General features: G+C 64.2%; 7 protein-coding genes across 18 annotated transcripts in view; 2 read left to right on the top strand and 5 right to left on the bottom strand.

The window, feature by feature from the left end:
- Positions 1–12,972, top strand: part of BCL2L1 (BCL2 like 1) — a 17,879-nt gene extending 4,907 nt beyond the window's left edge. For 5 of the 7 annotated variants that reach the window (XM_075166890.1, XM_075166888.1, XM_075166886.1 and 2 more), the window contains exon 3: positions 12,485–12,972. In XM_075166890.1, the coding sequence (XP_075022991.1) occupies positions 12,485–12,622 (138 nt within the window). In that variant the 3' untranslated portion in view covers positions 12,623–12,972. Of the gene's footprint in view, positions 1–211; positions 411–532; positions 1,554–12,484 lie in introns of all 7 variants that reach the window. The other 2 variants (XR_012676323.1, XR_012676324.1) reach the window with 2 other exon arrangements.
- Positions 12,973–15,382: 2,410 nt separating this feature from the next.
- On the bottom strand, positions 15,383–20,674 carry LOC142089532 (bactericidal permeability-increasing protein-like). The gene is made up of 16 exons (XM_075166126.1): positions 20,623–20,674; positions 19,375–19,515; positions 19,087–19,201; positions 18,850–18,978; positions 18,595–18,750; positions 18,401–18,464; positions 18,232–18,292; positions 17,981–18,072; positions 17,683–17,883; positions 17,516–17,575; positions 16,720–16,887; positions 16,490–16,557; positions 16,151–16,193; positions 15,850–15,913; positions 15,700–15,776; positions 15,383–15,622 (listed from the first exon to the last, which is right to left on the bottom strand). Exons 1-16 carry the CDS (start codon positions 20,672–20,674, stop codon positions 15,581–15,583), a joined length of 1,533 nt encoding a protein of 510 aa, XP_075022227.1. The 3' UTR covers positions 15,383–15,580.
- A 2,343-nt stretch (positions 20,675–23,017) lies between these two features.
- On the bottom strand, positions 23,018–23,807 carry ID1 (inhibitor of DNA binding 1). The gene is made up of 2 exons (XM_075166125.1): positions 23,466–23,807; positions 23,018–23,295 (listed from the first exon to the last, which is right to left on the bottom strand). Exons 1-2 carry the CDS (start codon positions 23,784–23,786, stop codon positions 23,254–23,256), a joined length of 363 nt encoding a protein of 120 aa, XP_075022226.1. The 5' UTR covers positions 23,787–23,807; the 3' UTR covers positions 23,018–23,253.
- A 5,764-nt stretch (positions 23,808–29,571) lies between these two features.
- HM13 (histocompatibility minor 13) lies at positions 29,572–44,053 on the bottom strand. 5 transcript variants are annotated; one of them, XM_075166868.1, is made up of 14 exons: positions 43,806–44,053; positions 42,096–42,194; positions 40,121–40,203; positions 39,037–39,125; positions 38,507–38,554; positions 38,209–38,294; positions 37,938–38,063; positions 35,938–35,995; positions 35,274–35,357; positions 34,926–34,962; positions 33,726–33,828; positions 33,069–33,154; positions 30,668–30,861; positions 29,572–29,955 (listed from the first exon to the last, which is right to left on the bottom strand). In XM_075166868.1, exons 1-13 carry the CDS (start codon positions 43,995–43,997, stop codon positions 30,711–30,713), a joined length of 1,242 nt encoding a protein of 413 aa, XP_075022969.1. In that variant the 5' UTR covers positions 43,998–44,053; the 3' UTR covers positions 29,572–29,955; positions 30,668–30,710. The 5 variants fall into 5 exon arrangements, with proteins under 5 accessions (XP_075022969.1, XP_075022971.1, XP_075022970.1 ...); XM_075166870.1 differs by lacking the exon at positions 30,668–30,861; XM_075166869.1 differs by lacking the exon at positions 38,507–38,554.
- A 3,961-nt stretch (positions 44,054–48,014) lies between these two features.
- Positions 48,015–51,149, bottom strand: REM1 (RRAD and GEM like GTPase 1). The gene is made up of 4 exons (XM_075166124.1): positions 50,721–51,149; positions 50,421–50,503; positions 49,122–49,326; positions 48,015–48,925 (listed from the first exon to the last, which is right to left on the bottom strand). The coding sequence occupies exons 1-4, from the start codon at positions 51,034–51,036 to the stop codon at positions 48,648–48,650; spliced, it is 882 nt and encodes a 293-aa protein (XP_075022225.1). The 5' UTR covers positions 51,037–51,149; the 3' UTR covers positions 48,015–48,647.
- Positions 51,150–52,130: 981 nt separating this feature from the next.
- On the bottom strand, positions 52,131–60,085 carry C17H20orf96 (chromosome 17 C20orf96 homolog). 2 transcript variants are annotated; one of them, XM_075166123.1, is made up of 10 exons: positions 59,590–59,647; positions 59,239–59,356; positions 58,742–58,884; positions 58,022–58,180; positions 57,431–57,530; positions 56,851–56,999; positions 56,622–56,723; positions 55,640–55,723; positions 55,227–55,345; positions 52,131–52,356 (listed from the first exon to the last, which is right to left on the bottom strand). In XM_075166123.1, the coding sequence occupies exons 1-10, from the start codon at positions 59,638–59,640 to the stop codon at positions 52,296–52,298; spliced, it is 1,086 nt and encodes a 361-aa protein (XP_075022224.1). In that variant the 5' UTR covers positions 59,641–59,647; the 3' UTR covers positions 52,131–52,295. The 2 variants fall into 2 exon arrangements, 1 of the variants encoding a protein (XP_075022224.1); XR_012676224.1 differs by having other exon boundaries at positions 52,132–52,356; positions 55,480–55,723; positions 59,590–60,085.
- Positions 60,086–62,473: 2,388 nt separating this feature from the next.
- SOX12 (SRY-box transcription factor 12) lies at positions 62,474–63,879 on the top strand. The gene has a single exon (XM_075166121.1). The coding sequence runs from the start codon at positions 62,474–62,476 to the stop codon at positions 63,362–63,364; it is 891 nt and encodes a 296-aa protein (XP_075022222.1). The 3' UTR covers positions 63,365–63,879.
- The last annotated feature ends 556 nt before the right edge of the window (positions 63,880–64,435 follow it).

Raw genomic sequence — 64,435 nt, 5'->3', positions numbered from 1 at the left:
AGGGCCTGGCAGGCAGAGATGGACTGACCGTGCCGAATCTGTTTGAGAAAGGAAAGTGAGCAGTAGTTCCTGCCTGGCTGTGACCCTCCAGTGGATGACAGCTTTTCTTTCAGGGTTAAATCTACGTTCAGGGTGAGGTTTAAAGAGGGTGTTCTGTGGGGGCTTGGAGGTAGATCTGTGGACATAGCGGCAAGAGGTTTCCTGTTTGCAGGGTGTGTGGTGGGGACCAGCGTGAAGGGTCTGTGCTGGGCCAGGACTGAAAGCAGACAGCATCCTTGTCACCAGTCTGTGACATCTGAATCCCAGCAAGCTGGGCTAGGCTGAAGGAGGATGGACTGTTTCCCGCGTTGGCTCTGTGCATCCCGGGCTCTCAGCCGGCCCTGGCTGCGCAGGGCTCGGTGTGCCAGGAGGTACGTGCTGTGTTTCTCTGCGGTGGACTGGAAGCTTGTGGTTCTGTTTGGGGAAAACCCTTAGAAGATGTCAATATAGCAAGCTCATTTTCTATCTTTTTAATTTTTTTCTTGAATGATAGGAAATGACTCAGCCTGCGTCATATGACAGAGTGCAGCTGGGATTTCGTCCTGTGCTCTTGCTCCAGCCTTCTCAATGGTTTCAGGTTGAGGGCTAGCCTTCGATTCTCAGCTCTTCAGAAATGCTTTTTGGCCCTGTGCCATTGCCCAGGTATCCTGCACAAGCCTTCCCCGCAGCCACCGCATTATCTAGCTGATCCCGGGTGCCCCAGGATCCTCAGGCTTTGTCGGTCCGAGCTTTTTGGGCAGCATGAGATAAGTGCAAGTTTGAATTCTGCCGCTGTTGTACCCTGAGACCCAGAGAGGAGCACCGTGCTAGGTGTGCACGGCACGTGTGGAAGGGCCACACCGTAGGGGGAACGCAGCTCCCTCTGGGGTGAGCGCTGTTTGCCAAAGCTCTGCCGTTTTGAGTGTTAACACACTGGGTTTCAGGGATGCCCTGGCGCTGCTAATCCCATTTGAGATCGCAGCCATCGGTTTCACTTGCTGGCCAACAGGCAGCAGAGCTGGCTGCAGGAGGTGACTGTGGATAGCCAAGGCCGCGCTCTGCTGTCCTAGAGATGAATCCCAACCAGTGGTCTGCGAAGCTTAGCTGGGCTATCGCTTTTCTATTTTGTCCTCTGTACAGTCTGGATCCCTTGTAGCTGAGATGATGCCCCCATTGTCATCACCTGCTTGGGATGAAAAAAAGTACTCCTTCCTGCCAGCTGAGTCCCCTCGTGTCCCTTCGCAGTACTGGGTGTTCCTCCCTGGCTGTGGGAACTGCCTGCTTGACGGTCGCTGCCGGCAGGTTCTTGGCTCGGGCTGTCCTGCCTGGCGCGGCCGTCCCAGGTAGCTGTATCCTCGCCGGCGGCTGCAGATCTGGGCTCAACGTGCAGATCCCTGGCAGCTTCTCACCCTGCCTGCGACCTGGGAGGCTTTTCTGCAGTGCTCTCCAGGAAATACCATTGGAATGACTTCCACTGCAGCTTCCTGCCCGGCCCGCAGCAGCATTCCTGCCGCTAGACCGAGAACGATGCAGAGGCGAGTTTTCAGAGCTTTGCTCTTCGCCCCGTTTACTCGGTTCTCCTTCTTTGGGGCCCTGCCTGTTTTCCTTGCTGCCTCTCGGTGTGTGGTGCAGTTTGATTACGTTCCTTAGATCTGTGATTAGAGCAGGTGCCTGGAAGGCAAAGCTCCTGCCCCTCGCTGGCTGTGGCTCAGAGCAGCCCACTTAACCCTGTGGTCTTTCAGCAAAAGGGATAGCGTTTCCTTCCCTCCCAGGGGAGCCACTGGGAACTCAGATTTGTAAAGCACTCTGAGGTTCTTTAATCCGAAGAACGGAGTGTCATTTAAAAAAAGACCTGTGAAATAATTAACAAACTGTTTCTTGCTGCCCTGTGTTGACAGCTGCTCTCGGTAATGTCGGTCTTCCTGATCATCCTGCTCCTCTCTGAAACTGGAGCTGGGTCCCCTGAGCGCTGCCCAGGGTCTGTCCCCTTTTCAGCAGCACTGGGGTGTCCTTCTGCAGCAGAAGGGGTGGGAGGGAGCAACATGCTCTCTTTTCCCCTGTGGAAGCTGCAGCTTTCTGTACGCATCTGGGGTGCTGCACCTGATTTCCATGGAGCTCCTGTACGGTTTGTGTATGTGGTTTACCCCCAGAGCGGCGATACGCCTGCGGCCCACACTGGGTACAGGCTGAATGGTGGTGCGATGCTTCGAGGCCTTTGCTTAAGCTTCTCTCCTTTGATTTTTACCAAGCTGCTGACGGCTGTGAGGACAGCCCCATCTTGACGCTACAGGGAGTATTTCTCTAGCAGCTCTTTCCCCACTAACTGTGAGGCCAGAGTATTCCCAGGAGGAGCTGGGGGAAGGGATGGATATCAGTTGTAGAAATGCGGCAGACCTGCTGAACCGAGAGGTGAGGGATTAACGGTGGCTTCTGCCGTGGGAGCAGAAAGGGGCTGGGGGCGGCTGCTCTCTCCCCTCTGGTGACACTGACAGCGGGCGGGATGTTGACCTACCTGCTGGCTGATTCAGTGCGGAGGTATGCTCTGCGGGGCTCTGCCTCTGCCTGGCAGGAAGGCAGCGAAGCTCTCCTCCTCCACCCTCCCGAGAGGGATGTTACCCTTAAACGCTATTGTTCTGAGCAACTAAAGATTAACGCAGATAATGGAGGCATGAAAGGGAAGCGGTGTCCCTCGGTGCCACGGCACTCCTTCGTTTGCTGCCCTGGCCTTGGACAGGGAAACCGCTCCTCCTCCCTGCTCCCACCTGGAAGGATGTGCAGAGGGGTGTTTGGTGCAAGATCTCTCCGAAGTCTTGCTCCTAATCGTCCTTGGGATGCCAAGGGCTTAAGTTAGGGGACGTGCTTTCTAGAGACGTGCAAGAGCTCTCCCCGCGGTGCTCCCGTGGAGGGGGGCGCGAGGGCTTTGCTGGGTGCACCGGGGCAGCCTCAGGGTGCGGGTTGGCCCTCGCCACGTTCAGGTGGGGAGAAGGGTTACTCTTTGCCACAGAAGCAGAACAGCCCGGCAGAGCGAGGGGGCAGAGGGCTGCCGGGAGGCAGAGCCGTTAGCAGATGGCTCCAGCTGGGCTTACCGGGGAGCAGGTGTGGGTTTCGGGAGGCAGCCTTTTAAGAGAGATGTCAGTTTTGAATCCAGGAGGCTCAAGGGGCTGAGCCGTGGCTGCCATGACTTGCATGCTGGGGAGCTGTGACCTAGTTGTGCTGTAGAAATGCTCGTTTTATTTTTTATTTTTAGGTATTTTGCTTATTTTATCCTCATGTTTAATTTAGTTAGCAAAAAAAGAAAAAGAATCCGAGGGCTGAGCAGTGCTGGGAAGGGCTGCCTGCAGGCGGGAACGCCCGCTGCAGCTCCTCGGTGCAGCCAGCATCTCTCCAGCCCCCGTGTCTCCTCTCGGACACGTGCTCACGTGTACCAGCCCAGTGCTGTCTCTCAGGATCTCTTTAATGGGAAACCCAGTGCACTCAGCGCTGCTGCCTGCCTCCGGGGTAGCAAGGGAGGGAGGAGCGGGATCCAGAGCATTAACCAGAGAGGCTCCCGTGGCCACTGGGACTGTTTGTACGTTGTGCTGTAACTGGTCTGTTTTCCCTCTGCTACTGGGAGCATGGCGTTTCAGCAGGCTTTGGGCTGGTTACTCTCTCGACCACTGCTTACCCCTGCATTTACACAGCGTGCCCAAGGAAGGGTAATAGGCTGTATCTGCGAAGAGGGAAGTTTCAGGGGTCTGTGCGATTCCCTTGGGGAGAGCTGCTTGAATTTATTGCATTATCCTCCTTCCTGCTCAAGCTTGTGTTTCAGCTGTGTCTGCAGACGTAGCTTCTGATTTAAGTAGATCCAATTAGTAGCTAGCTTCTGGCTTCAGTATCCTGCTCGGGGAGATGAGCCCTGGAGATGAGGAGCCTCCGGTGGGAGTGGGGCTGGGCTCAGCCTTTCTGCCCCGGCTCCTGATCCAGGATGGGCCCGGAGCTCCCCAGCTCGCAGCCCCAGTCCTGAGCTCAGGGGGAAACTGAGGCAGGTGTCCTCTGCTCTGTGCTCCGCCTGGCTGAGAACAAAGAGCAGGCAGGTTCTCCCTGCCTGTACCACTGCCAGCCAGGTGCTCTTAAGACTGAAATCAAATACTCCAAAACGTGACAACTTGGCAGCGGGCAGGGCTTTGAGCAGGAGCGGGGGCTGCTCATGCCGGGGGGTGTGCGAGGGGCCAACGGGCAGAGCTGTGCAGGGACCTGTCTGTTGGGGGTAGGACTGTGCACCGGAGGGGAGGGAGCTGCTGGAGCTGGCTGCTTCCCGAAGGAGCGTGGAAGGGTTTTCTTCTCTGCTGGAGGGTGAAGGGCTCTTCGGGAAGCTCAGAGAAGAGGCCTAGGCTGGCACGGAGCTGCTTTGGTTTGAACGCAGCTAACGCCACGCTCAGGTGGAGCGGGACAGCTGTCTGCATCACTTCATTAGTTCTCCAGACAAAACTAGTCCCATTTGCACATCTCTCTGGCTTTTGCCTTCATTGAGGCTGAGGAAGGCTGGGGACGCTATGAGCGTCGTGCAGGGAGCACGGCTGGCAGCAGTACGTGACATTACTCGGTGTGTGTAACTCGTGGCGAGCTGGCTCAGGGTTTGGGCTGGGATGTGGGAGCTGGGCGTGTATGTGGCCCTGGGTAGTGCCTGGGTGACATACGACTTATGTATGGAGAAAATGAGGTGTTGCTACCTGTAAATCAGCCATCGTAGCAGTGTTGCAAGTGCTTCCATCCTGTAATGGTATGGCTCACCAGTGTATTAAACTTGCCAGAGAGCTAATATCTTTTATTAGAGCAACTGACCTCATTTAGAAGCTTCCAGTGCACCAGCCAGTGATTATTTCATGCAACAACACGTATGGAGGAGCCGAGGGCAGAGCACAAAGTCTCCTTCTCGTGCTGCACTGCTCTCCCCCGCGTTTGCTGCATCAGCTGCCTACTCTGCTTCCTGCCCTCAAGTCAGCAAGGATTTTGCTAAAAGGGACTTTGTGGCCTGAATCATTTGAGATTTCATGTGGACTAACAGGAAGTGAAAACAGAATGAGCACATCTTCCTCCTCTTCCTGCACCTCCACCCTTTCCCCTTTTTCATTCAAGTGGCATGTAAGAATTGCAGCAGCCTCGTGAGGCGCTGGGGCTGAAGTGGGAAGTGGTGAGGCTTGGCCAGCGTTCCTCCGGGATGCTGGAGGACGAGTGGCTTGAGGCAGGAGAACCGGGCGGCCCTTCCCCAGAACCCATCTCCCCTGGGAGCCGTCCCTGCACCCAGCCTCGCTCGCTCGGGCTCTGGTGATGCTGCCGTTCCCTGCAGGGTGGGTTTGGGCTAAGGCTGGCGGTGTGGTTGAGGGCAGGGGAGAGCCGTCGGCATTGCACAACTCAGCCCCTGGATAGGAGGGAACGTGGCTCCCCAGCCAGGCACGCATGAGCGCAGCACGTCTCCTCGGCGCAGGTTTCCCCACAGTTACACAAGGGCACGATTGCACAGGAGCTGTGACGTCTGGGAAAAGCAATGACAAGGTGAAAATTGAGCTTCGTTCCCCGGTGCTGGGGACCCTGCCGAGGCGCTTGTCCGGTGCAGCGAGCTGGCCGCGGCACTCGGGCTCCCCGGCCCCACAGGCGGCAGATAACCGTGAAATTAAAGCAGGAGTCTTCCCCTGCCCCCTGAGCGTGCCCCTCGCACAAAAGGCAGGCAGGCTGCTCTGCCTGCCGGGGCTCAGACACCATCTGTCCGGTGGGGAGAAGCATCAGAGAGACCGTCTTTCCTCGGACTATTCCACTTAATGCCCTTTGGAAAACAATCCCATTCCCAGCAGGTGCTAATCTCTTGAGTGGATCCGGCTCAGCCAATGTGTTCTTCGCTGTGCCTTTGTACCGGAGCCTTGTCGCCTGCCAGCCGTCCCGCTGCCAAGCGCGCCCGACGCCGACCGGGGCTTCGGCACCTTCAGGAGTCCTCAGCCCGGTTAGTTCTGGGAGAAACCCTGATGAAAGATGGATGCAAGTAGATTAGTCATTCGCACCGTCTCCTGCTTTAATACACATGAATGTTTCAGCAGATTTCTGGAACGGAGAGCACAATTCCTTGCTCTCCATCTCCTGCTGTGTGCAGCGGTCTCCCGGGGCAGGGACGGGGGTTACAGCTGTCACCGAAGCCCCTTTCATGTATTTGGAAAATGCTGAAATTGTGCTGAATGGTGTGGGGTTATTGCAGGTTCCCTGGAGCTGGTGATGAAACCAGTTTGACAGGAGGCTGCCGCGGTGAGGATTAGGGCTGGAATGTGCTAGTGAGGGTTTGTTTCTGGTTAGAAAAGAGCTGGCCCTGGCCCTCCCTAGGCTGAAGCCCCGCAGGTTTGTTGGGCTTCGGGCTGAGGCCCCAGGGGTGGCCTCCCCGCGGTCCCACCACGGGCTGCAGCCCGGCGGCTCGGTGTGTGGCGAGGTCGAGGAGAGCGAGGCCGGGGATGTGCTTATTTAATTAACCCTTTTGAGTTTATGTCTGCGTCCCTCAGGGTCGCAGGTTTCTCTGCATGCAGGGCCCTGGAGCTTGGGCAGGGGCAGAACCGCAGCACCCGCAGCACTCCAGCATCTGCAGCACCCCCGGCGCCCACTCCCAGGGCAGGAGAGACGGGGGAGGCAGCGGGCGGGTGGCATTCCCTGCCATTGTCATGGAGATCAGCAGCTGCTTCCCTGGAGGTCACTATTTGCATAACAGTTAGAGCTGGGTCTCTGGAGCATTTGCACCTGCAAGCGGGCTATCCCCAGAGCCCCTTCCCCTCCCCATGTCCCCAGAGCCCCTTCCCCTCCCCATGTCCCCAGAGCCCCACCCCATCCCGAGCCTGCCCAGGGTGCTGACGGGGACCAGAGGGATGAAGCTGGGATCTGGAGAAGCTCCGAGACCTCTGCCGCGGCTGGCAGGTTTCCTTGGCATGATGCGCCTGAGGCGGGGGCTGACGTTGACCTCCAGTCCCGATGCTGCAGGCAGTGCTGTGTGACTGGCGCTGGCACGCTCGGTGTCCCTGCTGCTTTCCTTTAGGGCCTGGGCTTCAGACAGGGCGGGGGGTGGTCAGGGCCACACATGGATGCAGTGCCTGGGGGAGCAGGGCGGAGGGAGGACCTCCAGGATCTCTTCCACTTTCATAGCGTGTAGGGACCGGCCGAGCTGTGTTTACGGGATCCTAGTGGCAGCCTTTGGGAATACTTATGTTTTCATTTTTTTCTGAAAGATCTCAGCTGCCTTTTCCCCCTGTGCTTCACCTCCAGGTTCGCATATGCCAGTCCCATGTGGTGAGCTGGCAGCCCAAAGGGGCTCTGGGAGCAGGTTGCTGTCGATGCAGGGCTTTGTTGTGGTCTGCGCTGAGCTGCTGCCTTTCTTTTTCCATGCTTGTCTCGCTGCTCAGCACAAAACTGTTCCCAGCATCTCATTAACAAATGTCTGGTCATCCAGATGACTCCACTCCTGGCCAGCGATTGGTGTTAGACCTCTTAGCAGTAACACAGCTGTAGTTACGGCGAAGGTATAACAGAAACAGCCTTGTTTTCAAGTGAAACATTGCCTCGTGACGAGAATGCCTGGATTGGGAGTCAGATGCTGTGGCTCACGCTGCTGGCTTGTATGCAACGCTAGGGAAAGCACTTAACCTCTCCACACCTCTGTTGATCTGTCTGGGAACAATGCTGACTTCTCCAAAACCTCCTGCAGGATTACCAACTAATTTTTGGTAAAACACGTTAAAATCCTTGGGTGGGAAGGGCTTTTGTATGTGCGGAGCTGGTTGCTGTGGGTGTCTCTCTCAAAGACAGGCTGGCTGGGAGTCGGGGGTGTAGCTCCTGCTGGAGGCAGAGTCCCTGTGTCAAAGTCGGACCAAGTGCCACTGGTTCACTATGAATAGTCCCGGTAGAGCCTGTCTCGTCTCTGCTGGTTTTCAGAGCTCACACTTCAGAGTATGGCTGTCTTGGTGACCTCCATACCCTTCACCTCCCCGTGCAAGGGGAGCTTTGAGCACCCAAACTCTGCTCTCCCCAGCAGCCGCCACCCTCCCCTTCCCGCTCTACCCCTGGCTCACAAGAGACCAGATGGGGATTCTTTGCCCACATTTGCTTCCTTCACCTGCCCTCGTGGTTCGGTGTGGCTTGCTGAATCCTCTTTCCCCCAGTGTTGGGGCTTATCTTGAAAGAGGAACCCGCTCTGCTCTGCTCGCCCTGAATGGGATCTAGCAACTGCTCTCCCTCCCACTCGGCCGGGGAGCTGCTTGGGCAGTGCTGGTGAATGAAACCAGCTGAACCTCTGGGAAGAGGTGAAACTTCGGGTCTTCCCCTTCCCGTTTCCAGGCCAGGATGTGAACGCTGTCTCAGCCAGACCTCGTGCCTGATTAATCTGCTCTCCCACCTGAGACTTTGGGTGAGAGCACTTTGGGTCAGACCTGCTCTTCTTCTCTCCCTACCGCAGTGCTGTTATCGTCACTGGGCAGCGTTTAAATGGCTGCTGCGACCCCCCCCCCGGCGGCAGGCTGTGGTTTGGGGCACTGCAGGTGTCTCGAGAGCCTTTGGCACTGTAGAACCTGCCTGCCCCTGCTCTGCACCGGTGGAGTCTGGATCTCCAGGTCCTCTGTCTCCTGCAAGCAGCACGTGCAGCTGGGGGGAAGTCCCCCCCAGCAAGTGCTCGTTTAGGCTCCAGCAAGAGTTGTGTCTTCCCCAGCGCTGGGGGAGGAGAGGTGAAGCCTGGGGATTGCCTTTTGCGTAGCATAAGCTCTCGCTGCTTCCTCATCGCCTGCCCCAGAGCATCCTCCTCTCGGACGTGTCTGTCAGCCGGGATGGGGAAGGGGATGTGACGGGTGTTCGGCGGTGGAACAGCCTGTCCTCGGGTGCAAGAGGCCCACGGGCGTGCGGAAAGGGCGGTTGAGACACTGACGTGCTGTTGCTACCATAGTCCTTGTGATCGACTCAGGAATTCCAAATATTTCCTCTCAGATAAAGGTGACTGGGGGAGGCCAGAAATATCTGGACGTGTCTGGGCAAGCCTGAGATCCCAAACACCAGGCCAGAGAGGTCAGAATCGATACTGGGAGTGCTGGGCTTCAGGTGCAGAGCGGCCGAGGCCCGGGGCGGTGTGGGAACAGAGCAAGCTGCCTTTCCCTAACCTTCAACCCAGCCCTAGGACGGGGAGGGAGGACGCTCCTGCCTGTTTTCCCACTGCCCCTGGTCTGGGATCGCCATTCCCAGGGGACACATCTGGGATCACAGTTGTGCAGGGACCGAGCTATCGCAGCTCCTGGGGACGGTTTCCCCAAGGAAGGGCAAGGCACTCTCTGCTCCCGTGTCCCCTGCGGCCCCCAGCTGCGTCTCCAGCAGCTGCTGCTCCGTTCCTGGGGGAAGGAGAGGGGATCGCGTCCCCCCCCTGCCCGCGCGGGGCTCTTGTCGTGCTCTTCTCCGTCTGTAGCACCCGATAGCTCTCGGTTCACCGTATGCCATTTATCTCTTGTTCAGCAAACACTTCCTTTTCTTAGAAGTAAGGGCTTCAAAACATGCTTCTTGGAACTGCCTTTCTCGGTGGCACATACCATCAAAAAGGCAGCGCGGAGGCTCGGCTGCCAGCCCTCCCCGGCTCCCTGCCCAGGCTGTGGGGGCCCTCTCCTGGTGCCTGCCCCGCTGCCAGCCCTGCGGAGGGGCTGGGTGACTGCACGGCCCCTTCCAGCTCCGCACCCTCCCTCGGGAAGGTGGGGACGTCCCCTCCCATGGGTCAGGAGGAGCCTGCGGAGGCGCGTGGGGCTCGGTGGGCAAGCCCTACTGAATCCCTGGGCAAAGTGGCTTTTTCTGGGGAATACATCACGAGGGGTGCAGCCTCCTTCCCCTTGCTGAGCACTCCCGCAGCATCGGGGGCTGTGGGCGTGCGACAGGGACGTGCCTCCGAGGGAAGGACCTTCCCCGGGGTGCAAGAGCCCTGCTACAGAGGGATGTTTAGGGGTGGTGGAGGCACTCCCCAGCTGGCGTTTTTGGACAAGCCCATGCCTTCTGCCCCGGTTCCCCTGTGCCCTCCGTCCCTGCCAGCCTGCTCTCGGTTTGCTGCCGCTTGCCGTGCTCTGTCACTGCTCCGCTGCTCATCACCACCTATCAGCAGAGGGATTTCCTGTGCCGTAATTAAAAATATCCCCTCCCTGGGTTTGGGCTCTCCTCCCATCCCTCTCCTGCAGCACATCACTGCCTGTTTCCGTGCTCTTCCTCCTGGGCGAGCGGCTGGGCAGAGGGGCTGGCAGCGAGCAGCAGCCCTCACCTTTCTCCCTGGACAGCACCTGCATGTGAGCTGCCGTCCTGCCTGTTCCTGCGGGGCCGGGATGCAATACTACACCTCGGCGGAGCCCGCACCAGCTGGCAGGCCCAGTGGGAAGCGAGCTGCCTTCTGCCGCTCTGTGCAGGTGGCGGGCGTCACGGGGACGGTTGTCACATCCCTGAAGAGGTCTCTGAGTGATGCGGCAGCAGTGACGTGCCCCGGGATGAGTTAGCAAAGTCCCAGCACCCTGCCCCCAGGTCTGCTGATACCTCCTCACGATCGAGGGGGTGTGAAAGGCAGCCCGGGATGATGAGATGCTGGGGACGGTGTTTGGTGGAAGGCAGAGAAGAGCTTTGGTGGGGCAGAGGCCGGTGCTGAGGTGCACAGCTCACCTGGGTGGTTGTTCAAGTACCTGATCCCCCGTGGGGGGGAGGCCTGTGGCCGAGAAGAGGGACACAGCCCGGCTCCCTGGGAGCGAGCGTGCGTGTCTGTTGGGCGCCTTGCTGTGAAAAGCTGTGTGTGGGCTTGCTGGTGTGTGTGTGTCAAGGCGAGGAGATACCCTGCAAGCTGTGACCATGCTGGGGCTGTTTTGGGGGAGCCAGGGGCTGGCACCATGTTTCCATGAGCGATGGAGAGGCACCTGCCTAAAGACCCTCTCGATCCCAGCCGTCATTTGGGCACCAAACCACCTGCAGGTCCTGTGGCAGCGGTTGCAGCTCATCACAGGCCGTGGGGAGGCGTGGGAGGCAGCTTGCAGGCAGAGCTGCCAGACCCAGGCAGGCAGGGATGCCGCCCCTGCCTCCAGGGAGGCCGTGGCAAGGCGTGACACAAGCACAGCGTCAGCCACGCTTATCTCTGCTTTCCCAGAGCAGCCGGGTTACTGGAACTGCATTCACTTATCAGGGAACAGGAGACCTTGCTGGGAAGATGGGCTCGAGGTGCAGCAGCATCGAGCCCCTGCTGACGCCGAGCTGCCCGTCGCTCCGAGCTGCTGGCGATCCCTGAGCTCGCAGCTCCAGCTCCCTCTAGCCCCGGTGCTTCTGCTCAGCCCTGATAAACCTGGGAGCTGCTGGAGCGCAAAGTTCCCTGCTTCGTGTAGCCTGCCCGTGGACCGCTCCTTCCTTGCAGTGCGTGTGGCCCGGGGACCCGAGCAGCTATCGTCACGGTGGTCCGAGGTCCCTGGGTGCCCAGGGGAGCAGGAGGGGTGGCATCATGCCATGGGGGTGCTGCATGGGCGCAGGGGGCAGACATGCTCTCTGAGAGCCTGTTTTTGGAAGCGGTTCAGCTCTGGTGGTCTTCTCTCTCTCTCTCTCTGCCCTCCATCTCCCCCAGTCCAGGCCATGGCCATGTGTCCCCAGCCCGTCACACGCCTCCCTTGGAGGGAGAGGGGCTGTGGCCGTTTGCGGCACAGTGGCTCTGTTGAAATCTGCCCAGCTCTTGCTGCTGCTGGAGATGAAGGACTGGAGGCGGCCGGCTCGGACGAGCTGGGCCGGAGTGACTGCATTCCTGGCTGGGCCTCATGCTTGGCCCACTCTCCCGAAGCCCGGGGGAAGGCAGGAGTTTTGTGACCCAGAATGTCTGCCTTCGCCCCAGGGATTCACGAAATCTGGATTGTGCTGCAGAGTAACCTGCAATGGCCAGGACACGGGAGTGCTTGTCTTGCCGGGATGCGGCAGTGAGGAGAGGGAGGTGGGAGGCTCTGCTTTGGACGCAAAAGCGGCAGGGGGATGAGCAGTGTGGGCTCCTGCCGCAACCGTGGGCACCAACCCTGCTGCTGCTCCCCCAAGCCTCGGCCGTGGACTAAAGCCCAGCGTTTTCCTGCTGCAATGATTTCTATCACACTTCGATGCTAATTTTAGAGTGCCTAGAGCACGTGGTGCATCTCCTGCCCTGCCCGCATGGTATCCTCCTTGCAAATCCTTTCTGGCGTCCACTTCTCTCATGACTGGTCCTGTGCTTCCCCCATCGCCCTCTGTGCGTGATTCAGAGCAAGGAAGCACAAGGCGTCTGTCATCCGCCCCGTCCGCACCACCGCTTTCCTGCCGGCAGGAGCCCGGCAGCCTTCCTGCCGCTTCCCACTGCGTCTTCCCCTCCGGATCACTCTGTGGAGGAGGAAGGAGCCCCAGAAAGCAGCAGAGAGGGTCTCTGTGCTCGGCTGCCAGCCCTCTGCTCACTGCTCCTCTCTTCCCACAGGAGCGGTTTGTGGACCTCTACGGGAACGATGCTGCTGCCGAGGTGAGGAAGGGCCAGGAGACCTTCAACAAATGGCTCCTGACCGGGGCGACGGTGGCAGGAGTGCTTCTGCTGGGATCCCTGCTGAGCCGCAAGTGACCCGCCGCCGAGCCCCCCGTCGCCAGGACGGCTGCGCCCTCACCGCCACATCCACTACACTCCGCTCCCGAGCACCGTCACCGGCGCGGGGGGCAGCCCCTCCGCCTCCCGGGCGAGCGCCCCGCTCCACGGAGCTTTCTCCCTCGTGCCACCAGCTCCTTTTATCGTAGCCCCTCTTATTTACCGTTCCGTTGTGTTTTAAAGGCGCTGAGACCAATGCAGCACTTCAGCCAACAGCTCCCAGCGCTGGGGAGATCCAGGCAGCCGGGGGGAGTACTGGCTAGAAGGTGTCCCAGCCCTGCAGGGTCCTCTAGATCACTTTGAAGAGAATAAACAGACTTATTTTTGCATGTGTGAGTGCGTGCGTGTGTGTAGATGTGTCACTAATATAAGGTTCCCCAGCCAGAGCAAGGTCAAGGCTCGTGCCCCCGTCTCCGGCATGCTCAGGCCCCGGGAAGAGGCAGGCTGCCGAACGGGACGGAGCTTCCCTGCAGCACCCTATCCCATCCCCGCTTCCTCCGGGCAGAGCTCGTCCCTGTGGCGGGGCGGGAGCCGGGAGGAAGAGGCGGAGGCCGGGGGCGACGAGCTCTGCCCTCGCGTCAGCCCCCGCGCCCCTTTCTCCCCGGACATCAGCTGCGGGGAGCTGAGGCCGGTCTGGGGTGAGGATGGTGTGTCAGGCCCAGGGCTGTGCCCGGTTTGAAGGGATCCTCCTCTTCCTCCTCCTCCCTCTGAATGTAGATTGCTGTGGGGCAGCGTGTGTGTCCCTCCCCACGCCCGCCAGAGAGCCGGGGCCGTGGCGTCCAGCAGTGCAGGAGTAGAGAGCTGGGGGGTGGAAGGGGCAGGGGGGAGCGATGCTCCTGCCTGGCCTGGGGATGGCAGAGCCCTGGGAGCAGCCCCACCGTGGCCGGGCCATGGGGCCAGTGGGGGAGCGAGCCCAGGGGAGGTGGGAGCGAGGGTTGGCACCGGCTGAGAGCCATCCCCGCCGCCGGGAAGCCTCTTTGGGGACAGCGGGAGCCGCTGGCCTCTCCTGTGCTGCCCCGGTTGCTGCTGGTCCCTGTAGCACAGGCAGATCCCTGGCCCCGTGGCGTGGCTGTGACGGGTGCGTGCAGTGGCAGAGGTGCCTGGCTTCCCCCACCGCGCTGCTTCTGCTGCTGCCGGGGCACGGGACCTCCGGGCTTTGAGCTGAAATTAGCTTCAAAAATAACCCTCATCCTTCAGAGACCACCACCGGCAGACCCAGCTGTCCTCGCGGGCTTGTCTCTGTACATACCGCCCGCGCTCTGCTGTACATATCCGAGTAGTTTTTAATTCATTTGTGAATACTCTTAATGCTATTTTTGTTATCTTGTCTGTCCGTATTTATGTGTGGGGCCGTGCTCCCTGCAGAGGCCAAGGTGGGATGGAGGCGGGGGGGACCAGAGGCTCCTGGGGGTCCCGACTGGCCGCCGAGCACGGACTCGTGCTCCCCACGTAGGAGCCGCTCTACGGCCTATGGCGCCGGGAGCAGATCCTACGCAGGGAGCACGAGGATTAGCATTAGCCCGTCGAACGCTTCGGTTTGCAGGTGGAGGTGCGTCCACTAATAAACTCTTGTCATTAGAGCTGCTGATGGTGCTGTGGTCTTTGTGAGCCTGGTGCGGGGTGGATTCGGGCAGCTTTGGGCAGGAGCTGCCTTCAGTGGGATGGCTGGAGGAGGACGGGTCCTCTCCCTGTCTGGGGAAGGGTTGGGGTGCTCGGGGCAGGGCGGGGGGGCGGGTTTGCTGGGCAACGCGCTGCCTGCTCGGGCATGGTGCACGGCTGCCTGTCTCCATCGCAGGCAGCATCGGGGCAGACCCCTGCCTGTTCCTTCCACTCTTCACTGGCATCAGGCTCCTGTGTCCTCATCGATTGGGCAGGAGAGCCCAGTCCAGGCTCTTAGCTGGGCTGGAGGGGCTGATTTTGGGGCTGTGGGCTCAGCACCGGTGGGGAGCCGGGCAGAGGGAACACCCACAGCCGTGTTGGGCTGGGGCAGGGGGCGAGGAGGGCAGGGGGCTCGCAGCCCCACGTCCCAGTGGGTGCCTCGCTGGGTCCCACAGCCCCACTGCGTTCCCGGGGCTGCCCCTCGCCCCCGGCTCTGCCACTGCTGAGCTGGGGAAGGGGAAACTTCCTCCCAGCACCATCTTCCCTTTGGGGGAGGGCTCATCTCGGCACGGTTTGACCCCCCATGCGGGTGGGCCCGGTCCCGCAAACACTGGGGCTTGTTCGGGATGCCCCAAGCGTGGGGGGCACTGAGCCATCTCCACCCCCGGGCAGGACGCTCCCTGCTTGCGGCTCAGCCTTCCCCACGGCCCCTCCCATCCCCTTCGGGAGCCGCAGCGGCCGCGGGCCGGCAGGGCGCGGTGGGAGGCCACGGACACGAGCACCATCCCGTGGGCGACGGGGGAAGCTGCCGTGGAGCTGCAGCCGCAGCGGCCGCTGCTGGGGGCGGAGGGCACCCGCATGGCCAGCACACGCGCGAGGGTTGTGGGTGACGCCCCGAGAGCCACCAGCCCCGCCCTAAGCCCCTCTGAGCCCCCCACGCAGCCCCGGCCACCCTCCGCCCCTCTGCACCCGGCGGTGCTGCAGGAGCCCCGGCACAGGGGACGGGATCCCTCACCCCGGCATGGCCGGAGCCCCACGCAGCCGGGGACACGGCGATGCCCCAGCTCGGAGCCGGGAGTGGGACCCTGCCTAGGGGACCCGGCTGTGGGGGCTCCCCGAGACACCACACACGCCACACCAGGCTGAGCCACGTTCCTGGCTTTAATCCCTGCCGAGGAGTCCCCGAGAGGTGGGGGGTCGGTGGGTCCCACAGCCGCGTGGCTCTGCCAGCCACGGGGCCGCGATGGCATCAGCTCCCCGCTGGCTGCCAGCAGGGTGGTGAGGGTGACAGGCACACAGTTCGTGGGGTGCCGGTAGGTTCCCACGCAGCGGCTGGTCTCAGGACTCGTACTGCAGGTCTGTGGTGATGAGGACAAAGCCCTGCGGGGAATCGGGTCAGAGGGGGGATACGGGGGACGTGGGGGGCACCAGGGTGAGGGGACAGTGGCAGCACCCACCTCCTGCAGCGAGAGCCGGGGGTTGAGCAGGCTGAGGCCATGCGGAGTGGGCAGGGGGATGCCGGCCCTGAGCCGTTCTGTGGGGAGAGCAGAGCCGTGAGGGGGGGGTGGCCCTGGGGCAGCCGGGGGGGGGACGAGGACAGCACTCACTGTTTGCCCAGGGCACCCCGAAAAGCCACAGCCCGAACTTCAGCAGCGTCTCCAGCCTGTTCACCTGCGGGACAGGCAGCAGCCCCCTGAGCCCGGCACGGGGCAGGCAGAGGGGGCTGCGGCGCAGGCAGGGCTCAGCTCCTCTGCCAGGGCTGCACCCGCTGCTTGTGCAAGCACTCAGCAGCGCTGGCCTTGCACAGGGTCCACAGCACCCCCAAACCCCAGCCCCCTGCTCCCAGGCTGGTGTGGAGCCTGAGGCTCCCCTTGGCTGCCCCGCTGTGCCCCCAGCATGGCTGCTCACCTCCACCGGGCCCACATGCGACGTCACCTGCGCCACGCTGAGCCTGGAGGGCGAGAGCAGGGTAAGAGCCAGGCAGGGGGATGGGGACTGTCCCCTCCCGGGGCAGGGATGGGCTGAGCCCCACGGCAGGGCTGGGAGCGTGGCAGACCGGGTCCAGCTGAGGACCTAACCGGGATAAGGGTGCCAGGGCAGCGGGCATGGCCAAGAGGCAGGGGCAGGATGGGGTCCGAGCAGGTGATACGGGACCCGGGGAGGCAAAAGACTGGAGGTGGAGAATGGGGGGAGCACCCCCGGGACATCCATGGGGAGGCCGCACCCAGCACGGGGCTGGGGACTCACCCCGTCAGTCTCACGGTGCCCCCAAGCCTGTTCCCGGTGATGGTCGGCTTCCCCGTCACGTTGGCGTCCTGCAGCAAGAAGAGATGTTGGAAAGAGCAGGGCAGTGCCTGCAACCCTGCATCACCCCGCATCACCCCCCATCACCCAGCATCACCCAGCATTGCCCCAGCACAGCCCCAGCCTGGAGCGCAGGCAGCGGACCCTGTGCCATGGCAGCACCAGCCACTCACAATGTTCAGCAGAAAAGCAGGGACGCGGGTGGCATTGGGCAGCACCACGAAGGCCTCAGCGGAGCCGAAGAGGGCCCCGTGCAGGGCATCAGGGCGGCAGGAGAGGAGGGGCTGCCGGCGGGCCGAGAGGTGCAGCTCCATGGGCTGGTCTGGGTAGCGTTCCTGCAGCTGGGAGGGACGAGGGCTGGGCTGGCACGGAGCTACGCTGGCACCGCTGGCACCGTGGGCACCAGCCCAGGCTCCCAGCTGGCCCCCACCACCACCCGGGGCCCGTGTGCCCCATCACCGCCCTGCCTGCCCATGGTCCACCTGCCCACGTCCTGTCCTGCCTGTGTCGCATCCCGACTGCATCCCATCCTGCATCTCATCCTGCCCAACCTGCCTGCATGCCACCCCGTGTCCCATCTCCCCTGCATCCCATCCCTCCTGTGTCCCATCCTGCCTGCATGCCATCCCATTTCCCATCCCTCCTGCATCCCATCTTGTGTCTTGTCACTCCTGCATCCCATCCTACCTGTGTCCCATCCCACCTGCATCCCATCCCGTGTCCCATCTCCCCTGCATCCCATCCCTCCTGTGTCCCATTCCACCTGCATCCCATCCCGTGTCCCATCTCCCCTGCATCCCACCCTCCTGTGTCCCATTCCACCTGCATCCCATCCCGTGTCCCATCTCCCCTGCATCATTCCACCTGCACCCTGTCCCATCCCATGTTCTATCCCACCTGTGTCCCATTCTCCCCCTGTCCCATCCCACCCTGCCCAGCGCTGGGGACCGCTCCCCGCCCTGCGCCCACCTCTGGGCAGAAGAGCCCCATGCTCTTGGTCCTCAGCTGGAGCGGGAAGCGCCGCGGGAGCTGGAAGGCAGCAGAGGGGTCGGGACGCTGGTGCCACAAGGCATGCGTGGCGTGGGGACACCCCGGCGGGACCCCTGCCCCGCAGCCACGGCCAGAGCCGTCCTTACCATGTTGCTGGAGATGTTCCTGCGCAGGGCCCCGGCCGTGAAGTACGTGAAGGTGGCCGAGTTGGCAAGGAAGTCGGTGACGGCCAGCAGCAGCATGGGCTCGTGCGCCTCGGGCAGCACCGTGGGCAGCGCCACGGGCAGCGCCATGGGCAGCACCGAGGAGGGTCTCTGCTGGCACTTGCCCACCCTGAAGAACTCCCCCTGTGCAGACGGACGGACGGACAGAGGCGAGGCTCAGCCCAGCTCCCCCCGCGCCCCGTTCCCGGCGCCGGCCCAGGGACACCCCGGATGACGTTACCTTTACTGCGACGTCCCCGTGCTCCGCCGTGATGGCCGGCCGCCCCAGCAGGGAGTGGTCGATGGCGGCGAAGGCGTCCAGCTGGGTGGACACTGCAGGGACGTGGGGGCGGTTGGGGGGAGCTGGACCACCCGCCCCCTCCTGCAGCCCCCAGTCCAGCAGACCCCACCGGGCACCAGCATCACACACAGCAGCCACCCTGCCCGGTCCCCTCCTGCCCTGGCCGTGGTCCCCAGCATCCCGTCACCCACCTTTCATGTGCTTCAGGGCAGCCTCCAGCCTGTAGACGCCCCTGCGGAGCTCGAGGCAGAGCTGGAAGCAGAGCAGGGCGTCAGCGAGCCCACGGACAGGGGTCCCCAAGCTGCTCACTTGGGGGGACAGGGACAGCAGCTCCCCACGGCGCAGGGGCCGAGCACTCACCTGCTTGTTCAGCTGCTGCCGCAGGGCTCTCTGGAGCAGTGGTGCCAGCAGGTTGTAGAGCCAGCTGCGGGGCAGAGCGGGGTCCTCAGATCACCCCGGGGTGCCCCAGCCTCCCCAGCCCAACGCCCCAGCCGGGGGCACCGGGGAGTCCCCGTGTGCCGGGGACAGGAGAGGAACAGGGGTCCTGACATCACCTGTGTCCGCGGTGAAACTCCACGTGCAGGTGGGTGCCACGGGCGTCGCAGCCGGCGCTCCACACCATGGGGCGGCCGCTGCCATCCACGCTCACCCCCAGCACCGCCGCCACGGCCAGGTCACGCATGTGGAGCTCGATGGAGCCCCTGTCCTGGCTGGGGACAGAGCGGGTGAGCATGGGGACGGTGGTGGCCCCGAGCCACCCTGAGCTGCCCAGGTCCCCGTCCCTGTGCCCCGTGCAGGTGAGGACTCACATGGCGCCCAGCTGGGCTCCCCACTCGGCGCTGAGCCGGATGCGGGCGCGCTGCACCGTCAGCCTCACCCCCACGTCCTCAGCGAAGTCCACGGCGGAGTCGTTTATCTGCAGCTCGTGGATGTGGATCCTGCGCGACACGGGCAGCCTGGGCTCGCGGCTGCGCCTGGGGCGCGGCCAGGACAGGGATGGGGATGGGGTCAGGGACAGGGACGGGGACCCTGAGGGCGGCTCTTACCGGGGCACGGCGTAGGTGAGTGTCCCCAGCAGCGGGCTGTGGTAGGAGCCCGTCAGGTTCAGCTCGTGCTCCTTCTGCAGCAGCGACTGGAGCAGCTCCAGCCCAAACTGCCGGCCTGGGGCAGAGCAGGGATTTGGGGGAGGGTGCCAGGGAAGGGGCTGGGGTGCTGGCAGGGCGAGCAGCCGGGTCCAGGACACCCCTCCATCCCCCATCCTCAGCGGTCTGGGCATGGTCCCCCTCCACCCCCTGCCCAGTTCCCCCACGGGTGGCCAGGGGCACGAGACCCACCGAATTCCAGCGCCCTCCGGGTCAGCCGGGCCTTGATGCCGGGGTTGGTGCTGGCCGCGGGCACGCAGGCAGTCAGCAGGAGCAGGAGGCAGAGCCACACCGGCCCCGGTGTGCCATGGGGATGATGCCGGGACCTGGAGGCTGGAGCAGAGGACATGGCTGTGGGATGCTCGGCCGCTGCAGAGACCCCGTCCCCGCGCACCAGCCCGGCCAGGACTTATAGCGGGGACAGAGAGCCCGGGGTGACATCAGCCTCCTGCACACACGCAGGGGCCACCGCAGCGCTCCGGCCACCGAAAGCCCGGCCTTGCCCAACGCGTGACTCAGAGGGGAAGCCGGTTCCCCCGTTGTTCCCCACTCGCGCCCGTTGTGGGAGCGGAGAAACACCGTGCCGCTGCCGGCCCCCTGACCTGGGGGTGCGCGGGAGCCGGGGACACTGGCAAGGGCTCCCCATGGGGGGGCACGTGGCCGGCATGTGGGGACACGCAGGGACCCAGCTGGGCCAGGGTCCCAAGGGGCTTCAGCTGTGCCCAGTCCAGGGCGATGGAGAGCGAGGGGACACGGCGAGTCGGTCCCAGGTCAAGGGGGCTGCACTGGGGGGACGGAGCTCAGCCCACTTGCACCAGGGAGCAGCGGCTGTTCCCACCTTGGGAAGGGCTCTGGGGATCCTGAGTGGGGACACCCGAACCCCAGTGGGGGTCAGGGTGGCCAGGGCACGGTGGTAGCCCCCAGGGCCGCAGTGTGACGGGAAGGTCAGGACAGTCAGAGCGAGAGCAGAACTGTGCAATCCCCTCCGAAAAGCCCCGGCTGCAGGGGAGGAGCTGCCCACGCTCCCAAACCCGCCACCGGCGGGACCGTCCCCCCAGCTGGTCGGTGCCATGGGCTATGGCTGCCAGGGGTCCAGCTGCCCACCTGGATCCAGCCCAGGGACACCACTGGGGACCCAGGGATCCCTCTGGGGGAGCCAGGGCCCCATCCCAGCACCACAGGGGGACGTAGGGCCCACGGCTGACATCACCAGAGGGACCACAGCCCTGTGTAATGCATCTTATGGACCCCTCAAGAGCAGCTGCCCGCTTGCCCAGGACCCCCAGTGCCACCAACCATGGCTGCAGCGATGGCCACGGCCCCAGCAATGGCCATGGTCCCCAGCAGCGTCCCAAAGGCCAGCGCTGCCCCTGGCCACTGGCCCCGTGCCCACCACAGCCCCTCTATCCCCAGGTGCCCCCGCCCTGCACCAAGTCTCACCGTGGCAGGCGGTCGCAGTGCCCCACGCCGCGGGGGCTGCGGGTCCTGCCATGGGTCCCAGCTCCACCATGTCCCCGGGGCCGTACGTGGCAGCGAGCAGCAGGGACCGGCTCTGATGCTGATGTCCATCCCGGGGCGGCCGGGCTGGTCGGACCAGAACGTCACCCAGTTCCCTGGTCCCTAATCCCTTCCGGGATGAATCAGGTCTCATGAAAACAGCAAGGGACCGGTTGGGGTGCAGGTGCCCGCAGGGCTGGGCCCTCCCTGGGGCTCTCCAGCACATCCTGGTGCGGCCGCATCCGGCATCCCGGCACGTGGCAGGCGGCTCAGCCTTGCCAGCCCCGCTCCAAGCCTGGGCCGGCTCTACACAGCCCCTTCCCCTGCTCTCTGGCTGTCCCGGCGGTGCCAGGCCCCCGGTTGTGGCAACCCTGTGGCAGTGTCACGCCATGTCCCCGTGCCCCGAGGGGGGGGATGATGGCCAGGCTGCATCACGCTCGGCCATGGGGCACACGGGGCTTGGGTAGAGGGTCGGGGCAGAGACGTGGGGACACACATTGGCACGCAGCCCCTCTCCCCATGGCTCCAGCTGGAGCTTCCACGTCTGCCGGCAGTGAGTGGGCAAGGACGGCACCGGGGAGCACGGCAGGGATGCAGCCGCTGCGCCGTGGCGTGGGGAAGAGCCCCAGCACCCCCCGCACCGCCCCCGCCCCCTTTCGGCCCCGGGGCCCTCCGGGCTCCTCCAGGAGGGCGGCCGGGCCGGGCCGTGCAGTGCGAGCGGGCACCGGGAGAGGGACCCCCTGCCCCGGCAGCGCCGCGTTCCGGACCGGGCGGGAGCCGGCAGGGCCGGGGGCTGCCGCGGCGCTGGAGGGGTCCCAGGGAGTGACGGGGGGGGCATCAGTGGGGGTTACAGAGGGGACCTCGGGGGTGATGGAGGGGACACTGGGGGATTATACAGGGGACCCGGAGAAGTGACGGAGGGGACCCATGCGTTGACAGAGGGGACACGGGGGCTGATGGACAGGTTCATCCACAGGGACCCGGAGCCCACGGCCCCCCCAGCGTGTCCCCTGCTGCTGTGTCACAGCCAGGACAAGGCTGGCCCGGCCAGGCAGTGTACTGGTTCCCCAAGTCACCGGCCCCTGCTCGCCCCCCTGCCAGGGGATCTGCTGGGCTGGGGAACCGTGACTGTGCACGCACAGACACACGTGGGCACACGGAGCTGTGACCGTGCCCGTGAACGTGCAAACACACACGAGTGCTCATGCAGAGGCACACACGTGCACACACCTGCAGCCAGGGCTGGTCAACCCCTTCCAGCCCGAGACCCCCGGCTGCAGGACCCTGGGGGGCAGGAAGGGCCCTGCCAGGGCAGCCCCTAGCTGGCCTCCTGCCCCAGGGGCAGCAGGAGACCCCAATTTGCCCCCGCCAGGCCCGTAGGGAGGTCCGTACACATCTGCTGCAGAAGGCAGCGCGTCCCCCAAGGCATTCGTGAGTCACGGGACAGCTCAGGTCAGCGCTGCTGCCCGGGGCACCCCCAGCCCGCGGGGTTGCACAACCCTGATGCAATTTCCCTCTCCCTCCTGAAAAGCTCAGCTGGCCCCAGCCCCACTCCTGGGGTTGCATCAGGGCAAGCCGGAACCGCAGGGGCAGCACCGCAGCAAGCAGCACCCCGGGGCTCGCACCCGCTCTCCTTCGGGGCAGCGCAATGGGACCGTCCCCCGCAGCATCACCCTCCCACGGCCTCAGCCCTGACACAGCGGTGACTGTGGGAGTCACAGGAACGCTGCGGGGTGCAGGTGACCCTGCTGGGAAATGGGGTGAGGGCAGGCCCACGCTGCAAACTCACTGCTGCCCAGGGAGACCAGGACCCCACGCTCCCCAGGTGGGCACAGAGCCCCACACCTGGCTCCCAGCACTGTCCCCTCCGTGTCATCATCCCATCAAAGCGCCTTCCCGGGGAAGACACGTCCCAGTGCTGCCATCTCCCCCCCACCACAGAAAACAGGGTGCAAACCATCTTTCGTGTGCCTGCCCTGACACCCCATGTCTGAGCCCAGGGAGTGAGAGGAGGGACGACACGGAACCCACGGGAGCCACTGAGCCCCAGGAGAGGTTCTGTGGGGACACAGTGGTGGGACAGTGACAGGCCACCTGCAGACCCCAGCACACCCAGGCCCACCACAGCAACACACTGGAGGGAACTGGGACCAGCCCATGGGAGCCCCCTCTCCAGCACCACCACAGGGACCCAAGTCCCAGTACCCCACAGCACATCCACCCAGCCCATACTGGTCCAGACAGACTCCCCCCAGTTTCATGCTCCCTGCAGGCATGTCCCCGGGGCCCAGAGCCCCCCGAAGCCCGGGGGTGTGGTGGGGCAGGAAGCAGAGGCGTGCCTGGTCATCAGGGCTTGTTTAATAACAAAACTCCAGCTATTGTAGAACAATATTCTCCAGCATCATTGTAATATACAATACGGGGAATGCTCTCAGCAATCTGAGAAGGATACGTCCCGGGAGAGGGGGCCGCGGCTGCCGGCCCCAGCCGTGCCGCGGGGGATCCGGGATGCAGGCGAGCCACGGCGCTTGGGGCCGGGGTCCCGGGGATGTCCGTGGCGGGTCCGGAGCGGTCTCAGCGGCACAAGATCCGGTCGGCAGCGGGCATGCACGGAGCCTGCGGGAAAGGGGGGCGAAGCGGCCGGTCAGTGCTGGTCGGGGGGGTCCCGGGGATGGAAGGGGGCAGGAGGAGGGAGCACAGCACCCCGGGGAAGGGACAGCGGGGGGCAGGCCGGCGGGAGAGCGGGACCAGGCCGGTGCCGCCGGGCCCGGGGGGTCCGCACTCACCTCGGGGGGGTCCCCAGCGGCGGCGGGGCGGGGGGGCCCGCGCTGCAGCGCCAGCTGCAGGTCCCAGATGTAGTCGATGACGTGCTGCAGCAGCTCCACCTTGGAGACCCGCCGGTGCCGCGGCAGCGTCGGCACCAGCGCCCGCAGCCGCGAGTAGCAGCCCTTCATGTCGTACAGCAGCGCGGCGGCCGCCTGCTCCGCCGCTCCCGGGGACACCCCCGGGCCCGGACCGCAGCGAGCGGCCTCCCCGGGCCGCACCGCCTTCAACGCGCCGCCGGCGCCCGCGGGCAACGGCGAGGGGGCGGCGGCAGCGACCTTCATGGCGAGGGGCGGCGGGGCACGACCGGCGGCGGCGGGACCCTGCGGGCGGACAGCCTAGCGCGCGCCCCGCCGCGCCAATTATAGAGCGCCGTCGACGGGGGGCAGGGCCGCGGGGAGCGCCGCGGCCAATAGCGGAGCCGAGGGGGCGGGGACGGCCCCGCCCATCCATTCATGCGCCCCCGAGGGGCAGCGCCTTAAAGGGGCAGTGGCGGGGAGAGGGCGGAGGGGACCTGGACGGCGGCGCGGGGGTCACCGGGGGCGCGAGGGCTACCGGGGTGCGGAGCCCCGGCGGGCACCGCCCGCCCTGACACCTTCCCCGCCATTAACGTGGGTAATTGCCCCGCGGGCTCCCGGTGTCGGGCTCCCTGCAGCCCTCGCTTCCCCTCCACTCCCGGTGCCCCTCCAGGCGCCCAGCCCCCCTGCACTCCCCGGGCCCCCCGCAGCCCCCCCGCCTCCCCGGCAGCTCAGACCGTTAGACGCCAGGGCCGTGACGTCACCCATTCATAAAACCCCGCGCGCTGTCAGCGCGGCGCCTGACGGGCGGTGCCCATGGCGACGGGGGCGGGGCGGGGCGAGGGGGGCACCTGCAGCCCGGCCCGGGCACGGGGGCACCGCACCCCCACGGGGACACGGGGGCACCGGGACCCTCGGGGGGACACGGGGGTACGGGCATCCCCACCGGCGGCAGCCCGTACCTCGCGCCCCCCGCCCCCGGTTCGGCCTCCCCCGCCCGGGGTCGTCCCGCTTGCAGCCCAGTCCCGGGGCTGAAACCCCCGCGGAGGCGGCGGCTGCCGGGGCCGGGGGTGTCCGGGCTTGGGTCCACCGGGGGCGGGCAGGGGCGGGGGGGGGCGCTGGGTGCAGCTCGCGTGGGGCACCGCGGGGCCGTGGGCTGCGAGCACGGTCCTGCCGCGGGGGGGGACACGGGAGGAGGTCCCGCCGGTGCGGCTGCAGCCTCCGTGCGGGGCAGCGTCCCGACCCGCAGCCGGGAGCTGGTCCCAGCCCTGAAGGGCTTCCGATCCGGGCGGTAATTAGCGTTACTGCTCGTTAACCCCTCAGCCAGCGCCCTGCCAGCAGCGGGGCCGGGAGCCCGGGGGCGCCCCGCGCAGGACCCCGGCCCGCCGGACCCGCAGGTTCGCAGGGCAGCGCTGACCAGGACCCCCCGGCCCACCCTGGGCAGCAGCGAGCAGGGGGTGAGCAGGCAGAGCTGTGGCCTTTGAGTCACTAGACACACTCATGGGTGTGCGTGCATGTGTGTACAGACACATGGATGTGAGTGCATGTGTGCATGCATGGAGGCATGCACATATACGTGCACGCACACACAGATGTATGGACGTACACGAACACACATGCACAGGAAGATTCACGCAGATACACAGAGCTGGGGATGCACACACATGCACAAGCACGTCCATAAGTGCATGTGCACACACACACACACAGAGACACATGCACACACACATGCACACACACAGAGGCACGCATGGATGAATGCACATACAGATACACACACATATATGAATGCACACCAATGCACTCTTACTTACATACACCCTGCCTCACACCGATGCATGTGCCTGGGTGCTGGAGCAGCCCCCGCCGCCCCATGTACCCCGCGAGGCCGCGCCGCGGGGCCCGGCTGTGCCGCCGCATTGTTGGCAGCAGCAGGAAGCCGCGCTGGGCTCTGCTGCAAACAAAGCCAGCGCAGGGCTGGGGCACCCTGACAGTGCGGCTCCAGCACACCCCGACCTTGAGCCCTGCTCAGCTGCCCCCTGCTTGCTGGGAGATGGGGCTGCCAGGGTGGGCTGCACCGCTGCGCTGGCTCTGCTGTGATGGCACTTCATGGTGGCTCGGCCACAGGGACAGCCCGGACACCTTGTGCCCTTCCTGGCCGGAGAGCGTGTCATGCGGGCCAGCCCCAGTGTGGGTGCAGAGGGCCACCCCTGCCTTTTGTGGGGGTGGGCTGGGGGCCAGACCCTCCCGTGCCCGGCTGTGCTCAGAGCGGCTGCAGCCTCCCCAAGTGTGCAGGGAGCCGAAGGCCTCCCCTCCTCTTCCTCCTCTGGGAGGGCAGCAATCCTGGAGAGCCTGGATGGACTTTAACCCTGCCAGCCTGGCTGGGAGGGAGCTGCAGCCCTCTGTCCCTCTGTCCCTCCAGCCCCCTGTCCCTCCCTCTGTCCCTCCTCCCTGGGTCTCCCATCCTGGTGGGGCAGCGGTTCCCAGGGTGGGCACGGCGCTGGGGTCGCCCCCTCCATTCAGGGCTCGGCGGAGGGCCTGCTGCTGCCCGGTTCCCACCGCGGCTCTCAAAGCTGCTAATTAGCCCCCATCTGGCGGCGGCGGCCGGGCCGCGGTGGGGAGGCCGGGGACATTGTGCGCAGGAATGCCTTTCAGAGCCGCCGGCCGGCCGGCCGCCACCAGCTGCGCCACCAACAATGCGCCGCAGCCGGGACGAGCCGGCCCCTGCGCCCCGGCGGGCACCCTGCCCACGGCCCCGACCACCGGCCACTCCAGGCAGCGTGGGGACCGGGACAGGCTTTGCCACTATGGCGGGTGTTGCGGTGCACGTGGCACAGCCGCCCCGTCTGCTGGTGGCCCCGGTCCCTGGGGTGACCCCGGCTGCGGGATGCCCTTGCCATGGCCCTCTGCGTGTAGGGGTGCTGGGGCGGGCAATGGGGCGCTGGGGTCAGGGCTGCCAGTGTGGCCCCAGGATGCTGCCCTGGCCACAGCTGGGCGCGGGGTCCCGGCGCGGCGTGGCCAGCATGGCCGGTGTTGTCCGGCAAGACAGATAGCTTCATTTCCATGTCAATTCTGGGAACGGGGCGCGCGGCGCGGTAACAGCGGCCTCGGCCATATGGCGCTGGCTGGGCTCAGCCCGGCCGGGGGGGTGGCTGCTTTGCACGGAGCAGGGGTTGCCCAGCAGCCGAGCACATCAAAGCCCCCGGCCGCCCCCCGCCCCGCCGGGACCACACAGGGCACGGCTGTGCCGGGCCGGCGAGGGGCCGCCGGGGGCTGCCTGTGCTGCGGTGCCGATGGGGACGGGGGCCGGCCGGCACCCCAGCCCTGTGCTTGGGTGCACAGGGCTCTGTGGGCAGGAGGAGGGAAGGCAGCACGGACACCACAAGTCAGGCTGGGGGTGCCCCCAGTGAACGGGACCCCCAAACCCGGGCTGCTCCTGCTCCTGGCTGGGGGCTGGGCTCCATCCAGCTCCCCTCACCCCATGCCATCTGCAGATCAGCCCTGGGGCTGTGCCGAGCCTCCAGCCCCCCCATGCCCACAGGATGGTGCTGAGCCAGGGCCGGCTGCACAGCTGGAGCGGGGCCGAAGCCTCAGAAAGCCCCTGCGCGTTCCCCTCCCGCCTTCTCCCTTCCCGTCCCCGGCTCCATCCGCTGCAGCCCAGACCAGCTGGAGCCAGGCAGCCCTTCCTGGGATTTATTCCAGCTTCCTGCCCCTCCTCGCCGGCCGGCCGGGGCCGGGGCTGCTCTCGGCTGCTTCCTCTCCCTGCTCGCGGCCGCCGGCTGGGCGCCACCGCCGGCACCCGCCACCCCACAGGACCCCGGCTCTCGCCGCCGGTACCCCCACCGCAGCCAGGCATCCTGGGCCCTGCACAGTGGGGCACCAAGTGCTGCGCCGGGGACTGCAGCACCCAGCACCCGTCACCCATCCCACCAGCTGCACTCCCGGCCGCAGCGGGGAGGCTCTGCAGAGCTCTGGGGACGAGCAGCCCCACGTCCCCCGCCTGCCCCAGGCACCAGCACTCCCCACCCACGAAACCACCATCCCACTGCCTGGCATTTGCACACAGGGGTGCCCCTTGTGCACCCCCAGCTCAGCCCATCCCACCCCGCTGCAATCCCTGGCAGGAGCTTGGTATGAGGAGAGGGCACCCAGGGGCTCCCCCCGCCAGTGGGCACCCACATCGCTGCCCCGAGGGGCCATGGGCAGGGGGGGATCACCCCAAACCCCACAGCTGCCGGCAGCAGGCCAGGCTGACGCTGGCTCCGGCCCCTGCCCTGGCTGGGTGCAGCTCCATGGATGGAGGTTTCCTGCCGGAGCCGGTGCGTTCATGTTTCCGCAGCCCCCCCGAGCCGGAGGGACCCCGTGGCGAGGGGAAGGTGGCCCAGCGGCGGCCCAGACAGAGCGGAGCCGCACGGCTGCGGCAGTGCCGGGAGCGGAGATGCCGCAGGGACCAGGTGCAGCGGGCGAGCGAGCCCAGGGCCAGCGAGGCGCCGGCTCCGCTGGCGGCTCCTTGCAGGGCCCGGCACGCTTCCTTCCTCCAGCCCGGCCCCGGCTTATCGGCCGGGCAGGGTGAGGGGCGACCCCACTCTCCCCTCCCCAGGCCTTCCGCTCCGCGCAGCCCCGGGCCCTGGGAAAGCTCCTGGCTCGCTGCCGCGCTCCCGCCGCACGTACAGCTGGCACGGGGATCCACAGGGCAGCAGGAGGGCGATGCCGGGGCTGGGGGTACCATGTGCAACCCCCAGCCTGTTCCTGCACGCTCGGGGGCTCCAGAGGCTGCACGGGGACAGGTGCGAGGCCACAGCGGCATCAGGCTGTCACCACCCGACGCCGGGGAGGATGCAGCGCCTCGCAGGACGTGGTGCCAGACCCGCACCAGGGCGGCACATGCCGTCACGCCGCGGCGGTGAGCGGGGCCCTGGCTCGGGGCAGGGTGCTGCGCACCGCGGCAGAGCCAGCATCGTTTTCCACGGGACACTGGAGGCTGGTGAAATCACATCTGGAGTCTAGACTCAGCGACTCCGTGGGCCGGGCCTGGCGGCCGCCCCGTGCCCAGGCCCTGCTGCACACTGTTTGCTTAGCTGGAGGTATTTAATTGGAATTAAAGTGGCCCCTCTTGTTTTTGCGGACAGGGCTGTTGGAAAAGGAGCTGTAAGTCATAGAAAACATCTGTAGGAGACTGCGAAGGGTCATTAGATGGCAGAACGCGAGGCGCCACTTTTAGTGCTCGCAACCGACGCGGGGAATAATGGTTCAATACGGCTTTTGTGGAGGGGCTGCCAAGCCGGCAAACACTTTCTATTTATTCTGGCAGTGGGCATGGCCAGAGGGATGCAGGATCCTCCGCACGGCTGCCCCATGGGCGGGCAGGGAGGACATGGCTGGTGCTGCGGGACACGCGGCAGCCGGACCCAGCGGGAGCCGAGGCGGCTGCTGGAGCTGCCCCTGCCTGCAGCCGCTCCAGCCCCCCTGCCTGCACTGGGCCCCCCTGCCTGTCCCGGCCCCAGGGGGTGCAGGCTGGCGCCTGGCTCCCTGCAAGGAGGGGGGACAGCCCGTGCTCTCTTCACCCCACTCTAGGGCTGGGTTTGGGGTCACCCAGCTCTTTCCCTCCCTTGCCCACTCCCAGGGTGTGGGGGCTTAGCCCCAGTCCGCTAAGCCCCCCAGCAGCTGAGGCAGAGCACGTCCCCATCCCACCGGGTTCCTGCGCCCCAATCCCCGCTCAGCCATCCCACTCCGGGGCCAGACCCAGCTCAAACCTGCCCAGGGACAGGCTGGGGGTCAGCGACTGCAGCCCTAAATCTGGGTCTTGCACGGGGGGGACCAGGCTGAGGCCAGCCGGGGGAAGGCCGAGCACCGGAGGAGCAGGAGGGGGAAGGGGATGGTCACTTGGAAACAGCCAGACAACGGCCACAGGCCCCACAGGGAGAACAAGGCTGCCGGAGAGCCGGGATGCTGATCCCGGTGCTGGCCAGGCGGCTGAGCAGGGGCTACAACTGGAGCAGCGGCCAAGGCAAGGGCTGCCGGCGCGGCCCCGGCGCTGCCAGACCAGCACGCCTTCCTTCAACATGATTTAATATGAGAGAAAGCAAATGCACAATACAAAATTTAAAAACCGGCCTGTGGTTTGCCCCCCACCCGCCTTGTACCCCCGTAGGAGATAAACAGGCGGGGGGGCGGCGGCGCGGCCCCGGGGGGCCGGCGGGGGGTGGCTATGCGGCGTACATCGATACCCCACCTGGGTGGCTGCTCCGACACACACAACACGATGCTCTTGCACAATTGTTTCGTCGTCTGTCACTTGCGGAGGGTCTGGAAGGGCCCCAGCCCAGCGGCGCCGGGCACAGCCCGTGGGCAAGGTCACTTCTCCTTCTTGGCAGCTTCTGTCGTCTCTTCTTTGGAGGCCCCCGGCACCTCCTTGGGGGTAGAGCTCTCCTCGTAGCTGGGGACGAGAGGGACAAGAGGGAGGAGTGAGTGGGGCCAGACCTTCCCTGGGGACAGAGACCTGTGCCAGGTGGGGACAGAGACCTGTGCCAGGTGGGGACAGCCCAGCCCGGGGCCGCAGGCTCGGGCTCTGCCCTGCTGCAGTGGCCGGGCCGTGCCAAGGAGGGGGTGAGCTCCAGCCACCAGTCCCCCCAGGAAACCCGACGGGGCAGAGCCCAGGTGGGGAGACGAGCGCTGCAACATCCCCCGGACACCTCCAAGGATGGGGTACACCCAGCCAGGGGCTGGGGCTTCCCCCACCAAGCCCTCAGGCCAGCTCTGTGCCCGGGGGTCCATCTGCCCGTCGTCGCTCCCGAGAGCACCGTTGGATATCCTGGATAGCACCACGCTTCCCCCCACGCTGCCATGCCGAGCACTGGTGCCAGCGAGGACAGTTAGCGGGGGGAGCCGCAGCAGGACCGACAGCAGCGACCCCCGCCAGGGACTCGCTCCTCTGGCTGCAACCCCCCCCAGCACCGTCCCCAGGGCCCTGGCAAAGGAAACCCGGGAGCGCTGCCTTCCAGCAGGAAGCACGACGAGGGCAGAGATGTCAAATCCTCTCCCCCTTCACTGTCTCCCCTCAAAGACAGGGAGAGAAGCCGGCCCGCAGCAGCGAGGCGACAGCTACTGCCTCTGCCCGGGGCAAGGGGAGAGCCGGGACCAGCCCCTACCTGGCCAGAGCGACAGACAGAGAAAGGGCACCACGTGCGATTGCTACATGGCACTAGGGCTTTGCTGCCGGCGTCGGCGGGGACAGGACAGTTTCTGCTGCATGGAATCAGCAAGGCTGGCCGGCGAGCCGGACACGGTGGGGAAGTGGGTAAGTCGTGGTGTGTGTGGCAAGATTTCAGCAGAGGATTCATAGCTGCAGGAGAGAGAGGAAGCAGGAGGGGACAGGGGGAAGACGAGGACAGAAAGGAGAGGGGGGGAGAAAGAGAAAAAGCAGAAGAGTTTTGGAGTGAGACTGCTGCCAACCCACCACGCTGTGCAGGCAGCCTGCTGTCCCCTCCGGCGGCCAGCGCCCGCTCGCCCAGGCTGGGGTGGTCCTGGGGCCACGCTGGCAGGCTCCTGCCCGCGCTCCCCTTGCCTGCAGGCCCTGGGGCAGGGCTGCAGCACGGAGGAGCGAGGGCTGAGACCCGGGGAGAAGGCAGCTCCCGCTGGCATGGGTAGAGCCAGGCAGCCAGAGCCCACGGAGAGCGAGCCTGGGCACTGGGAAGGCAGCGGCAGAGCGGCCCAGGGGCTGTGCAGGCAGCAGACCAACGCAGCAGGCCCTTTCCTGCGGCTCGAGGACAGCGCGTCTGCGGCACGTGTGAGCGGCAGGACGGGTTCCCCACTGCTGACAGCTGCTGGAGGCAGAGCGAAGGTTACCGTCTGCCCAGGGAGGCTTGGCCAGGCTGGGAGCCGCAAAACTCATCCTCGCCCACCTCTGCCCCACCGGCACCCCTTCCCCGGCCTGCAGCACAGATCTGCCCGCTCCCACCATCCCCGCAGCACTGCCTTTACTCGCCACTGCGCCAGACGCTCGCTGCCCTCTCCAGGGGCTGCCGACGGCTGCTGCGAGACACCGTGCGCAGGCAGCTCGCTGTGTGCAGGCAGCCGGCTGGCAGAGACCGCAGGGGAGCTGCCAGCTCCGGGCTGCTGTCAGCGTGGGGAGGAGCAGGACACACCAAAGCCGTGCAGGGGAGCTACACCTGGTGGGATTCCTGCGGTGGGAGCCACTGCCCTCCAGGGCTCAGTCCCGTCACATCCCACTTCCTCTGCCTGCAACTGGAGCGACTTCAAGGGGGTCTGACCCCAGGGCCCATCAAGGTTGCAACCCCCCAGCCTCCTGCACTTGCCCTGGCAGCGCTCAGCAAACAACAGCGGGCAGCGCTTTGTTGCTGGAGCAGCAAATGCTCTGCGGGGGCATTAGCCCCCCGTGCCCGGCTGCCAGGCTGCCCTGGGCGCCTTGCTGCCAGGCGGGCCGGACTGGCAGCTCGTCTCTCCCCAGTTTCCTGGCGCGGGAGGTGGTGCTGCTGTCAGCTGGTGAGTCACGGCACCGGAGAGAGCGGCTGCAGGATCCCAGGTGCACAGGAAGGACGATCCCAGGACACTCAGTGCCTGCAGCAGCGATCGTCAGAAGCAAACATCAAAGGACGGGCAGGTGCGGCAGGGCTGGGGAGCCGGCCCAGCTGACAGCCCGCTGGGAACACGCATACCTGCATCTCCCAGGGGAGGGGAAGGAGGCGAGGGGCAGCCGGCTCCCCGCTGCGCCCCGGTCGGGTGCTGAGCAGGCTGGGGGCTCGGGCAGGCCCCTGCGGGCAGGGGCACCCCTGGAGCGGGGAGGCTGGGGGGTGCACAGCCCTGCTTCGGGACGGATGTTCCCTTCCCTCCTCTGCTTCAGCCGCCCTCAAGCGACTGCGCTGGGCCACAACCGGCCGAGCACAGTGGAGAAACAGCTCCCAGGCGGGCCAGGCCATGCTCCGCGCGGCTCAGCGGGGACAGTCCAGGCAGGAGACCAAAGCTGCCCACTGACAGCGAACCGGCCAATGCCTGGAGCGCGGCAGGCTGAGAGAAGGGCCGGAGCGCAACAGCACAGCTCAGCCCCCTTTCTCTGCACCTACAGTCCCCGGGGCAGGGAGACTGCTGCAATCCAGGATACTTCACCCGAGCGGGGAGGCTGGGATGTGCTCGAACCAGCCCTGGCTGCTCTCACAGCCGGATCCGGCTCCGCTCTCCCCCACCCACGGGCCCTGGGACACAATGACCAAGTATCTCGGCACCAGGTGTGCGGTCCCACCCTCCCCTGCCTGCCAGCGCACGGGAAGAGTTTGTCACCGGGGCGTAAAGCAATACTAGATGCCTGTTGGTGCCGCACCAAAGCTCCCACCCGGCTACGAGGAGGTGGCTGGAGCCAGGGCCGGCATGTACAAACACAGACCCACTCCCTCCACCCACGCACGTGCACGCGCACACCCAGAGCGTGCCCAGATGAACCCGTCCCTCCAGCTGTGCCCAGGCGTGGGAACATCTGCACGCTTCATGTGCTCCAGCGCCGCGGGCAAAACAGCTCCATCCCCAGCTGAAGCTCACCTGAACATTTCAGTTACTTCCCCCTTTGCCAAGGCCACAAGAAGCGGGAATCCGATGCATGCGGGGACCAGGTACAGCAGAGCAGGCTGTCGGGAAGAAAAACAACTGTAACCAAACCACAAATCACTCCTTGGGAGGCGCGTGAGGAGAGCTATCTGGCCTCTGTCCCCTCTGCGTCTGTCACAGTGCTGCACAGGGGGTTAATGCCCCAGAAAGCGGCTTCAAGAGCCAAGTTACAGCTGCAGCTGCACAAAACCCTCGCTGTGAGGTCCCAGCAGGCCATGAACACACCGAGGGTCCCCGTGCAGACCAGCGACAGCACCCGTGGCGTGTGGGCTCCCAGGGCCCCTCCGCAGCACGGAGGGTGGGTCTTCAGGGGCAGCTTGGTTGCAAAGAGCCACAAACACGCAGGGCAGCCCAGCTGAGGTGCTGCTGTTGGAAACACAGCTGCCTGAACCAGCCTTGCCCCCAACAGGACTCTGCTCCAGCCAGGCACACAAGCTTTGGGCAGGGAAAGGTAGAGGCAGGCACTGGAAAAGCAAAGCCAAGAGAAGGAATGCATCTACTTTTTCCTGGCATGATGCAGGAACCTTGTGGCCAAGCTGGCGTGTCCCGCTTGGGACGTGCATCTGCAGGAGGCAGCACGGCGGAGCTCACCTGGGCGTGCTTGAAGATGTGCATGATGAATATGGTCAGGCCCAGCCCGAAGATGTAGGCCACAAAGCTGGTGTAGAAATACGTGTGCGTGTTCTTCTTCAAGCTGTAGGGAAAGGGAGCAGAGCCCAGTGACCTCGGGTCTGGGATGCCAGTGGCCGAAACGGAGCTGGCCCAGCGTTCTCAGCCGTCTCCCACCGCGCTGGGGAGCTGTGCTCTGCCCATGCTCTCGGGCCAGCGCAGAGACTGCCACCAGCACAGCCCCCCGTCCCGTGGGAGCGGTGCGGGACTGGATGGGGTGACACCCAGGTGAGGGGCTGGGAAGGGAAGGAGGCGCGCGATCCTGCTGCTGGATGGCTACTGGCAGGGGAGGAATCGGTGCTGGGACCCAGGGAGAGGGTCCCACCTTCTCGGGGGAGGCACGGCTGGTCCCTGGCACCCCGCTCTCAGCACATGCTGTTTTATCGCAGGGCAGGCTGCAGGGACTGGGATTCCCAGCAGGTGCAGGCAGGATGTGGGTGGAAACACCTGGAAGAGCTGGCACAGAGCGAAGGGTCTGTGCAACAGCAGCGGGAGAGGGGCCACACCACCGCAGTCGCAGGAAGCGGCCCGTTCCCGGCAGCTCCCCAGCCGTAGGCTTTCGGTGTGGGGCAACTGCTGAAAGCTACACCCCGGTGGTGGGTGCACCTTCCCTGCGTAGGAAGGAGCTGCTTCCCCCAATGTCAATGGCAGCCAGCGCTGCCAGGCACTGATTTGCATCCATGCAAGCACTCCCCATGTGCCAGCACCCCCAGCTCTTTCCCATGCTGTCACTGCTTCCCCTTGCCGCTGCAGCACTGCCCTCTCCTCCTCGGTGCCAAGGAGGTGGTGAGGCTCTGGGGGGCCATTACGTGCTGCTGGCCTGGCCCCCTTCCCTGTGCTGCCTGCCCTGCCCACCCTGCCGTGTGTACAGCAACGCCCGTGAGCTCAAACAACTCACTCCCAGCGCTCAGGACTTACCCACAAAGTCAGTCCTGCTCGTGTCTACTCTTCCAAGAGCTTCCCTGCCCTGTCCCAGCCACTCTCCCAGGTCCCCACGCCAAGCCCCGGAGGGGAGCACACGACTGCGCTCCTGGCTTCCTCTTCCCCTTTTCCTCTACAAAAGCAGCTCAAATATGCTGCAAGATCCAACCTGCCAGAGACCCTTCCCTACCGCCCACTCACCTGATGTCAAACCGCAGCAGCAAGGCAATGAAGATCCCTGCGGGGAGAAGGGGACGGTGAGGGGATGGAGGTCGTAGGGAAGGCTGAGCAGGCAGGGCAGGACCCGCAGCGGCTCCGGGTGCCGTGCCTGGGCTGACAGTGCCCTCTCGCGGCACAAGGCACTAGGACAGCAGCTGGACCTGGTGGGAGACCCCCAGTCCACACAGCCCCCCGCCCACGCAGCCCCCCAGTCCCGGCAGGAAGCCCGCAGGGCTCCGGCATGGCCACAGGCACCGCAAGGCACCCGTTCAGCTCCCCGCAGCCCGTTCAGACAGGCGATCCTGTCTGTCCCCCCTCTTCTGTCCTTACCTGGAATGACAATGTCTCCCAGACCCAGCATGGCAAAGTTGTCAGCCTCCAGCCCCTTCTCCAGCAGGTCCTGAGGGAAAACCACTACGAGGAGTAGAGAGAGGAACAGTAAGGGGGGAGAGTCTCCGCTGAGCAGACCTCAGCTCCTCTGCGCCTGGCAAAAAGGGACCGGAGCCAGGCAAGACCCCCACCCCTGCCCTCGGTCTCCTCCTCCCCTGCAGCTCCCCTTGTTCTCCTCCCTGGGACAACTCTGGGCCCCAGGATGGGAAACCGAGGGGTTCGGGGCCAGCCCCATGCACAGGTTTCAGCCCCAGCTCCCAGGACTCAAACCACTGCAAGCTCCACGACACCACAAATTCACCCCTCCTGCTGTTGTTTGGGCTGTGTGGGTCTTTTTGCCTTTTTTTTTTATGAGCAGGTGAAATTGCCCGCTCTGGGGGTGCAGACTAACCCAGCCTGCTCAGGGCTCTGCAAACCATCCCTCTCCAGAGACCTGGCCCGGCTCCCTGCAGGTCGGTGGCACTGGCTAAGGGGTCACTAGCAGGACACCTTGCCGCACACATCCCACCTTCTGAGCCATCTCCAGAAGGCAGAGGGTGCACGGGGCGGCGACCGCAGCAGAAGGGGCAGCCCCTCCTCCAGCACACGGGGAAGATCTACTCACGTTTTATCGGGGCCTCGAATGATTTGGCAACTGTCACCATCACATTGGTGCCAAAGACCTAAAGGCAAGCAGAGGAGTCTGGGGTGACCACAGCTGCACAGGGACACGCTCAGCTACAGCGTCACCTCGGGGCCTGGAGTGGCCTAATGGCAGAAAACAGCCAAAGAGCCGCTGAGCTGTGGGCAGGGGAGTCCTGCAAGCGAGCCCACCGCCCAGGGGAGAAGGGACAGGACAACGCTCGAGGAGGTGAGCACGTCACGGCCGTCCTGCTTTCAGAGCAGCGCCGGGAAGACCGCTCACATTGCAGAGCCGCGGTGCCGCCCACCACCCCGGCCTTCCCCAGCATCCACCCCTGCAGGTCGGTTCAGCTCTAATTAGCCAACTCAGTGAAAGCCTGACCGCCGCGCAGGATGTTATCCACGGGCAGGAGCTCCCAGCAGAGTCCCAGCCAGCGCCAGGCTGCTGCCCGTGAGCTTCCAACTGGGACCGGAGCAATTGTCAGATCAGCTGCATTTTGCTCTGAGGTCATTTATTTGTACTGCACTATCAGCTTTAAACATCGGCATCCTTTGGGGGACGGACTAGGTCAGCCACATAGGTCAGCCACCCTTATTTCTGTTCCTTTTCATCTCCCAAGCCTCCAGTCTTGGCTGTACCAGCAGCAGGCACGTAAACCAGGTGCTGGTTAGCACCAGGTGAGCAAAACCCCAGAGCTAGGGATTAGAGAGACCTTAACGCAAGCACTGGGCGTCAGATAAGGTGCAGCAGGCTCTGGCATTGCCACAGAGTCACAGGACGCCACACTGGGTCCAGGGAAAAGCTTCACGTGCAAATTCACCCCAAGACTACGCAGGGGGCAATATCATTGATCCACTGAGCAGTTCTCCTTCCTCCTTGCAACCCTCCTTGGATCTCTCCGTGATTAAATCCGTGCTAAGATCCAAGCGACCTGTCCCTGCAGAGGGGCACAGTAACAGGGTCTCCACTTCAAAATGGCCCTTCCGTGAGGCTCTGGCAATACACTGACCTGCCGGGGAAGCCGAGGTGGGAGACAGCCAGCAAGCGGAGAGCAGCAGGGGTTGCACTCTCGCTGTCTCTGAAGCACTGGGAAGACACTTGCACCCCAAGCGGGGCGTGAGGCGCTGGGGGTGCTAAGCCAGAAGGCTGAATCCTCTCCAGCTGAGAGCAGCGGAGGAAGTGGCACACAAACCACAGAGCTGAGACTGTTAACGAGCCTATGAAACAGGGGCAGCACCGGCCAAGTACAAAATAACACACAGGAGCCAGACTTAAATAGGGAAGGATTACTCAGGCGGCTGCAGAGCTGCTGGACAGACCTCAAGGTATACAAGGCTCTCAGACATTTGGAAAACCAGTAATTCAGAAGGTGGAGGCAGCAGGAAGGACTGGGGAATACGGACGTTACAAGGAGAAACAGGGGTCCAGGCCCATTGCAGAGAGATAAGGAAAACCTCAAAATGAAGATGTCGGGGCACTGCACTGGCTGAGGGAAAGAGACTGGAGGCATTCCCGTATCTGGTCCTCTGTGCAAGAGAATAGAAGGACACTAGCGAAGCCAGCAGATGACAGAGCTGAGGCACAGCCCATAGCAGCAGGATCAGCATCTCCCAGAGCAGCAGCCTCCTCCAGCCCACCCAGCAGGTCTACCAGGCATTGGGAAGACCTTAGTCAGGAATACAGGTCACCAGAACTGGATATGCCGCACAGCCGGATACCCCACAACAGCCCTGATGAGACCCCTGCCAGCCCTGGGCTCTCTAAGCCAGAGATTAAAAGAATGCACATTTGCTGAGCCATGTTCTGCCACTGTTTGATTCTGTCATCATCCCCACCACACCCCTTTGGGCTGAGAAAGTGGAAATCCTGATTGCAAACGTGTGTCCAGCCAGCGTGCTGCCTCCGAAGAGGCATAATGCCACGCACATGCCTTCCGCCAACGGCTGCAACTCGCGTCCGCCCCGGAGAACGCTCCCGTTTACCCAGAAGACATCGTAGATGAAGAGGCCCCCAAGCAAGATGCAGCCAGTGCTGACGTTGTTCAAGTGCAGCAGCTCCACCCCGTTGAGGGAGAACGCCAGCCCAAAGAGATTGTTGGCAATCCAGTGCTGAAACGACAGGAAAAGGAGATTTGGGTCCCACTGCACGTGCCGAGCAACAGCCTCAGCCTGCAGAGGCCTTGCGTGGAAAGGGGCCCGGGTCTGATCCAGCCTGGTCCCTGGCCTCCCCGCAACAGGGCTGCGGCTCGCTTACCTTTCTCAGCAGGTACCAGACCCCCACAACACTGCTCAGGGCCAGGCATACGAGATCCTTGGTGTCAAACTCATAATTCACTATTTCTGCAATAAAACAGAGAAGTCAGATTTTGGGCAGCCGGGGCAGCTCCCCTTCCCGCGCAGGGCAGAGATGAGTGACTTTACAGCTGGGGAGCAACACAGACCACAGCGCTCGCGTCCCAGACGAGGGGACTGTACCCACAGAAATGGCCGGGCCCACGGTAAACACGTGCAAACTGCATGCGAGCGAGCAGCCGGCCCTGGCAAGCCCGGACCTTCTCCTTCAGCCAGACTCTGCCACATGGACAGCACCTGCGATCCTTCTGTCAATAAAGAAATTGGATTCAGGCACTGTCTAAGGCAGGGAGAGGCGCATCTTCTCCCTCTTCCTGCACCAGTTAACTCCTGGTGGTATCACTAGAAGAAGTATTCCCTTGCCAGTAAAGCTACTGGCTGGGATACTTATCAAAGCATCTTCTACCAGTGCAGATTTGAATCAGATCAGTTAAGGCAGCACAAAAAAGTCAGTACTTCGTTACTCAAGGAGCTTAAATAAAGGCAGTGCATTTAACAGCAGCCATAGCTCCATTCCTATAGCACCCTGGGATCTGTTTCTGGGGGTTTGCTGCCAGCCGGAGGCAGCACAGGGGGAGAGTGGCAGCCGGTGCAAGAAGATGCACACGGCAGCCCCAGCTCTGCAGGGACACACGGTGGGGCTGAAAGTCAAAACATCAAGTGAGCAAGAAACAGAACAGTAAAGGCAGAAAACATTCGGGCCCCCAGAGAGACTGGCGAGCCGACATACCCTCCTTGCTCTCCCCGGAGCCCTGGGTGAAGAGGAGCTGGTACTGCTTGTTGGGGAAATTTGCAGGGAAGAATCTGTTCATCATGGGGCTGAAATGAGAGGTGCAGAGAAAGGCAGTTCAACAGAAACCCCGCAGGACACGCTGCCCAGCACCTCTGCGTGACGGCGTTGCAGCACGGATGTCGGCCCACGCCCCCTCCAGAGACAGGGAAACGCCAGGTTTTGCCACGTCAGGGACTGGCAGGAGCCCCAACTTCAGTCACCAAGCCGCAGACACGGGACCTCGTCCTCCCCAGAGGTCTGATCTGCCCGTATGCGACAGTCCCCCAAAACGCTCTAGTGCAACAGGCACACAGCACCACCTGCAAGAAGTTAGGACCCACCCCAGACCCCAGCAGGTTCCCGGTGCCCCCCCAGCAGCCCCCGGGCACCATACAGGTCTGGTCACCCAGAACTGGCTGTGCCACCACCAAACAGCCCTCCTGCAGAGCCGGCAGCCGGGGTGAAGCCCTTGCCACAGTGCCAGTCTAGGGAAAGCATCTGGTCCCCAACGCCCTGGAGCTCAGGAAACAGGAAACCAGTTTTACTTTTTCAGTTACTGAAACAGCCTGAGCTTTCAACACCTCGCGCCAAGCATCGGCACGAGAGGCCGGGGACGTTATTGTGAGCTCCAGCTGCCTGTTTCAGCCGTCCCAGTGAGAGGAAGACGGGTGCCAAGGTGCTCTCCCCTCCGCAGGGCAGCGAGGACTATGCCAGCCCACAGTGGCTCCTACAACAGCGGCCACCCACACCTCCACAAGCTCTTCCAGCGATGCTGAAGGGGGTACCACACTGCTGGGACCCTCGAGACTTTGGTTCTGCCCTTGGCTGTCCCATGAGGAAGGGTTCACAGCACGCTCTGGGCCTGCCTCCCCGCAGAGCCCTTCACACCACTGAGGGAAAACACCCTACGAGCTGGGACTTGGCTCTGCCGCAAGGCAGTGGTGCTCTAGAACCCCCTCCACTAAACTCAACGCCCCGCTGCCTCGCAGAGGGGCAGCCTCGGACACCCCTGCCCCAGTCGCACCCTTCCCTCCGCTGTTACCTGATGGTGTGGGACAGGGCTAGGATCCCCAGCACAAAGAAATACATGGAAAGCAGAAGATTGATGTACTCTTGAGAGAATATCTGCAAGACAAATCCAGAGAGGGGTCAGTTACCGCAGTGTCCTCCCCATCTACAGCACGAGGAAGGGCTTCATGTTGCGATCAGCAGCTGCTGTGTCAGTGCTCCAGGGAGACGAGAAGAATAGCTGGAATAACCCAAATTCTTGCACTGTTAATGTGAAATACGTTGGAAATAGCTGCATGCTCACAGAACAAGCACAACGGGTCTGCGAGCTGTCGTGAATCTACGAGGCACTCGGGTCAAAAAATAACTCCTGCGTTGCAGAAAGGAGGACAGAGCTTCCCCCGCGCGTCTCCTGCAGAGCGAGCCGGAGCAGGGAGCGAGCCACCGCGCCACTCCTGGGGGCTGCCCTGGCAGAGGGGAGCAGCAGCACCCCCACCTCGCTACTGCAGCGGGCCGAGTGCGTCCTGCTCTAATTAAATGGGGTATTATTAGACATCCCACCCTCCAACACACACACTGCCTTACTGCCGAATCACAGCCCTACAGCCCAGCGCGGGGGGACCCTGAGGTCCTCTGTGCTCTCCTGGAGGGGGGATGCTGGAATACGAGAGCTCACGGCAGGTTGCAGATATTAAAAGGAAAAGCCGCCGATCATGCAGCGACTTAAGCGAGGCCACGCTGCACATTCAGCACTTCTTTTCCTGGCGCCTCTGTCCCAGCCAGGAGCAAGAGGCAGAAAAGGCACCTGAGGAGGTGGAGGAGTACCCCGAGACATGGGCCACGGGGAAGGGGTGGGCTGCAGGGGGTCCTTTCAGCAGCCAGAGGGGCCCAGCGGCAGGGTCTGGTGGCCATCAGGAGAGGCTCGGCAGATGCTCAGCGTTACTACTGGTGGGCACACAGGCTAAACTTCATTGCTGGGAAAGCAGGGTACGTTGCTAGGGAGGCCTGATCCTGCCTGCTGCTGCAGAGCTGACCTCTGTGGCTGCACAGGCTGCGGCACACGCTGGCCTCCCAGGGCAGCTGCAGCGCGGGCCGGCGCTCAGGCCCACGCCGGGGTGAGGACCTGCACGGCGCGGCCGTCACCCCACATGGCCGCTTGACCCAAGGTAGGAGCCCGCAGCATCAGTCGGCTGCTGTGCAGTAACTGCGATGGGCAGAGAAGGGACTGTAAACTGATATATTCCCAATTTTGCACATTAAACCTCACCTGGCCAGCCAGGAGCACCCTTCCGCCTCGCAGGCAGCCCAGGACAGCGGGGCTAGAAGCTGCCATGTCAACAGGACCGCTCTGTGCTGGCGGCCCCATGGCTGCAGGGGCTCAGCCGCACGCCAGCCGTGCGTGGGCAGCCAAAGGTGCTTTAAGCCAAGACACCTTCTCCACACAGCGGAAAGCACCTGCTACTGGGATCTCCTCTGCGTGACTCGGGAATGGCCATCTTACTCTGCTTGTTGGCTCTGCGCGTCTGAAAGACTTCACCTGAGCACGCAGGGGCTCGCCCATGAGCTAGCGATCCCCCAGCCTGCAGCCGAGACGGCTTCAGAAGCACAGCCCGGAGCACAACACAGAGACGGCAGCATTTGAACCCGGCAGTCCCTGGCACCCTCTGGTTTCAGTCCGTGCACCGTCAGGTCGGCCCACGGAGGCAGGCAGAGCTCAGGGGTGAACTCGCCCCTCGGCAGCTCTCCAGAACCAACTTGGGCACAGACAGGCTCCGATTTCCCCCAGGCTGTGACAATTCAGGCGAGAACTGACGTCCTCCTGCGTGGTGACACTCAAGACCTCGAGCCCTGCAGCCCTACACCCTTTCTGCCCCAACACTGAGGGCCCCCAACTGGGGTAAGCCAAAAACCGAGTGAGTCCCACTTGGGGAGGTCCTGACAGGAGGATGGCAGGCACCGGCTCCAGCGCCCGCCGCCGGCTCCAGCGCCCGCCGGCGTTGCTCACTTACTTTAAAGAAGAGGTAGAGCCCCAGAAGGGTGCAACTGGCAACAATGGGAAAACGAGCAGCGTCTCGGCTGGTAATGGTCTCTGGCATCTCTGAGGAGTTCTGGGGAGGGAAGGAGAGGACAGGAGTGGATCAGCCCCTGCTCTGGCATTCTACTTGAACAGGAGATGAACAGACACAACGAGCGGGGCTCTGCGGAGGCTTCGAGAGGGGCAGGGTACCTGCTGGCCCCGCACCGTTCCCAGAGGTGGGGCTGTGTCACAGGCAGAGCCTGAGATGGAAAAAGCAAACCTTGCGCTCGTCCTCCCAAGGGCTGCCACAATTTACTGCTTTTTTCCTCTTGGAGAAGGGAGAAAAAACCCTGCCCACTGCGCTGGCGTTGTTCCTTTTCCCCCCTGCCCAGAGGGAAGCCGAGCTCCCCCGCTGCTCACGCCTGGCCATCCCCGCCACCCTCCCCATCTGTGCGCACCATATGTCGATCACCCTCTGAATGACGTTTCTCTCCAATCACCTTTTTATCCCTCACCTCGCTCTTGGGACACTCCTTGTGCTCAAAAGCCCCAGATTTATAAACCCCTTTCGCCTTCTGAGACATCTTTGCACCAGCTGAACCAGCCCCCTTTCAAGCCGTTTTCCAGGAGAGACCTTCAGCTTTCAGAGGAGAGGCAGAGGGCTGCCTGCTCCCCAGCCTGCTCAGCTGCCTGCTTGGCTGCCTGCTCCCCTGCCTGCTCCCCAGCCTGCTCAGCTGCCTGCTTGGCTGCCTGCTCCCCTGCCTGCTCCCCAGCCTGCTCGGCTGCCCAGCTGGCCGCTGCTCAGAGATCTAATCTCACACAGGCAAACACCTGCGGCCAGTGCCGGACAGAGTGCATGTTAGCGGAAGCCCTTATGCAAAGCAATCCTGCGAAGGAACAACTTATCCCGGGCACGCAGCGCTCAGCGGCACAGAAGCAAGTGCCCAAAGAGCCGCTGGCTCCCTGCGGCGTGAGCAAAGAGAAATCCCCCACGAACCACGGCCAGGCCCTGCTCACAGACCTCGGTTGCTTGGGCTGCCAGGAACCCCACTAAAATCAGCTGAAACCCCTGATGTAAGGCTTAAAGGCGCACAAGGGGCTTTAAAAAATAGTAATAAATCAGACTGCGTGAAACAGCCCCTTCTCCTGAGCTTCAGGAGCCGAACTGTTGGAATTTAAGCCCCAGCTGCTACTCGAGACCAGGCGCGAGACGCAGAGCGGCACGATGGGCTGCAGGGACAGCACCGGGCGTGCGGGCAGGAGAGCGCGGCAGCAGGCGGGGGACCAGCCCCCGTGCTGCGGGGCCGGGAGCAAAGCCACACACGAGTCCCCCCAGCGCAGCATCTTTTGGGGGGGGTAGACGGGGCGGTTACGAGTTTTGCAGCACTTGAATTCAGTGGGACACTGCGGTCAGGGCTGGAGAGGACCCCGGGGGAAGCCAGATCTCCCCCCGCGGCCCCCTGCCTCCACCGGGGCGCGGGTCTCTCTGCCTTTCCAGGGCCGGGGCGGGGCGGGGCGGGGGGCCATGCGGCTGCCGGGCCGGCTGTGGGATGGGGCCCCCGGGGGGACCCTCGCGGGGGCGAGGCCTGGAGTCCCCGGAGGGTCTCCCGGGAGGGGCGGGGGCAGCCGCCGCTGCCGGGCACGGGAGGTCTGGACGCCCCGGCGGGGGGGAGGCCGGGCTGCCCCGGAGCCGCGGGGGTACCTTGCTCTTGGCGCAGCTGACGGAGCGCAGCGCCCCGAAGAAGATGGGCAGCAGCGCCATGAGGACGAGGCTGCCGTAGGCCAGCGCCATGCCCTCGGGGGTGGCGGGCGGGCGGGCGGCCGCGGGGGACCCGGCCCCGGCCCCGGCCCCGGCCCCGGCGGCGCTGCCGTTGTGCGCCGCGGCCTCCTCCATGGCGGCTGCTCCCACCGCGGTCCGCTTCCGGCCCGCGCGCGCCAGGGACACGTCCTCTTACCGACCGGAAGTGCGTCACGCGTCGACGACGCCGAAGCTAACCACGCCCCCGGCAACCCGGGCCGCGTTGCTAGGAGACCGACAGCGCGGCTGGGCCCGATCCCGGCCCGGCCCCCGGGGCCCCCCAGGGCCTGCATCCCCCGGCCCCGGGGCCCGCCCACCCGCTCGGAGCCGGTCTCCAGGCTGGCTTCCCCCAGCACGGCACGGCGGTGGTGGAAGGCCCCGGTGAGGCAAGGCCGTGCCCCCGCTCCCCTCCCGTGCCTCGGGCGAGGGTGCAGCGGGAGCGGCGAGGCCAGCCCCAGGCCGGTGGGACGGGGCAGCGCCAGTGGTGCCGCCTCAGCCCAGGACGTTGTTTGTCCCGTCCCCGAAAGGTCTGTGCTGACACCGTGCCGGTGAGGGGGAGCGCGGCAGCGCTGCCGGTGTCTGGGCAGCGAGTTTTGCCCCTCCCTGCCCAGACCCTGCGGTGCGAGGAGCGGGTGAGGGCTCCTGCGGGCAGGGGGGCCCGGCTCCATGCAGCCCCCGCCACGAGGGCCACGAGTGGGAAGGTGGCAGCTTCAGCGACCATCAGCCCGAGCGAGTTGGGTCGGGGGCTCCCAGGCCTCTCCTCCATCCAGCCCTGGGTTTTCCTGCCCTTCGCCGTTTCCCGAGGACCCTCCTGCGCCACTGGGCCTCCCCCGTGACCGCTCCCAGCCCACCCATGGCCGCACTCGGCGAACACCCCCTCTGTAAAAATGCCTCATAAATGGCAGCAAACTCTCCCTGCCGCTGGACTGGGGCCAGGGCTCTGCTGGAAAATTGGCCGAAACGTGTGTTTTCCTCACAAATATTCCTTCCCCTCCCGAGCCGCTGGCAGCCGGCTGTGCCACCGAGCCTCCTCCTCCTCCTGCGCGTCCCCCTCGCCGGGGCGAGAGTCCGCTTGGAAGCAAAGACCCCAGCGAAGACTAAAGATTGAGCAAAGTGAAATGGTGCTGCCCCCGGTTTAGATCTGAGCCACGGGCAGGGGAAGGGAGCACAGCAGGGATTAAAAAAGCAAGTTTTTAATATTTTTGTAAACGTTTTCCTCTTTTTTTAGAAAAAAAAAAAAGGCATCTATTTCAGGACCGGGCGTGATTCATAGCTGCGTGTTTCAGGCAGAGGGCAGATGGAAGGGCCTCCCGGGAGCCCCTCTCTGAGGGGCTGGCCTCCTGCCGGGACGCTGTCCGCTCCCTGCCACCAATTCTCCCGCAAAGGAGAAGGACGGGCAGCGAGGGCAGCAGCGGGCAGCAGCAGGCAGTGTGCCCACGCGCGCCCCGCTGCTTCCCGCCCTGCTGCCTGCCGTGGCACAGCACGGCACGGCTGCTGACCCCCTTGTTGACCCCCTCACCCAGCCCCTCACGGACCCCTTCGGGTGCCCACCCGCCCCCGAACCCCAGCTTGGCTTGTGACACCTCCACGAGGGGCGACACTTCCCCTCCCCGCCTCGCCCCTGCTGCTCAGCCCCCTGCGCCGCAGCCCGGCAGCACTCCAGCCCCGTTTCGGGCTCTGAGACGCGACCCCCCTCCCCAAAGCTGCCCTGGGTGGGAGCTGCAAAGCCCCTCTTCAGGAATCCCCCACAGCTTCTCCTTTGGTTTTGGTTTCTGCCTGAGGAGCAAACCCAGCAGCTCCGCTTGCTTTCCGCTGTGCCCCCAGGAAGGAGGAACTTGCAGCCCCCCACCGACACTCCCTCGGCGGGCAGGTGGGAGCAGCGGGGCCCCGGCCGCTGCCACGGCAGGGCAGGGAGTCGAGGTGTCCGATTCAGCTCTTTTTGCACCAAACCCGGGTTAACCGGGGCGGGAGCATTGTCCCGAGCCGGGGGGAGCCCGAAGCGAAGGCTGGCGGGGGGTGAGCTGCTCCCTGCCTTTCGGTGGGAGAACCCAAAACAGCCCCCAGCTGCCGCCGTCCTGAGGGGACCGAGGGCTCGACCTGCCCGTGGCGGGGCAGTGGCCGCCCTCCTCCTCTCTGCTTTTCTTAGCCACTCGCCATGAGAAGATGAACCCCCGCACGTCGGGGCAGCTGCTCCGGCCCCCCCGGAGCTGGCAGTGGATGGGGGGACTGGGGAGACGGGTGAGGAGGAGCGGGCAGTGGTCAGACCACCGTCCACCTCCATGTCCCCAGAGTCCGGCTGTGGCACCCACCGGTGTTGGCCCCGGGCCGGGATCTGGCTCGGCACCGGGGCTCGGGGCTCTGCGCGGCGCTGTTGGCCGGGTGGGAGCGGGTTTTGCCGCAGCGGCTGGGATGTCCTTGTGCTCGGACTGAGGAAATCGAGCAAAAAATAGTTGCGTCTCCGCAGCCCGTTCGAGCAGGGCCGGTGGGCGGGGAGGGCTGGGGCAGCCCGCGGGGCTGGTGTCCCAGCGCGGCCGCGTGCCAGCCAGCAGCCAGCGCGGTCCCTTGTCCCAGGGGACCGGTGGCACTGGGGGGATGGCACTGGGGGGGGTGGCACAGGGGCAAATGGTGCTGGGGAGCAGGTGGGACTGGGGGAGATCGCACTGGGGCCGATGGCCATCCAGGGACGGAGGGCACTGGGACGGCCCCGAGGGCACTTGCTGGAGGGGCTGGGGCCGCCGAGCCCCAGCAATACCTGCCCCAGGTGTGGGCCCAGCTGGGGGCTGCAGGCAGCCCCCGGCCCCCCGCCAGCGCCTCCTCCTTCCTTCCTTCCTTCCTTTCCCAGTGCCTCGCTGTGGCCCCCCTTGGCCTCTCCTCCCACCCTCCAGCGCGGCCGCATTTTTCTGGGTTTGAGCTCATTCTTTCCACTCCCCTCTCTGCCGGCTGCCAACTTTCCATCCCGTGGCCCCCCCGCCTCCTGCCGCAGGGAAACGCCGGCTGCAGCTGCGGGAGGGACCGGCAGCAGCAAGGAGCCCCTGTCCCTGGTGTGCAGCCCCCGGCCCCGGTGTGGCTGATGCTGTGTGAACCGCAGCATCGTGTCCAGCAGCACCAGGAACCGGGGTGCGGGGGAGCTGCAGGGCAGGGCCCCGGCAGAGCAGCCGGAGCCAGAGCTGCAGAGCAAGGAGAGAGCAGCGATGCTGCAGTCACCAATGGTTCAGGGCGGCACCGAGCAGCACCGAGAAAAACCTGAGCGGGCTTCCCTGGTCCTGGGGACAGAGCCGGCAGGGAGAACCCTCACTGGGGTTTGCGCCTATGGAGAGACTGGTTTCCCACAGGGACAGGGTGCTGCCCCATCCCAGTGTCCCCTTTGCACCAGTGACCCCCCTCTCTGGCTGCACCGTGCTGGCCACAGCCAGCGGCTCCCCACGCTCGAGCCTCACAGCGAGTGGAAACTCCCGACCTGACCCGGGGAGGGAGGGCACTGCTGATCCTCCCTGGCCCTGGGCCCGGGGCCGCTGAGCAGGCTACCCCGCAGTGTCCCGGCTGCTTGCCGGCAGCGCAGCCTAAAAACAACCGGCAGAGCCCACGCGGCTCCAGCATCGCCTCCTCGGGTGCCCGGGGTCACTCGCTGCTTGCTGCAGCCAAGCACGTCCTTCCCGGGCTGTGCCACGCTGCAGCCGGTGCCACGCTGCTCGGTTCCTGCCTCCCTGCCCCTTCCCGGGGCACCAGGAGCCACCGAGTGCCCGGCTCCCTGCCCAGGCTGCGGCTCCCACGGTGCTCAGGGGCTTGAGACGTGCTTGAAAGCCCTTCCCAGGGGCTTTTCCAGAGCCGACCAGGACCCGGGAGGTGCAGGTCGCAGGTCTACCATCACAGGGGACGACGCTGCAACCACCGGGTGAGGAATCAGGACTCCCACCAAGGGCGGACAAAGGAAGCCCTGGACGGAGGCTCTCCCTGCCCCAAGATGTTTCAGCTGGTGAAGATGGAGCCCGCCAAGGCCTGCCTGGAGCAGCAGGCAGGTCCTCTGCCCCAGCTGCCGGAAAGGAACTGGGCTTGAATCTGGCCACACGGCTCCGGGACGCAGCTCCCCATGGCAGGGACCCAGCAGAGACCAGCACCTCCCTGATACGGTTTATTCTGCAGATCGAGGGTTTTCCCTATTGCACCAGCACAGAGAGAGCACAAAAAATTCAGTCCGAGAAACACTGGTGCCAGGGAGACGTGGCACAAAGCCCTGGTGCAGAGAGGCCGGGGGTGCCAGGTGATGCTGCTGGTGCTCCTCCGGCCCCTCTCCCCGGCCAGGCTCCAGGATGTCCTTGAGGTGGACACTGCTATGGAGCCCTCACCAGTCCCTGCTGCCCTGCCAGGATGGGCACCACGAGCGGGACCTGCCACGCTCGCGGCTCCAGCCCTGCAGGCAGCCCTGCAGCGGGGCACGGCCACCCCTCACCCCCGGCTCCCCAGGAGCATCTGTAATCCAGGATCCCACTGCCCCAAGCGCAGGTGCCCGTCCCACCTCTGCTCCCACGGGTGCAGCCCAGGGGACCCTGCCCCTCTTGTCCCCCCTCCTGGAGGGGAAGCAGCCGGATCCAGAGCACCCCGGGCATCCCTCAGCACCGGTTAAAACAGCTCCACATCCTCAGCATCGCTCCAGCCCTGTCTGGGCTCTCTGCGGAGCCGCCGGCCACACTGCTGGCAGAGAGGAGAGTCCCAGCCTGCGTGTGCGGAGGGACGGGAAGGCGGCGGCTCTCAGAGCACGGACAGGTCGTGGCAGGACTTGGAGCGGACTTTGAGGGCTACTTTGCTGCTGTTCCTGGCTACCAGCCTGTCGAGGAAGCGCCGGGCTCTCTTAGTGAGGCTCTCCTTGCGCTTCTGGCGGGGCGCGGGGCGCGCACGGGACTCCTTGCCCCCGCGGCGCAGGCGGATCTGCCGCACCACCCCCTCGAAGAGCTCGGCCACGTTGTGCTGCAGAGCCGCCGATGTCTCGATGAACTTGCAGTCGAACACCACGGCGCATGCACGGCCCTCTGCAAGGGAAGGGCAGGGAGGGGGCACGGCCCCACTGGCACCCTGGGCGCTGGGGGACGGGCGCTGCCCCATGCGGGACAGCAGCTGCACATCCAGGGACAAGGGGACAGACATGGGGGAAGCAGCTGGGCAGGGAGCCCGGGCGCAGGGCCCCCCGCGGGGGTCCCCACCAGCCAGACCCCCCACACCGCTCACCTTCGACGGAAACCTCACGGCACCGCACCAGGTCGGTTTTGTTCCCCACCAGGATGATGGGGATGTCCTCGGCCTGCCGCGCGCGGCGCAGCTGGATGCGCAGCTCCGAGGCGCTCTCAAAGCTGCTCCGGTCGGTGATGGAGTAGACGATGACGTAGGCGTTCCCCACCTGCAGGCACTGGCTGCGGCGCCAGCTCTCCTCGCCCTGCCATCGCATGGGGAACGAGATGTCACTGCTCTGCAGGGGCTGCTGGCAGCCCTGACCGCTGCCGGGGGACAGCAGAGCACCCCGGCACCCATGGGACCTGCCAGCGCACCCCACCAGCCCCCACATGGTGGGGAGCAGACATGTGGCCCCATTAATAAAATGCAGAAAGCTCCTGATTTTAGGGGGTGTTTTGAGAGTTTCCTCCTCTATCAGAAACAAATTGAAGCTGTGGGCTCAGCTTGGCTTCGGGGGCCAGGCCATGTGAACCGGGCACCGGTCTCTGCCGGGCAGGGCAGGATTAAGCAATAGTGGAAACAAAGGGCCGCTGTCGGGGCGTTATGGTGCTGGGACATCTCTGGACAGTGCAGCCGCACGTGCAAAATGCAGCCCCAGCCCACGCGGGTGCTGTGCCCATGTGCACAGCCCGGGCACCGGCTCCATCCCTGGTCGCTGCCCGGTGGCACGGGCAGGAATACCGGGCCCCAGCACGGAGGGAGGCAAAGGGGCGTTTCGAGGGAGGCAGCGACAGTGGCGCTGGCATTTCTGCCCAGGAGATGCCTCCATGCGCTGAGCGGAAGGAATGCCCCATGCCAGGCTCTCAGGGCCACTGCTCTGCCTGCTGAAGCACGTGTCCTGGCTGGCGGCACCATCTCATGTGGATTTGCCCAGTCGGCTCCTTCAGCCCCATTCCCAAACCTTTTCCATGCATTTCGAAGCAGGCTCGCACCACACTCCTTCCCCACAGCCCCTTCTCTCCCCCCCCCCCCTCGTGTGAGGGGCACCTTGTGCCCACACCGCTGCTCCTGCGCTCGCGGTTCCTCGCCACGAGAGCCCCCGCCGGCGAGAACACGGTGGGCAGCCTCCCATGCCGGGGAAAGGCGGGCAAAGGGCCGGTCAGAGATGTGACCCCAGCCCCTGTCTTCTGCAGCGAGGGCAGCAGTGAGCCCTGGACGCGGCCAGGGAAGCCCCAGGGAGACCTTTGCGGCACTCAGAGGCCCCGAAGCAGCGGCCGTGCCCGTACAACGTCCCAGCTCACCCAGCCCCGTGGCAGCACGGGCTCCCCGCAGCGCCCAGCCCCAGCCCCGCTGTACCCGCTGCTCCGGCTCCCAGGTGTCCATCACCAGCAGCGTGGTCTCCTCGCCATCCACGGACAGCGTGCGCTCGTACGCGGCCTCTGCAAGACGCCGGGAGAGCCCGGTTGGCGCCGCACTGCCCAGGCCGCAGACTCGGCCCCAGCGCCGGGCTCCTCTCAGCCTCACACACGGGTTTTTCCCATCACGGGGCTGCACATGCAGCCCGGAGACGCGCTGCCTCTCCGCCACCTCCTCCGGGCCCCGCGGTGGGTGACCCCGCTGCAGGCGGGCCCCAACCAGCCCCCACCAGGCACCCACCTCCGTGCTGCTCCAGCAGGTCCCGCTCCTGGACGCCGGCAAAGAGGTTGACCAGGCTGGTCTTGCCCACGCCGGGGTCGCCCAGCAGCACCACGCGGTACAGGGGCTCCCAGGAGCCCGAGGAGCCCGAGGAGTCAGAGGACCAGCTGCCCCGGGGGGCTGCGGCCCGGCCACCCGGCTCGGACGCGGAATGGCCAAGCTGGGGGTGGCAGGGCTCGCCCCGCGGCGTGGCACCCGGCACCCCCGGCCGCGGGAGAGGGGTGCTGGCCCTCCTCCGCAGCGGGCTCTTGCTCCCGCGCTGCGTGTTCAGGGTCATCTGCGGCACCGAGGGCAGCGGGGCTGGGACAGGCCGCCCCGAGGGGCCCCGGCTGCCTGCGGCCTGCGGCCCCCGGCCGCGCCGCTCCCGGTGCCGCTCCTGGTGCCGGTGCCCGGCCACAACTTTCCCCGGGACAGGCTCGCCACCGCCCGGCCCGGGCTTTAAACCCCGGGAGGAGGAGCCCCTCGCCGCGCCCGGTCCCTCCCCCGCCGGACACACCCCCGCCCGCACCGGCCCCGGCCCCGGCCGCCCTGTCCGGTCCCTGAGGTCCCCGCGGGGCTGCCGGTGCCGAGGCACGGCGAGTTCCCCGGGGCGCGTCCCCTCGGTCCCGGGGGACAGCACGGCGGGATGGCGGGTCGCACCGGGACGTCCCGGCCGCGCCGCTGCGGGATGCGCTGCCGCGGGTGGGGGCTCCGCCATGCTCTCCTCCTGCGTGGGGCAGGGTCCCCCCAGTCCCCCGAGCCCCACGGCCGTGCTCCCCACGGCTCCATCTCGCAGCGGCATGGGGCAGCGTGCGGTTCTGCCGCTTCACCAAGTAAGGAGCGAGCTGAGCCCGGGCCGGTCCTGCCCGGTGCCGGTGCCCGGTGGGGCTGTGCTTTGCCGGGACCTCGGCGCCCTGCTCGGCCCCTGCTCGGCCACAGCGCCGTCGCCAAGAGCCGGTGATGGAAAGCGCAGCCAGAGGCTCGCTCGGCACGGGCGAGAACAGGAGCTGGTTTTCTTTGAACCTGTCGGTTGGCCCAGACCCGTGCGGGCGCTGCGGCACCGCTGGCACCAAACGACCCCAGCACCAGCCCTGCGCGGGCACTGGCCTGACCCTGCGCTGGGACACCAGCCCGGCCCACGCTGGGATGCGCTGGCAGAGCCTCATGGCACCAGGGCCGGTCCCAGGACACTCCTCACGGTCAGAGCACAGCATCGGGGAGGCCCCTTTCGGATTCAACCCCTCCGACGTTACCGCGAAAAGGACAGGTCAGGCGGCAAGTGCGGGAGGGCTGGCGCTGCCTGCCCGGGAGCCGTGGTCGCAGGGCTCGCCCCGTGCTCCGTCCAAGGGACGGCAGCCCGCGAGCGCAGCACAGCCCACACGGGCCAGGAATGACGGTAACACCTTTACTGCGCCGTATAACCACATCAGTGAGTCCCCAAGGCGGCTGAGCAGGGCTGGGATGGAGAAGTGCTGACGGCAAAGAAGGGGCTTTGCAGCTCGGCACCTCATCTGAGCCCGGCCGCGCCGTGCGCTGGGCGAGGGGCCTGGCCGAGCGTCAGGTGAGCGGCGTCTCCTCGGCAGGGATGCTGAGGACCACCTCGGTATCTGGCGTGCACCTGAGCAAGAGAGGAGAGTTAGGAGGGGCAAAGCAAAGAGCGGGAATAAGCCGCCGTGCTTCGGCTGGTTCGGTGCGAGGAGGAGGAGAAGCTCCTGCGTGGCCAGGGCGGGAGGTGGGTGACTGCTCGGATGCTCTGTGCAGCCCACCCAGAGCTCGGAGGCGTCCTGTCCCCTGCACGGCAGCCCCATCATCAGAGGGCACGAGGTGGGTGGAGGGAAGCCTGCCTTGTGTTAGCTGTGCCACCTCCTCTGCATCCCCAGGGTCTGGGACTGGTTTTCAGTGGGGAGAGACCAGACGCTTGTTCTGGGACACAGGACAAAGAAAGCAGCTGGGGGAGCAGGGGAAAAACCCTTTCAAACCAGATAAGGGTTGTTGTGCACAGCCTCTGTTCAGCATGCAGCAGAGCCCAGCCCAACCTCCAGCTCACCCCAGCACTATTTTGCTTTTCGGCTCACCCTTCATGGTCTACCCCAGCCACGAACCACTCTGCCTACAAAAGAAATCGGCTCCCAGCCTGAGCCCTGCTCCACGGCCCTGCCTTAGACTGGGCTTGCAACCGAGCCCTCTGCAAGGCAGGCTCGGTGCTCGCTGGCCTTCCCTCAGAGGCAGAGCCAGATGTAACCCCTGGGGCTCCAAGAGGGAGAAGGAATGAAATTAGCCGCCCCTCGCTGTCAATCCCGAAAGACAAACAGAAGCAGAGAAAGCCCGTCGGAGCAGCCAGGTACATCTGCTTTCTCGCAGAGAGAGGACAAGCACAGCGAGCTGGGCTTGCTCAGAGCTGTGCTCATCCATCTCCGTCTCAGTCCAGGACAAACTGTGCGTCCAGAGTGCCTCCGGCGCAGGGCTCGAAGCTGCTGGTGAAATCCACACAGGGCCCCTTGGAGCAAGAGGATTTTTAACAAGGGGAAACTGAAATGCAGATGGGAATGGGCATGCAGGGGGTTACAGCTCCTCCGGGCTCCACATGGGGACCCAAGGAGGGCCAAGGAGTCCGGGGCACCTACACACCCTTACACTTCCAGGCTGAGTGCAGCTCGTGCCTGATTTTGCTCTTTCAAGAAGCATACCCAGTGTCTGGAACCAAAGGGTTAATTAGAAAAAACGACCGGCTGGTGAAGTCGTGTGAAAAGTTGCAGGGAGGTCAGTGGGAAAGGGCTGAGGGATGGCGGAGAGGGCTCTGGCACGGGCTCCCGCCTGTCAGGGCGGGTAAGCACCAAATGCCTGACTTGTGATGTTACAGAAACTTTCCACTTGGGCCTTCCTGCTATTTTTAACTCTTCTCCCAGCCACCCTCAGTAACCCCAGCCCCACCAGCTGTCGAGGCTAATTAATTCTCCTTTTTTATCATTTTTTTATCGGAAAAAAAATTAAGTTGCACTAATCCATCACGCAGCCGCTTGCCTCCCCCCGGGGTCTCCTGACACGTTCCAGGCTTTCCTCCTGCTTCGGCTCATGCCTCCGCAGCACTGCAGCCATACCTGGCTTCCAGCTAATACCCAGGCCCTGGAGCAGGAGATCCAGCCCCTCTTGTCGCCCGCACCACCACCGCTTTGCTGGGCGAGCATCTGCTCATCCCAAGGGATGATATTTTCATGCCAAATAACGCCCACGTACACCTGAGGTGCAGAGGAACTGAGGGGCTGCCCTGCACCTGCAGCGGCGGGACCCGCTGGGAAGGAGTGACTCCGTTAACAGACGTCTCTGTGCCAAGAACAATTTGTATCAGCAGTTGCTGTAAATAAACGCGCATATGCACGCTGTTCTGCACACAACTACGGGTTTCAGGCTACAGCATACTCGAGATTTAAACACATTTGACCCATTTTTTCTCAGGTTTGCACCCCGGGTCAGCGGAGAGCACAGAAAGCCGAGGCACCTCAGCAGCTCTAAATCATTTGTGGTTTTGTGATTTGCCCTGTCCTGTGCAGGACCACGCTGCCACGGGACAAGGGGCAGCGTTACACCTTCAGCCTGCCGTGGGTTTGGTGGAAAATACCTTGTCACAGCTGGCTGTTGGTACGCTTCAGCCTAGACTGGGCCAGCCTGTCCCTGGATAGGAGAGCCCAGTATTCCTGTGATCGAGCTAGCAGGGCCTTCTCCCCATCAATGCTAACTGAGGATTCACCTTACACTTTGTAATTCTTATATCCAGTATCAGCACAGAGCACACTGGTAAGCAGGAGTGGGGATTACCCACAACCTCCACTCAGGAAGTAATCAGCTACCAGTGAACTGGGGCAGGGAAAGAGCAGTGAGAAAGATAACAACGTTTTGCCTTTTTGCTGCCAGCCAGTGTCGCCAACGCATTTTTTTACCTATGAGGGAAATGGCTGCCCGTCTTTGTTCTCCCAGAGCGCTGGTGCCATTTCACACAACCAGCAAGGCGGCTCTGGATGGGCAAGACCTGCCCAGACAGGGATGCTCCTCAGGAGCCTGCCCCTTCCCTCAGTTTTGTTTCCCAACCACAAAGTGAAAACAACAATAAAGTAAGAGTCAGTGTAGGCACAAAGGCCTTGAAAAGCTCTGCTGGCCCTGACTGTCCCCGGCTGCAGCCACTAATAATCTGCGCTTGCAGGCTACACAAAGGGAAGCCCAGAAGAGAGATGTGATGTGACCACGGCTGACAGCACATCAGCACATCAGAGTTGTGGCCAGTTCCTAGCTGCTCTTAGGCAAGACCACTAGACCCTGCAACCGCCTTCCCAAGCAGAACCCAACACAACTGTGGGTTTATACCCCAGGCTGGGCGTAGGTTTAACAGTGATGTCTGTGGAAAGGATGGGGTAAGGTTATTAGCACCCAGTGCCAAAGACTCTGCCACCCAAGGCCACAGAGAAAGGGCTGTGCACGCCCACTGACCAGCCTTACTTCGGTCTGCGGAGAAGAACGTCAGCAAAGATCAGCTCTCTTGGCTCTCTTGCACTCTGGCGGAGTGTCTGGATGCTTCTCTTCAGCTCACCGATCTCCTCTTCCAGGTCCTTAATAATCTGAATGAATGACATTTCTAAGAGTTCTTTACTTTGCAAGAGAAGCAGGAATTAAAGCTTTAGAGATTTTGCAAACAGCAGAGCTAGAAAACATCCCTCGTGCAAGTAAGCCCCTAACAAGCTTCCTGAAATACCTGCTGGACTGCTCGTCCTCAGGATGTCCTAACAGCCCACTGACTCCAGTGGAAATGGAAGGCAATGTACCCCACTAAGGCAGACAAAATCCTCACGAAGGGCAAGGGCTGAGGATGGCTGGCTCTGCTGCACTGTGCTGTTCTTCCCCAGCTCGCTCACCTCCCTTTGCCTCAGTATTTCACGTCGCAGAACGTGATTGTTTATCACCATCTGCTTCAGGCCATCCTGGTGCAGCAACACCTCCTGTGTGGGTGAAGAGAAGAAAATCAGCTGAAGAAACTCCACAGTAACCACCAGCATGAAACCCCGCCACTGCCAGGCGCCAATGCTGGCCGTGCCCAGATGCGTCACTCTTCAAGAAAATAATTTCTGCTCGCATAAGGTTTGGGTTCTGGCTCTAGAAAGAGCCTGTCATTGAGATCACGTTGTGCTGATCATGGAACAAGACTGAGGAACTCAAGAGATCCAGTTCAGTTTCCCAGGGAAAGCTTATTAATATTGCTTGGGTTACTTATATCACCTGTGCTTACGGATTCACCTGTAAGAGGGCACAGCAGGTCTACATCAGAGCAGGCTGTAAATGGAGTCAGTAATTAATATTTTCTTAGTGCTCTCAAGCTGCTAACCCAGAAGAAGTGCTAAGCACATCATGCGAGCAGGAACTGTGCAACAGGAGTTCCTCCTATTTTGGGAAGAATGACAGCAGTCCCTGCTCTGTAGTGCTGCATATAGTTGAATTTTCTCATGAATTTATTACAAACATATGCGCACTGCCACAGCGGTGTAACAGCCAACTAGTGAAGCAGCTACCTAAATAATGTAATAAAACAGGGACCATAAAAGCAGGGTGAATGTTGAGTCAGTGCACTCACCTCCACGCAGCAAACTCTCAGGAACGAGTCTGAGAATATTTCAACACATCAGACTACAGCAGCAACTCAGAAGTGCTTCTCATGCACCCTCCCAGCCTGACGAACAGCTCCAGTACGGCATCAGGAGGGGAGCAGCGATGCTCTGTTACTCTTTGGGCACTGGCTGCACCATGTTATTGCTAACGGGCAATGTGTGGCAGCCCCTGCCTTGTCTCCCAGCTCCCAGAAACTGATTCCCCTTGCTGGGACATCACATGAACTCCACAAACCTCCACGACTTTCTGTAATAGTGCCTCTTGCTCTGCCCGTGCCTTCTCTTCCAATTCCTCCAAGATGGCCTTCCCCATTTCTTCTGTCTTGTCTATCTCCGCCTGAGGACAGCAGGAAGCAGTACACGGAAACAACAGGAGCGTTAGGCAAGATAACCATTGCGTTCTTTCCTCCCCTGCCCTCTCCTTCCTCCCTGGCAACGCTGCAGGGAAGGGGAGGTCTCAGCACCTGCTGTTGCTCCTTCAGGTTCTGGATGCTGCGCTGCAGAAGGGCTATCTGGACAGCCTGTTCTGGATAGGGGTAGGTCCGCAGGATGCTGAGCTCGTCCTGGAGAACCTGTACCTTTGATGTGACTTCATCCAGCTGCTGCTGTAGCTCTGATTGAATGTCAAAACAGAAAATCTCAAGCCAGAGGTTCCAGAGCTTCGCTTCTTCACTGAGCTAAGGAGTCTGTCCTGCATCTGCCCGAGCCCTTCTCTCTCCAGAGATTACACAGCCCATGGGGAGTGGGAACGGCCACCCCACGTCAGACCACCTTGACCAGATCCTGCCCCAACGGGACGGTGCAAACAACTGCCAAGGAGGCAATTCTTCCGACCCCCTGAGCACAGGCTGCCGGCTGTCACGGGGCTCTCTCCCTCCTGACAGGCTGATGGGAAGGTCATCCCCACAGAGCAAACGGGATTCATTTTCAGAAATGGAATTGTTTGACATTTATAAGATCAACACAGTGCCTTTAACCTAAGAAGGTGGAAAGCAAAGGTAACGTGGTTGTATAGACTGCATTTCATAGTAATGAGCAACTCACTTCCCAGATTCTTTTCCATTGTTTCCTCCATTTCCTGGAGCTCTGCCCTTGCTGCATCCAGCTGGTTCTGATTGAAGGTCTGCACCATTGCCTTCACCGTCTGCACAGGGAGGAATCCAGTCACTGCTCATTCCACAGAGCTCTGACACGTCCCCCTGCACCATCCCTGACCTTCCTCTCCCGTGCTGTTGCTTGCATTAGCAGCACAGAGGAATCCGTCGCTGTGGCTGGTGCCAGCTTGTGCACGGGAGCTGCTCTGGGGAGCAGAGTGGCTTCAGGAGCCAGCTGGAGCCAAGGACATTATGGAGGGATGGATTTGGGCTGTTACAGGGGTGACTACTGTTGCTTGGAACAGTTACAGTCAGGGTGCTGTTGCAGCTTTAAAACATCACAAAACAAGAGCACCACCCAGGATCTTTGGGCATCAGAGAGCTCCCCCCAGGCTGGGGATGCTCCCGTCTGGGGATGCTCCTGTCACACTCGGTGCAGTGAAAGGGCTCGGCAGAACCTGGCCCTTCTCCAGTACTAACGAATAATGGGAAGTTCTGCACTCTGCTGAATTGGGTCTGTTGGCCAACCCTAAAGCCTCACCTGAAATACTTCATACTGCTGCAGCAGGCCCCTGGCTTGCTTGGCAGTGCTGTCATCAGTGTGCTGGATGTCCTTAACCAGCCGGCAGTTGATCTCTGCCAGGCGGCCACTGCGCTGCTTCAGCTCCTCGATGGCATTTTTCTTCAGATTGGTCAGATTCTACGGGAATTTGTGGATTAAAGTGTTGCGTATTCCACCATTCCCACCTGCCCCAAGTTTTCTTAGCATCGTCTGCCTTCCCGGGACATTCCTGTCCCATGGTAACAGCAGTCTCACTGCTGAGGCACTCTGACTTCCCCCACACAGCACACTCCTGCTCCCACGTTCCTTACTGCCAGCTGCAGGATCACCGCCTCTTTTACAACCATCTTTCACCTACTAAAAAGCTGTGGTCATGTCCTCCACCTCAACCTTCTCTTTGCTAGACCGAGAAAATCTGATACCAACAGCCTTTTCTAACAGGTCACATTTCCTGAATCTCATCCCTCCGACTGCTACAGTCTGGACTCTCTCTTGGTTCCTCTTAATTTTTCTTGATAGGCAATATCAAGGTTAGATTTCAGCCGCATTAAGCAGAGCAGCGTAATTACCCCCAGCGTATTAATAAATAAACACATGCCATTTTGCAAGAGTGAGTCAGGCTGCTAGAATTTCCTCCACAAAGGCAGCGGGGTAGGATTTGCTACCTACATCCCAGCACTGGATATCTGTGGCACGTACTGTGGTAATTTTGATCTCTTCCAAGGTTTTAGCTAATTCAGCTTTCTTGAGGGCTAATTTCCTCTGAGTAAAACTTCTGTATTTCTCTTGGGATGATGATGTCGCTGAAGGCAAGGGTGGTTTTTTACTCAGCGTAAATGCAACTGGTGAAACAAAAAAAAGGCCCGTGCTTATTTCACAGTCCAATCTCAACACCTTACATCTACTCTCTCCTGTCATAGGTGGCTGAGGGAAATATAAAGAACAACTGAGAGACTGAATTCAAAACTTCTGCAGCCCCAGCAAAAGCTGTTCGCAGTTACAGCCCAGGAGCCGAGCCTACAAAGCACTCCCTGATCTTTTCTAGTTCTCCCCCTTTATTCTCAACATTTCTCCCTGGGTAATTTTCTTTTTGTGGCTTTTGCTGAACGTCTCCCAGCAGAAAGCACTGGGTTAATGCAAAAGCATCATCAGTGGGCATGGACAGCAGGGCGGTGCATAAGGGAATCTCTCCCAACCTGGTTTGTTCTTCTCCTCTTTCTTCTTCTTGTCCTCATTGGTGAGCGGTGGCAAAGTCAATCTGTGAGCTGGAGATTTCCTCTCCTCTGCTTCTGTCTTCTGCCACTTGCTGTAATCCTAAACTCAGCACGACAGCAGCACAGAAAAGATGGGGAGTCAAAGGAGGTTTGTGAGCAGAGACCTCTCTGACTTGACCCACAGTTCTGACTCCCCTCCGCAATTCCTCCGGGGCTTGCAGGTGTCCCTTTGAGCCCTTTACCAGCAGCAAATCTCGGGTCTGTTTGAGAGACGCTGCCTTTGTAACCACAGTGCTGTAAGCGCCATAAACCCCACTGGACCGAGAGACTTACCATTCTCTTGAACTCCTCCGTGATACTCGGAACCGGGCCCTGGGCATCCATCTCCGCACAGGCTCTGGAAGGACAACCCGTAACCCCAGGGAGGCGGCTCAGCCCCGCAGCTCTGCCCGTCCCCACGGACAAGCCTCCGTGGGTCCAAAGTCAGAGCAGAGAGGCAGTGACACCCCCCGGGCTATGGTACCCTTAATGAACCCCATCTTCACCTACGTCCCCTGCCCCGCGGGGAGCCCCCTCCCCATCCTCCTTGCCCCATGGGGAGCCCCCTCCCCACCCTACGCCCCTCGGGGAGTCCTCCTGCTGTCCCCTATGGGGAGACCCCCCGGCCCGCTCCCTTGTCCCATTGGGAGCCCCCCTGCCCCCCGGGGACCCCCCCTTTGCCATGGCGCCCCAGGGACCCCCCATACCGCAGGGCCCCCCGGGGATCCCCCCCACCCCGCGTGCCCGCCTCCCGGCCCCGGGCCGGTCTCCATGGCGACAGCAGGCGGGTACGGAGGCCGGGCGGGGCCCGCGCTCACGGGAAGGGGCGAGAAGGGCGCCCCCTGCCGGCTCCGCCCCGGCGCCGCACGGCAGGAGCCCGGGGACAGAGGGACCGGATCCACCGGGAGGGATCCACCCGCGGAGGGGATCCACCGGGGGGTCTGGGCGCCGGTGGGAGCTGGGCCGGACCGGACAGCCCTGCGAGAGGGACCCCGCTGGGGCTGGGAGGGAGCGGAGCGCGCGGCGGCAGCGCGGGGCGAGGGCCGGCTGCCCCGGAGAGCCCAGGAGGATGGCGGCCGCGGCGCACGGTGCCAGCGGGCACGGGGCAGCCGCCTCACGGCCGCGCGGAGCTGTTCTGCGCTCCAGGCCTTGCCGTGCTAATGTGCACTGACCCGGTCCCGGCCCCGGGCGCGAAGCCTTGTGAGTCGGGGGGAATGGCCGAGCCGGTGCACGGTACCAGGGTCATATGGGAGCTGCGTGGCGGGTGCCCGCTGCCGGGCATGGCCTCCGGCCACACCGGGCGGGAACGCCGCCCGCAGGCCCCATACAAGGCCCAACGGGATGCGGCAGCCTCGGTGGAGAGTTGTGTGGTGTTCCCCGGGCAGCGGGGCTCCGGGGTGGCGTGGGCAGGGCCCAGGGGCTCGGAGCGGGCCCGCGGGAGGGCAGTGCCCGGCGCAGGCCGCAGTGCCCGGCGCAGGCCCCGGGCTGCGCTCGGTCCCCTGTTACCACAGCAACTGGCGGCGGCGGCGCAGCCAATGGGCGCGCGCCCTGCGGCGGGCCCGCGCGCCGCGGCGGCAGCCAATGGGCGCGGTCCCTGGCGGGCAGCCCGCGGTCTCCGGGGCAACAGGGCCGCCGCCGCCGCGCCATTGGTGCCGCCCGCAGCCCCGCGGAGGGGGCGGGGCCAGGCCGGGAGGGGCGGGGCCTGGCTGGGCCGGGCCGCGCCGCGGGGGCCAAGGCCCCACGCGTGGCACCGGGGGAGCTGCGTGGCCGCCCCGTGGGCAGCGCGTTCCCCGCCCGGCGGCCGCCGTCCCCGCTCCCCACCCCGCCGTGAGCTGAGCCCCGGGGAGACCCCGCTGGGGCGGGTCAAGGGGGGACGCGTCCACGAAGGCACCGGCCTTCTCACGCCGCGGAGGGCCGAGCGCTGCAAGCCTCAGCGGGACGGCACGGGGCTCTGCCGGGGCGGACCGGGGAGAGTGGACGCCCCGGGAGCCCGGTGGACCGGCAGGGGCGGGGTCCGGGAGCGGCGTCCCGGGGGGATGCTCAGCATCCCGGCCGGGCAGAGCCGTGCCCGGGCCGGGCTGCAGCTCCCAGGGGGCCGTGGGGGGTGTGAAGGCTCCCGGAGGTGCCCACGCGCGGGTGTAGGGGGCACCGGGGCCAGCGGGGTGCCCAGACCGGAGGAGCAGCGGGTACTGGCAGTAGTTGCAGCATCCTCGGGCGGGTACCGGGGGGCATGGGGAGGTACCGGGGTACCGGGAGGCTCGTGTGAAGGTACCGGGGGTCACCGGGGGTGCTGTGCTGCTCAGGCGGGGGGCACCGGCAGCTACCGGGGTGCCGCGGCGGCGGTACCGGGGCGTGCCCCCCTGCCATTCTCTCCAGCAACCCCTCTCCGGAGGGCGCCCATTGGCGGAGCCGGTTATTCCCCCCCGCCCCGCGGCCAATGAGCCGGGGGGGGCGGTGCCTCCCATTGACAGAACCGGCGCGGCGGTGTTTACCGGGGGCGGGGCGGCGGCGGCTATAAGAGCGGCACCGGGGGGCGTGCGGCTCCCGGGCTGCCCGCACCGCCCCCGCGCACCCCCCGACCCGGACCCGCCGCAGCGTTCCCGCACCGCACCCGACCGGAGCATCCGCCGACTTAACCGGGGAAGCATCCCCGGGGCGGCGCGGAGCATCCCGGAGCATCCCCGGAGCGGAGCGAAGCGTCCCTGAGCCGCAGCATCCCCGGGCCGGCGCGGAGCGTCCCCGCGCCGGTGCGGAGCATCCCCGAGCGTCCCCGCGCCGGTGCGGAGCATCCCCGAGCGTCCCCGCGCCGGTGCGGAGCATCCCCGAGCATCCCCGGGCCGGTGCGGAGCATCCCCGAGCATCCCCGGGCCGGTGCGGAGCATCCCGGAGCATCCCTCCGCCGGACCGCTGTGGAGCATCCCCGAGGCGGAGACTGCCGGACCGGCCCGGGGCCCCTCCGGAGCATCACAGCGGCCGCCGCCCCGGCGGAGCCGCCCCCGCCGTGCGCCCCCGGGCCCCGGCGCGGCCCCCTGCGCCCCGCCCCGCCGCCGCCGCCCGCTCCGCACAATGGGGGCGGCGCGGCGCGGTGCGTAGCGGCGGGCGGGGAGGCGGCGGCGGGCGAGGAGGAGGAGGAGGAGGCGGCGGCGGCGGCGGCGCGGGGGGGGTCCCGGGCCCCGGCATGGTGCAGCGCGGCACGCGGGGCCGGGGCGCAGAGGCTCGGCGGGAGCCCTGCGCCCCGTTGCCCACCCGCGACGCCGAACCCGCCTGGTGCAAGACGCCGAGCGGGCACATCAAGCGGCCGATGAACGCCTTCATGGTGTGGTCGCAGCACGAGCGCCGCAAGATCATGGACCAGTGGCCCGACATGCACAACGCCGAGATCTCCAAGCGCCTGGGCCGGCGCTGGCAGCTCCTCCACGACTCCGAGAAGATCCCCTTTGTCAAGGAGGCCGAGCGCCTGCGCCTCAAGCACATGGCCGACTACCCCGACTACAAGTACCGGCCTCGGAAAAAGGGCAAGGTGGGCGCTGGCGCATCCCGCCCGCGGCTCCCGGTGAAGATCAAACCCTCCGTGCTGGGCCGCGTCTCTGCCGGCCGCAGGCAGCCCGCCAAGCCGCCCGACGCCCCGCAGGAGCCCGCTCTGGAGGTGCCCGCCGAGGACTGCCCCGCGGCGCCCGGCACAGCCGCCTGGCACATGGCACCCGTCGGGGAGTGTGGCCCCCAGGAGCCCCCCGCACCCCTGAGCCCTGCCGCCGCCTGCCCTGAGCCGGGGAGGTCCCCGGAGAGCGGGTCCCCCTCTCCCATGTCGGCCGGCTCCCCTCCCTCCTCCTTCAGCTCCTCTGATGAGGAGCTGGAGGAAGAGCTGCTGGGGGTCCTGCCCGGGCGGGCCCCCGCCGGTGCCGCCTGCGGTGCCCTGGACTGGTCCGTCTTCGACAAGGACCACGACCTCTTCCCGCGGGGAGGCTCCTCGCACTTCGAGTTCCCGGACTATTGCACGCCCGAGGTGACGGAGATGATAGCGGGGGACTGGCTCATGTCCAGCATCTCGGACTTGGTCTTTACCTACTGAGTCCCGCGCTCTGCAGGTAATGCTCTTTTTTTTTTTTCCACAATCAGGTCTTATAAAAAAAAAAACCCAGAAAAAAAAAAAAAGAACCGAAACCAGCTGTTTACATGCAGGAATCAGGTATTTTGCCTTGAAGCCGCTGGAAGGCAGAGCTCCCTGCTCACCCCATCCCCCTGGCACACACCCACTCCTCGTCCTTCCGTCTGTCCGGCCCTCGCCTCGTGACCGCGGGATGCGTGGCTGGCTGCCGTGGTTATTTGCCCGTGAAATGCGAGCGTCTAATCGGGTTTTCATTGTCAGCACCCTGCGCCCGGCCCCTTTCCCCCGTGGCTCTGGCTGCTGCGGTGCTGCCAGCCATGGCTGCTCCCGGCCGCTCCCATTCCCGCCGGCCGCTGCCCCGTGTTCCCTCCCGCTCTCTGGGCAGCGGGAGCACCCACGCCGGCCCCGGCTCTCGGTGCCCATTCTGCTCTCCCCATTCCTCAGGGAATGGCCGATTCCTTTTGCTTTTTGACAGCATTTAAAGCACGGCTTCAATTTTCTCCTCTTCCTTGTTGCAGCCCTTGGGGAGGGATCCCCGGCTGCGCCGTGTCCGGGGGTGGCAGAGCCATGCGGAGCCTTCCCTGCCTGATGCCCCATTTTGTGGGAGTCCCCAGCTTCGGGGGTTCGGTGTCCCACAGGACCGGCTCTTTCCCTGCGGTGCGCGCTCCCCGCCGCTCGCTTTGGGAAGAGCGAAGTTGCATGCACGTGATCCGCACGTGGACGCGGGAGGCTGTGTTGTTCCTCTCGCCAGGCGGTTGTGCGGAGGAGGCTGTGCCGCGGGGGGAGCCCATGCCCAGAGCCACCCCAAACCCCAGCGGGGACGAGCCCTTCCTGAAGCAGCCAGCCCCCATTTTAGCCTTGGACCCGGTGCCCGTGCAGGACCCACTCTGGGCTGGCTCGCCTTGGCTGGTGGAGCCGGGTCCCACCGTGCCCGGCTGCGGTGGGCGATGCTGCCAGGGTGGCAGGGACAGGCTGGGCAGGGTGGCTGGGAAGGGGTGCTGTGGGAAATCTGCCTTAAGCAACCACCCAAACGGG

This window comes from Calonectris borealis, chromosome 17, assembly GCF_964195595.1.
Source record: "Calonectris borealis chromosome 17, bCalBor7.hap1.2, whole genome shotgun sequence".
Classification (NCBI taxonomy): Eukaryota; Metazoa; Chordata; class Aves; order Procellariiformes; family Procellariidae; genus Calonectris; species Calonectris borealis.
The sequence above is the reverse complement of the archived record's forward strand: the minus strand, read 5'-3'. Positions and strand labels throughout refer to the sequence as shown.

Bases quoted from the DNA above. Each gene is read 5' to 3' on its own strand.
- LOC142089532 (XM_075166126.1), bottom strand. From the start codon at position 20,674: ATGGCAGGACCCGCAGCCCCCGCGGCGTGGGGCACTGCGACCGCCTGC. The intron at 18,751-18,849 runs GTGAGTCCTCAC...CTCTGTCCCCAG, and splicing joins GGAGCCCAGCTGGGCGCCAT to CCAGGACAGGGGCTCCATCG. The intron at 15,623-15,699 runs GTGGGTGCTGCC...GATTCCCCGCAG, and splicing joins CCCGGCTCTCGCTGCAGGAG to GGCTTTGTCCTCATCACCAC.
- ID1 (XM_075166125.1), bottom strand. From the start codon at position 23,786: ATGAAGGTCGCTGCCGCCGCCCCCTCGCCGTTGCCCGCGGGCGCCGGC. The intron at 23,296-23,465 runs GTGAGTGCGGAC...CCTTTCCCGCAG, and splicing joins CCGCTGGGGACCCCCCCGAG to GCTCCGTGCATGCCCGCTGC.
- HM13 (XM_075166868.1), bottom strand. From the start codon at position 43,997: ATGGAGGAGGCCGCGGCGCACAACGGCAGCGCCGCCGGGGCCGGGGCC. The intron at 38,295-38,506 runs GTCCGGGCTTGC...GTTTTATTGCAG, and splicing joins GAGTCTGGCTGAAGGAGAAG to AAATAGTGAATTATGAGTTT. The intron at 38,064-38,208 runs GTAAGCGAGCCG...CTGTCGTTTCAG, and splicing joins TCTGGTACCTGCTGAGAAAG to CACTGGATTGCCAACAATCT.
- REM1 (XM_075166124.1), bottom strand. From the start codon at position 51,036: ATGACCCTGAACACGCAGCGCGGGAGCAAGAGCCCGCTGCGGAGGAGG. The intron at 49,327-50,420 runs GTACAGCGGGGC...ATGCGATGGCAG, and splicing joins CCTGGGAGCCGGAGCAGCGG to GGCGAGGAGAGCTGGCGCCG. The intron at 48,926-49,121 runs GTGAGCGGTGTG...CTTCCCTTGCAG, and splicing joins CCGTGAGGTTTCCGTCGAAG to AGGGCCGTGCATGCGCCGTG.
- C17H20orf96 (XM_075166123.1), bottom strand. From the start codon at position 59,640: ATGGATGCCCAGGGCCCGGTTCCGAGTATCACGGAGGAGTTCAAGAGA. The intron at 57,531-58,021 runs GTGAGGCTTTAG...CTCCCTGTGCAG, and splicing joins AGCAGTATGAAGTATTTCAG to ACGGTGAAGGCAATGGTGCA. The intron at 55,346-55,639 runs GTGAGCGAGCTG...TCATTCATTCAG, and splicing joins AAATACTGAGGCAAAGGGAG to ATTATTAAGGACCTGGAAGA.
- SOX12 (XM_075166121.1), top strand. From the start codon at position 62,474: ATGGTGCAGCGCGGCACGCGGGGCCGGGGCGCAGAGGCTCGGCGGGAG.